Source organism: Trichosurus vulpecula, chromosome 3 (genome assembly GCF_011100635.1).
Source record: "Trichosurus vulpecula isolate mTriVul1 chromosome 3, mTriVul1.pri, whole genome shotgun sequence".
NCBI lineage: Eukaryota > Metazoa > Chordata > Mammalia > Diprotodontia > Phalangeridae > Trichosurus > Trichosurus vulpecula.
The window spans coordinates 433,601,638-433,672,689 of record NC_050575.1 but is presented as its reverse complement, the minus strand read 5'-3'; the positions used below and the strand labels follow the sequence as shown (position 1 = coordinate 433,672,689).

At 49.2% G+C, this 71,052-nt stretch overlaps 1 protein-coding gene across 1 annotated transcript; it reads right to left on the bottom strand.

Annotated features, from left to right (window-relative positions):
- Positions 1-31,016: 31,016 nt before the first annotated feature.
- On the bottom strand, positions 31,017-57,888 carry LOC118843373 (cytochrome P450 26B1). The gene is made up of 6 exons (XM_036750983.1): positions 57,685-57,888; positions 52,574-52,798; positions 36,183-36,458; positions 35,458-35,613; positions 34,729-35,010; positions 31,017-34,413 (listed from the first exon to the last, which is right to left on the bottom strand). The coding sequence occupies exons 1-6, from the start codon at positions 57,886-57,888 to the stop codon at positions 34,021-34,023; spliced, it is 1,536 nt and encodes a 511-aa protein (XP_036606878.1). The 3' UTR covers positions 31,017-34,020.
- Positions 57,889-71,052: the final 13,164 nt, after the last annotated feature.

Sequence of the window (71,052 nt, the reverse complement as noted above, 5' to 3'; positions counted from 1 at the left end):
TTTACCCAGTGGTAAGTTTATATTCATCCCTCTTGAATTTTATCTTACTAGATTCAGCCCAATGATCTGATCCATCAAGATCTTTTCAAAGCCTAACTGTCTACCAGTGTGTTAGCTATCTCTCCCAGCTTTGATGAGCGTGTCATCTATGCCTTTATCCAAATCATTGATAAAAATGCTAACTAACATAGGGCTAAGTACATATCCCTGGGATACTCCACTGGAGACCTCCTGACATGTTGACATTGAACCATTGTTCATTCTTTTCAGTCACGTCCAACTCTTTGTTACCACATTTGGGGTTTTTTTGGCAAAGATACTGGAGTGGTTTGCCATTTCCTTCTCCTTCTCATCTTACAGATGAGGAAAATCAGGCAGACAGGGCCCTGGGTCACCCATTAAATGTCTGAGGTCAGATTTGAACTCAGGTCTTCCTGACTCCAAGTCCTTCACTCTATCCACTGTACCACCAAGCTACTCATTAAACCATTAATGACTATTTTTAAAGTCAAGCCTTTCAAATCATCCTGAATCTACCTGATTGTGCTATCATCTGGTCCATATCCATCCCTCTTCTTCACAAGAATGACAGATCTCATCAAATACTTTCCTTAAATCTAGGTAAATTGTGTATATCCTTACCCTTATTGACTACATTTGTAGTACTGTGAAATAAAAGAAATGAGGTTAGTTTGGCATGACCTACTCCAGGTGAAGGCCAGCTGGCTCTTTGTCATTACTGCTTCACTCTTCAGGTATTCATCAACCATCTCTTTAATGATATGGTCTAGAATTTTCCCAGGAATTGGGAAAGGTCAAGCTCACTGGCCTAGATTCTGCAAGTTTGTTCTCCTCCCCTTTTTGAAACTCAGAACAACATTGACTCTTCTCTAATCTTGTGATCCTTCTTCACATTTTCCATGATCTTTCAAGTGTCACTGATAGGAGCTTAGCATCACATCTTCCAGTACTTTCAGGACCAGAACATTTAGTTCATCTTGCCCAGTGACTTGAATTCATCAAGGGCTCCTAGGTGTTTCTTCCTATCACCTTATATCTCTTAGGTATTGTTTCAACAATCTTGCTAGCAGCTACTGTGGCGGTGTAAAACCAACAACAACCAGCACGCAGAATGCTGCAAGCCCAAGTTCTTTTGCTCTGCTTTACTAAGGAAGGCAACATTAAGGGATTAACAATCTTACTTTAATCCAACATACAAATATCATTCACTCAGCTCAGGGGGAAAAGCCAGCACCCTGAACTTCAGAGCAAATACAAACAAATTACAAACATCAACAGACAGACCTTGTCTGATTCAAATCTTAACACATAGTTACCAGAGTTTAACAAAGTCCTAACATCTGGGTTTACAAGCTGGAGAGCTCTTCACTACCGCTGCCCAGAGTCTCCGCATCAGCACACCATCAAGAGTGAGAGCCGAATAGGACTCTTGATCTCTTGGGGCAGGGACAGCTCTACATCCAATTTCAGCAAGAAGAAGCTATGGAGAATGAGACCTTCCCCCCTTACCCCAAGATTTTGAGCTCCATTCATTCAAGGCGGGGGTGGGGGGGATGATGATATTGTTCTGTGTACTTATTTTGTATTATACTTGTTGTATTGTTTTATTGTTACGGTATTTTTGACACCAGTTTCCCATTGACCTATGTATTGGATACAAAGGTCTAGGGGCTGACAAGTGAGCCATGTGGCCACTCTGATGAAGAGATGTTAAGTATTTTGCAAATGTGATGTGTTCATTTTGGGGGGATTCTATTGTACAAAATAAAGGAGAAAAAGAGTTTGTACCTATTTAGACACAAGTTACCTATGTAATGAATGTGAAAGATCTTGGGGCCGAATGTTCAGGCAATCGGTAAATGAGAAGATCATTCCCCTGACCATTTCAATAGGCTTCAGGTGAGGCCCCAGGTGGGGGCCAATGAAGGGAGCTACTACGTGCTAAGCCAATGTGGGTGTGAAGCCCCCAGGGTCCTAAGGGCAGTTACTAAGACCAGAGCAAATAGTAGGTGCCTAAGTTCTGTTCCTTCAGATGATGTTCTAGTCGATTGGATGACATCTAACAACTGTATAAAAAGAGATCGAGATGTGGCAGAGGCAGGAGAAGAAGGAGTGGCAGAAGCAGCAGCAGCAGAAGCCAAAGCCAAAGAAGCTGAAGCAGCAGGTACTACTGAGAGCAGGACTGACCCGTGTACAGACCGGAGAGTGCTGAGCAAGGACTTCAGGCCAGTGGGTAATCTTCTTACTGGAGGGCTCTAGCATTGGGGAGGAACACGAATGTGATTTGGCTTACTGTCATAATGTTTTTCTGTAACCTCCTGGTTACTATTGTGAGGCAGACTTATTGGGCCTGGAAGCTTTCAGCCAGGATATCAAATTGAGGACACTGGTCCATGGTCTGCTGCTTTGGAGCTTGAATAAATGCTGTAATTCCTCTGCCTTCTACTTAGAGAATTCCTTATATCCTGAGATTCTGAACCATTCAGGCATATTTATGATTTTCTTTGGAATCATGAATTCTGCCTTCATGTTATGGGTATCAACTGCCTATTAGTCACTTTTGTTCTATTAATTACAGTGTGAGGGTCACCATCCTTAGCAGAAAAAATAAAAACAAATTCAGAATTGTGAAACTCTGCCTTAGTTATCATTATCCTGTCCACTTTTTTCTCTCAGAAGAGCTAAAAAAAATTCCTTTTCTTTGTCCTTGGTTTCCCTTACCAGCATCAGCTCATTTTGAACTTTGGCATCCCTGGCAATATTCTTATAGGACAATGCCATGCTCTTGTATTCATTCTCTGTGACCTCACCTTATTCCCATCTTCCATGCATTGCATTCTTAAGTCTGGTGAGTTTCCTGTGCATCCACATTGCTCCCTTCAAGTCCCACATTCTCTCCTTATTAAAATTGTTTCCCTTTGTGTCTCCAGTTCATTCTTGAGCATTCCTCTTCAAATGACTTCCCTGAAACATTTTTACTCCATTAAATTTCCTCTGAATCCTTTGAAACCTACTTTCCAAAAATTTAGGGTGCATTTCAGACCTAGATTTTCTTTCCTCTATCTCAAACTCTAAGATGAATAATTTCTCCCCACCAAGTTCTCTCCCTGTTAATGAGAATCAGACCCAGAACTGAATTTCTCCTTGTTGTTTCCTCCATCTTTTGAAGGATGAAATAAGGAATATCAAGAAGGTGTAGACAAAGATTGACAAACACAGAGAGAGGGGGAAGGTATGAGAGAGAGTTTAGAGAGATATAGAGAGAGAGAGAGAGAGAGAGAGAGAGAGAGAGAGAGAGAGGAGAAGGAAGAGGAGGAAGAAGAGGAGGAGAGATATGGAGGGAAAGACAGAGACACACAGAGAAAGAGATGAGGAGAGAGGAGCAGAGGGACAGAGAGGAAAGAGAGAGATAGAGAGAGAGAGAGAGAGAGAGTCAGACACACACAGAGAGAAAGAGCTTCAGAAGGCGTCTGGACAATTGCATTAAGTCCCCCATCATTACCATATTAAACCTCTCTGTGAATCTGATAATCTGTTTCCAAAATTCTCATCTGTTTCCTGTTTCTGCCTCTAAGATCACCTCAGGCTCTAGATCTGTGATCCCCATCTATAAAATTTGGATAGTAATGACACAATATTTATTCAGCACCTTAAGGTGTGGAAAGATGAGAACTGAGGATAGGGACTGGACCAGTGATTTCATTGACATAGGGGATTCCCGGATGAGGAAACTACTTCTACCATTGCAAGTCACCACCTTCTCTGCAATTTCAGGTGAGGAAGGAGAACATTCCAAATGAGGGGGACCAGCCTGTGCAAAGGTGTAGAGATGGTAGATGAAATATCATGTACAAGGAAATAGCAAATACACCAGTCTGGCTGGAAGGCAGAACACTCGAGGAGGAGGAGAAATATGAGGCCAATCTAGGAAGAAAGGTTGGAGCCAAACTGTGGCATAGAAAGCACTTTACAAAGCTTATGGTATTACATAAACATCAGCTCTTGTCATAACACCAGTGGGCTGGGCCATGATGACTCCGTGTCACAAGGTTACCCACAGCTACAACCTTGACAACACCTTTCAAGCCCTTCCCCTCTTGTGTCAGGAAGGTCTGGGTCAGGGAGTCAGAGAATCCTAGATTGGGAGCTAGATGGGTTAAACCTTTCATTTCACACATGAGGAAACTGAGGCCTCCAAAGGTCACACATATAAAAGTGTAAAAACCCCAGAAGTCTATAGACTAGATAGTCTATTTGCACCCCTCTCCCATTTTATCAATGAAGAAACTGAGGTCATAAAGCTTGCGTAAGAAGGAACCCCAGAGTCCAGCTAGGCTCAATCCTTTTTTTGAAAGAACAGGAAACTGAGATCCAGGAAATGAAGTGATTTTCTGAAGGTCCCACAGCTAGTAAACATCAGAGGCATGATTTGAACCCACATCCTCAGACTCCAGAAGGGGGTGCTGGGTCTTCCTTTGCTTAAAATGGAGCCTGAGCTTTCATTGCTATGAGGAACTCCTGATGAAAGAGTTTCTGCTATCATTACAAGCGGGTGCTTATGCTATAGCTTATAGTCTTCAAGAATCACTTGGGGGTACCGAAAGGGTGAGTGGTTTGTCCAGGGTCCCATGTCCAGTGTCCATGGCTCCTCTCACTATACTCCATGGCCCATGATTGCCCCGTTAACGAGTAGCAGACCTAGGTCCCTGATACCAAACTGAGACTTCTTTTCCAATGCCCCATCACGTTTCCAGCTGAAACAGACCTCTGGATCACCTAGTCCCTGGGTTCTTAACCTAGAGTCCATAGACTAAACTCCAGGATACTTATGAAGTCGGGTGGGGGAAAATACAGTCTGACCGAAGTTTAGCATTTCTTTCTATTATTTAAGAACCTTGTTTGATCAAAGGCAACAGTGACAACGCCTTCTCCCCAGGGTGCGGTGAGGATAAAATGAGAGAGTGTTTTGTGAGCGTTTTACTAACCCTTAACGGCCACATAAATGCTAGCTGCTTCACCATCAGCATCGATTTTGTTTTTGCTCTGAGAAGGCTTCACCAGACTCTCCAAGGGATCCAAGAGGAAAGGCTGTGATCCCCTGCTCTAGTCCAGCCCCACCTCACTTTACAAATAAGAGGCCAAGAGGGGGAGAAAACTATTTGAAAGATTTGTCCCAACGCTCTGTCTCTGTCTCTCTCTCTCTCTCTCCCCCTCCGTCTCTCTGTCTCTCTGTCTCTGTTTCTCTCCCTGTCTCTGTCTCTCTGTCTCTCTCTCTCTCTCTCTGTCTCTCTGTCTCTCTGTGTCTCTGTCTCTCTCTCTGTTTCTCACACACACAGGCACTATTGAGGCTTTTGGCTACAGATACCCCAGCTTTTCCTATCACGTTGTACCAGGGTGCTGCCTCTGTGATTCCCTCTAACTTGTTATGACAGGGTCAGACAGAGGCTGGGGGAACCAGTCCTCTTTCTTAGGCAAAGTGAGTCAGGGTAACTACCAGGTCTAGCTGAGGCCACGGGGCTGGCAGTCTGACTCACCCTTGCTGACTGATGGACAGACAGACAACCCGGTGGGGTGGGAGCCAGTGAAAGTGCTGGGAAAAGGCGGCACCCGCCACGGAGGACACGTTCACTCAGTCATTCAACAAGCCTGTTTTTAGCACCTGACATGGCCCAGACCCAAACTTGGCACCAGCCTGACTTGCTGGAGATGAGCAAATGCCTCCATGATGTCATCTGAGGGTTATAGGAAGGCTCCCTTTTCCATGACCTGCCTGAAATTCTACCAGTAAGCTTTATGCTTCAGTTCATATGGATTTTGTCCAAGGTCATGTGCTAGGGGCAAGGTGGGGCTGCAGAGATAACAATAACAGCTTCAAACGTTTAACAACCAGCTCCCTAAAGGAAAAAATCTCTATACACAGGACACATTTCAAGGTATATCATTCACATTCTCTCCATGGCTTTCTTGAGTCTAGACAATAAACAAAATAATAAACCAAACCCTAATTTGGAGCATTTGATGATTTCTGCGGTGTAAACGCTCTTATTGAAAATTTAATAATCAGCTCTCCAGCTCTAGCACACTCCTGCGATCCAGATTTCATAGGATCAGAGATAGGAAGAACCTCAGGGGGCACCTAGTCCAACCCCCTTATTTAACAATTGAGTGACTTTCCCAGAGTCACAGAGCACTTTCAACTATAACAACTGCCACCCCTTGCTCCCAGTTCCAGTCTCTGGGGCCAAGCAGAGCAGAGTCCTATTCCTCTGCCCCAGGACAATCCTTCAAACACTTGAAGACAGTTAGCATGACCGCCCCTCTCCTCCTGCCAATCTTCCCCTCTCAAGGCAAAGCATCACGGCTCCTTCCAATTATCCCAATTTGGCTTAACCTCATGAAGCCGTTCACTGAGCTGTGCCATGTGACAGGAAGAGGGCTGACTTTGGATTCCAAGGACCAGGGTTCAAATCCAGGCTTTGCTATTTATTCAAGTCTAAACTGGCGTGAGGTTTTCTGTCTCCACAGACAATTGCTTCTCTCTGTTATCTGGATTTCATTCTTGAAAGTCCCCCTTCCTCCTGGGCCAACTTTCCCTCTAGCAGCTGCAGTACTAATAGCAACACCAGCTCATGTGATTATAACTAGCATCTACATAGCGGCCTGAGAGACACCTTGTTTGCTTTCTCTTGTTCAGCTTGTAGACAATTCCATCCACTGCACTTTACAATCATAATTTCATTTGAGCCTCACAACAACCCCGGGTGGTAGGTGCTCTTATGACCCTGTTTTACAGATAAGGAAACTGAGAAAACGTATGTTAAGTGACCAGAATCGCACAGCTAGTAAGTGTCCAAGGTCATATTTGAACTCAGGTCTTTCCAACTCCAGGCTTGGCACTCTGTTCACTGTGCCCCCTAGCTGCCATTCAGCTTATAGACCATTCTCACCCCAGGATTTTTTCTTCTGTACAAGTGCCTTTTAAGTCTTTGTCTTTCTCTGGCATCGTCTGTGGTATTATTCTCCCATTGTTCTTTGTATATAAATCTTCTCTCTCTAGTGAGGAAAGACCCCACCTGAGTCACCTTGCCTGCTCTGTCATTGTTCTCTTTGAGCAAGGTAACTTGTGTTTTCTGTCAGCTTGCTTCTTCACTTGTTAGATGAGGAACTCTGACTCAATGACTAGAGCGGAGTATTAATAGTATTGTGTATATATAAAATATGTATTTAAGGTTTGTAAAGCACTTTATAAAAGGCATCTCATTTTATCTTCACAATCACCCTGGGAGTTAGGTGCTACTCTTAACCTCACTTTACAGATAAGGAAACTGAGGCAAACAGAGGCTAAGAGACTTGCTTAGGGCCACACAGCTGGATAAATAGCTGAGGCCCAGTCTAGGGTTCTATTCATCCAGTTGCCTAAAGAACACTGGCTCTCCAGTCAAAGGAGCTGGATTCAAATCCTTGCCCCAAAGCTTGCTGCCTATGTAGTAAATGGCCTTTGGGGTCCCTCCAGATCTAGAGTCATGATCCTATAACCTCAAAGGTTCCTCCCAGTTCTTGGTCTTGCCTATTTTCCTCCATCCCCCAAATTCTCTGGCCACTTAAAATGGTGATAATATTTAGAGCCTTGCCCAGGCTATTGAAAATATTGAGATTACCTTACAGGTGCCTTACTCTCCCCCATATCTCCTCCCCCGATGTAGCTCAAAAGTCCTGGAGTCAAGCTCCAGCTGGGCTACTTATTACCTCTGGGACTGTGGTACAATCATTTTCTTCTCTGGATCTCTGGGAAAGCTTGGACTAGATCATCTCTAAAGTTTCTTCCAGGTCAGTCAGTCATCAGGCATTTACACCTACTATATACCAGATAATAGCCACAGTCAGACACATTGAAACTTGACACTAGCATAGTGATGCCATTTTGGTCCTCTTCGAGAATGAAGGACAACGACCACAACAACAGTGCTGAGGATTCAAAGAAAAGCAAAAATTAGTCCTTGCTCCCCAAGAGCTCATAGCCTACCCTTGTGGGTTCCCATGGCTCTGAGGCTTGCTTGGCTGCATGGCTGGTGGTGTAGGGCAGGTAGGCTTCCCTGCAAAAAGAAGTTAACCTTTGAACTCTGCTCTTTTCCTATTCATCAGGGCACAGCAGCTGCCACATGACCTAATCCCCCCAACTCCCTCTGCCCAGGGCATGGCCATTTACCTGGGCCCTGGTTCCCCCCTCCTTAAAAGAGTATCTGCTGGTTGACGGTGGTGATGAGATGTACAGTCAGATTTAGAGCTGGAAGAGTCTTTAGAGGTTGTCCAGACCAATCCTCACATTTTACAGTTGAGGAAACTGAGGCAGGGAGTGGGAGGAGGGAGTTACTTACCTAGGGTTCTACAGCTAGTGAATACCAGAGCTAGGACTAGATTCCAGCTTCTTCACTTCCTAATTCCCAAGAGACACAGGAACTGACCAGTTTTGGATCATCTTTTCCTCCCCAGCCTCCATCCCTAGCTTCAATTGTCTGCTCCCTTTCTAGGCATTTCAGCTACATACCTGTCTCAGATAGAGAATTAGCAGCACTATGATGAAGCAAGCTTGGGATCAGGCTCTGAGGAACCAGATTCAAATCTTGGCTCTAGGTCTTGCTAGCTACGTGACTTTGGGCAACCGCTTCTCTCCTGTGGGCCTTGGGATGCCCTATGTCTGGATTCCCTTCCAGTTCTAATCCTGTGTTCTTATGGTCCAGTGACAATATGGGGGAATCACAGTGTCCCCTCAGGGGTGACGCTCAAGATAGCCTTCACTCACTTGCCCACTTGAAGGCAGTAAATTGGCTTTCATGAAATTCACAGAAGCGAGCAACTTGGGAGCCATCCAGAAAGAGGTTCTTATAGCGTGGCTTGTGTCGTGGACCCCTTGGGCAGGTGGGTGAAACCTCTGGCCCCCATCTCAGAATTCTGTTTGCAAACAAGTAAAATAAACAATTCTATTGAAATACACTTAGCAAAATATTTTTTAAAAGCAAGTTCACATATCCCAGGTTAAGCAACTCTGAGCTAGCCCATGCCTCCCTTTTGTACATGTAGAAAGTGGAGATTCCAGTTGTAAGAAACAGATTCTCATGTGCTGGGGAATCCAAATTCGCCTCCCTTTCTCTGACCCCACGCTGCTTCCTCCAGAGGTGGAAGGCTGTTTCCAAGCCTTTCTTGCTCAAAGAGCAACTTTCCTGAGGCCATACCAAAAAGTGGGTGGCAGGACTGGAATGAGGCTCCTGGCAATCCACCCTCATTCTAAATATGATCCCCTAAGATACCCCGTCTCCATTACCCATCCCCTCTTAACCCCCATTAAGTATCCACATTGACTCCAGGCCTTGGGATGTAACAAATACTTTTTTCTTTTGAAGAGTTTCCTATTACAGTAGTGAGCAGGGGCCCATCTTAATTATTATACAATGTGGTCTCCATTTGCAAAAATACCCTATGCAGTCTAACACAGTCAAGATGTGCTGGTCACGCTGCAGGGGAGAAGTGGGGAACCCAGCTTCTGGTCCCCATAGAATCAGGGACAGCTCAGAGGCTGGTCGGGCCCCTCCTCAGGAGGCAGGGTCATGGGATCAAGAGTCTAAGGCTGAGCCTAAAGAGGAGGTTCTGCCCCCTCACCTGAATGCGTGCCCCATTACCACGTCTGTCCCTCCCATTCTCTGCTGGGCTCCATTCTCTCTCCCTCTCCCTCTCCCTATCCTCCTCCTAGCCTCATCTTGCGGCCCCCCATCTCTCCCCATTTCTTTGTCACCCTTCTTTCTCCCAATCTCATCTCTTATTTTTCTCTTCATCTTTCTGTTCTTCCTTTCTTTCTCAATTCTCCCTCCCTGACTCTTCATTGTCTCTCCAACCTTCTCTTTCTTGGAGAAAAGGTCAGCCCTTTTATTCTAGTCCTTGTTATTGCTTCCTTATCTCTCCATCCCTTCTTCCTTGCTTTTTTCCTCTTTCTTCCTTCCTTCCTTTCTTTCTTTCTCTTTCTTTCTTTCTTTCTTTCTTTCTCTTTCTTTCTTTCTTTCTTTCTTTCTTTCTTTCTCTTTCTTTCTTTCTCTCTTTCTTTCTTTCCTCCTCTTTCTCTCTGACCTCCCTCACCAGTTCTTTCTCCCCCATCATCTCTCTCCTTCCCCATCTCTCTCTTTCCAACCCCATGCTCTCCCTATTTTCTACCCCTCTCTCCATTGTCTCCTTATATCTGTCTCTTTGTTTCTCTACCACTCCTTCATCTACTCATCTCTGTACCTGTCTCTCTGTCTTTCCCCTCTCCCCTTATCTTCTCTCCATTCCCATTTCCATTTCTCTGTCCCTTTCTCTCTGTTCCACACCCAGTGTCTCCCAGTTCTTAGTCAACCAGTCCTGACCTCCCTTCCCTGAGTTCCTAGCCCCTGCTGTGGGAAGCACAGGGTATGAGCTGAAGGCATGACTTGCCTGAAAAACCAAGCCTGGGGAGCAGTGATGACTGGGATTCCTCTCTCCTCCCCCCCGCCCCAGCCCTCATTAATAAAGAGAAACCTCAAACCTCCCTCGCCCCCAGCCCTCCGGAGCTGGAGATTAGATACAGATTGTGGGACCCTGGGAAAAAGGCTGGTGGGGGCTGAGCTCACTCATTAAATGAGAAGGTCTGCTCTGACAAGGCTCTAACCCCACAGGGGAAGAACTAGAATGTGCCTTGTTTTACTTTCTGGGTTGTCTCTCCCACACACCACCCCCTGCCTCCACCAGAGCTCAGAAGAGTCCCATCATAGGCAATGGAGTTGGGGGTGGGTGGGGGTGGGATTGAGGGAATATAAAGGATCCTAAGTCCAACATTTAAAACTTCCCCCAAAATTGTCAAAGGACAAAATGAGGTAATATTTGTAAAGGGCATAGCACAGGACCTGGCACATAGTATGCTCTTAATAAAAGCTTATTTTCTTCTTCCTTTTTTCCTCCCTCTGTCCTTCCCTCTTTCTCCCCCTTCTTTTTTTCTTTGCTTTTTCTTTGCACTTCCAGAAATTTATTTTAAAATTATTTTTAATTAATTTGCATTCTCTGACCCATAGGAAGTCCTTAATAAATAATTGGTTAATGGATGGATTGTTATAGCCCAGCTCCAAGACTTTGCTCTGGCTCTTTTTCCTGCCTGTGTGCACTTTCCTCTCCTCTCTGCCTTTATAAGCCTCCCCCAGCCTTCAAGGCTCCTCCAAGAAGATTGCTTGAACCCCCAAGTCTTCACTGATCTCTATTTTCCTAGCATTTATTGTCTGTATGGACCACAGAATCTACAACCTGATTCACCAATGCCCCGGGTTATTTTCTCTCTGTCCATTGTAGAGTTGTCTTCTAGACAAATCCATCTAGAAGATTCTCAGGAAAGAAATTTTACCTTGTCCTTCCTCTGTCTCCTCTTTAAGAAGTTCAGGGATAGGCACACATCATTTTGAGGAATTCATGAAATCTCCATTTGAAAGAACTTCCAGGGTCATCTAGTCCAATCTATACCTAAGAAAAGCACTCCCAGCAATCTCCCTTCTAGCCTTTGCCCAGGTATGTCCAAAGCAGGGAGCATCTATTATCTCTGGTTGTGTTGCTTGGCCTTTCCCTAGACTCTTAAATGCATCTGCTGATCCACCTCATGGATGCAAAGTGCCTCCAATATATAAAACATTAAGCTAAGCCTCTTGTAATTTATTCTACCTGACTCTAAATTCTCAACCTAGAAGTTAAGGTCTACACTCAAAGTCACAAAGATAGAATCTGACATAATTAGTCAAAGAAAAGCTTTCCCAGAGAATCCACTTTATTTCCCCCAGTTACAGGTTATTAGGTTTTCTTTCAAAATAACCTCCATATCAAATTTTAAAACCATCTCTTCTTTAAAAGCAGCAGTGGAAAACAAAGGTTCTGACTTTTTTCCTTTCTCTCTTTTGTATTAAATGTGCTTTTGCTCAAGATTATCAGCCGAGTGTTTGACCATAGTCTTCCTATGCTCAAAGATCATAGCTGAAGAGTTAGTCATAGGTGGTCCCTCTTCCCTTTCAAAAGCAATCACCAAAAGCAAAAATTAGAGAAATGCAAATTAAAACAACCTTGAAATATCCTTTTATGCCTACCAGATTGGCTGAAATGATTGAAAGGGAAAGTGACAAATGTTGAAGGTGATATGTGAAAGTTAGGACACTAATTCATTGTTGATGGAGTTATGAGTGGATCCAACCATCTTGGAGAGCAATCTGGAATTATGCCTAAAGAGTTAGTAAACTACCTATGCCCTTTGGCCTGGCTTGGTCTATTTCCAAAGATGATTAGGGAAAAGGAAAAGAACTTATGCGAAATGTTTATAGCAGCTCTCTTTGTGGTGGCAAAAAACTGGAAATTTCAGGGATGCCCATCAATTGGGGAATGACTAAACAAGTTGTGGTATATGAGTGTGATGGAGTACTGCTGTGCTATAAGAAATAATGAACTCAATGATCTTAGAAAAACATGGAAAGATTTGCTCAAAGTAATGAAGAGTGGAATGAGCAGAACCAAGAGAATGTTGTGTGTAGTAACAGCAATATTGTTTTCAGAACAACTCTGAATGACTGTCATTTTGACTATTATAAATAGCTAAATTAACTAAAAGGACATATGAAGGAGGATGCTATCTGCATCTGGAGAAAGAACTGATAAATAGAAGTGTGTATAAAATGATTTTTACATTTACATACATATTTGTGTCTGATGGTGGCCGTGGCGGGGGGTGGAAAAGAAATTTACCTGATAACTTTGTCATATATTTAAAAGGAATAGCAAGTTGTACATAATAGATTCACAGTTCCATGTGTTCCATCTTTTATTATACTTCATTATGGAAATGCTTGTTTTATTCGATAAATTAAAAATAAAATAAATAAAAATTAAAGACAAAAGAGAATACCAGAAGGAAAGGCCACTTTACTGCAAAATTTTATTTCTGTTAGAAAGTACCTTCCTTTCCCTCCATTTGCATGTGTGTGCCATAATGGTCCCCGCCTCCCCATTCCTAGAAAGAGAACAAAACCCATATGTGTACCTGGTTTGCTTTCTTAAAGACTTCTTTCTTTGCTTTCTGTTGAACTAGTCTAACTGTAAGGAAAGTGAAAATGATGGCTCACTAACTTAGAAACATGTTTAATAGTTACTGAAAGTATTCCTTCTAAGTAACATATCACTAAATCTGTTTCATATCCGTTGTGTGTGTGTATATGTATATATATGTATATATGTATATATATATATATATATATTACTTGTATGTTTTTTTGTTTAAAAAAACCTTCAGGACAGAGAAATGGATAGATAGATAGACAGACAGAAAGGCAGATAAGTAGATAGATAGATAGATCGATAGATAGATACTTAGATATAGATATCACTATAGATATAGACATACATATAAAGATTTTTTTCACTCTGGTTTTCTTTGTTTGTTTAAAACGCCCCTAGTGATTTCTTGTTGATTCTTGACTGAATTGCTAACAATCGATCTGGTCTCTGCCAATCCCCATTGCATTATAAAATCTATGAACTCATAAGTAAAGCATCCATATGAATAATTTCTTCCCCTCATCCTGAGCCCGAGGACATGTAAGACCAGCTTTCACAGATTCAGGTGCAAGGATTTCTATAAAGTTAGATGTTAAGTTTGACCTTTAACCCCCATGAGCCCCAGGTGCTATAGGTCTTGGAAGCATAAAAAAGTTAGGAGAACCTCATCCCCCACATAGGGCAACTCAGTATAGATAGCAAGACCAGAGACTCAGCTTCAGGCTGCTCTGATCTGTGAGGACCAACAATCCAGCCCTTAGACCTCACACTCATAGGTCTAAGCAAAGGACCAAAAGGCCAGAATGTCTACAAGCCTGGAGGACTTGCATACTACAAGAGCTGTGGAGACCCTTCTCAACCACATTCCTACCCATATGAGACTAAGGACCAGCCAAATGTATTTAGAATTTTATCTCCTAAATTTGGCAGCTAGCTGGCTTAGTGGATAGACAGGCCAGACTTGGAGTCAGGAAGACCTGACCAGACAGTTTCTAGTTATAGGAACCTGAGAAAGTCGCTTAACCTGTGGAAGCCCATCTCATTATCTGTAAAAGGAAGGTAATGATAGCACCTTACAGAGCTATTACGAGGATCAAAGGAGATGATACATATAAAACGTGCTACATAAATGTTAGCCATTTTGAGTGGGGGGGTGGGGGGTGATGGTGGGGGGGGGTGGCGGTGGTGAGGGTTGGGGTGGGGGTGGTGATGGTGGTGGGGGTGGTAGTGAAAGTGGGGGGGTGGCAGGGGTGGTGGTGGCGGTTGGTTGTTGTAGTAGTAGAAGTAATTATCACCATTGTCTGTAGGTTTTGTCATGGGCCGATTTTCCTTTTTCTGGTACGGTGGCTGAACTACCACCAAAGGCATCCATTTAGAGAATGTCTGATGCTAAGTGGCGACGAAGACCAATCTGCCCCTCCTTTCCCCTTCCCTGAATTCAGTGGCACATTCCATTTTTAGAGAGCTCTAATTGTTGAGGTTTTCCTCGCATCAAGCCAAAAGCAGCCTCTTTCCAACTTCCCCCATCGCTTCTGGTTCTGCCCTCTGGAGCCATGTAGAACACACCTGATTCCTCCTCTCCAGGACAGCCTTAGGAGCATCTGAAGGCAGCAGTCATGCCCCTTCCCCCGCCTTCTCTTCTCCAGGTTCAACATCCCGTTCCTTCAACAATGCCCAAGTGTAAGACCCCTCATAAGCACTCCTCTGAATGTCTTCCAGCTCATGAAACACCTTTCTAAAAATTTGCACCAAGAACTGACCATGATCCTCCAGATGAGGAGGTCTGAGGAGCACAGAGCAAAGTGGAATGAATGCCTGAGAGCTTTGGCTCTCATCAGCTTTAGGAGATCTCATCAACTTTCCTGGTTGATATGTCACATAATTCATATGGAGCTTGCGGTCCCCCAATACCCCCAGATCATTTCTTTGGACAAGAAGCTGCCTCACCTTACTTTCTGCATCTTATACTACTTATGTCAACTTTCTGAACTTTCATGCAAGACTTTTCCTGTATCTCTATTCAATTTCATGTCATTTCTTTTGACCAGTCACTGTCTCTTTGAATCCTGACTCTGTCATCACATATATTTGCTGTCTGTCCCAGCTTGTGTCAATGGCACTTCTGATAAACATGCCAAATGCACCTTCATCCAAGTTGCTGGTACAAATGCTGTGCTATTAGCACAGAGCTAAGCATAGGATCCCTGGGGCGCTCCACTCAAGACCTTCCAAGTTGATGTCAAATCTTTCATGAATACTCTTTTCTTTTTAGCCATTTAATCAGTTCTAAATGCAAATAAGTGTACTGTCTTCTGACCCACTGGTCTGATCATTTCCCCACGAATGGCAAGAAAGACTCAAGTGTTTTTGCTAAAATGTAGGCAAACTGTTTTCTTTGTATTCCTTCATACAATCTAATACTGGCCCCAAGGAGCTTCCTAATGGAGGAGAGAACATGTACAAGCATGATCATATGATCTGAAATTCAACACACCCAAAAGGGAATTCATTCCCATCCTCCCTAAACCCACCCTTCCTCCAAACCTCTATTTCTAGTGAGGGAGGCAGGTTCAAATCCTAGGAAATCACCTTTCCATATCCAATTCCTAGAATTGGTAATGGGATAAAAGAGTCTGGCCCCCTGCAGCCCACCCCCACTGCTCAAACCACAGGTCAGAGATGGTATTTCCTTGCACAAATGACACCAAGTCTCTAGTTACTACTAGACATCCAGTCCTAGTACCAGTCTTTCAACTTCCCCTGTGCCTACACATTGCCTCTGTACTGGAAGCAGAGCCTGACAGTCTGGTCATCACTGGCACCTAGTACTGAGGGCTCCCCAAATGTTTCCTTTCAGGGCCCCTCCATTCTTGAGCAGAGTCCCCCTGGCCAGGCCAAGACCTTCCTTAGAGGTCTGGGAATGTCCTCACCAATGTCCCAGCATAGAGAGGCTTGGAGCTCTAGGGTGACCTTATAGCTTCTTTCCAATCCTCTAATCACTCCCAGATGCCCCCATGAGTTGTACCTGCTTGAGGTTTCTGCCGTAGTCCATTGTCCATAAATCAAGTCTGAATGCCAAATATGAAAGTCTCATGAGGCAGAAGGATTAACCTTCTGCTGGATGGCTTCTCCTGGATGTACCAGAAGAATTTCAAACTCAACAATATTCAGTGGGTTTTCTTGTCCTACAGAAAAAAAAGTGCCCCTCTCACAAACTTCCCTATTTCTGGTGAGGTCACAAGTATCACCCCAGTTGCCCAGGATCCCAACTTCAGAGCCATGCTTGACCGCTTACTCTCCCTCACATCTCACAACCAATCAGCTTCCCAACTTTGGCAAGTGCTACCCTCATAGCATCTCTTAAATGCATCTCCTCCATCTCTCCACTCATGTAGCAAATACCTTAGGTCAGCTCCTCCTCATCTCCACCAGGCCATCACAATCATCTCCACCAGGCCACCACAATCATCATCTCCACCAGGCCATCACAATCCCCTCCTCACTGGTCTTTCTCTTTCCAGTCTCTTCCCTCTCCAGACTATCCTCCACACAGCTGATAAATTCATCTTCCTCCAACACAGTTGGGTCTGACCAAGTTACATCCCTGCCCAAAAATGTTCATGGCTGCTCCCCATTTGCTCTAAGATAAAATCCAAACACCTCAGCCTGGCATTTGAAGTCCTTCATGGATTGTACCCAGCTTACCTTTGCAGAGTTATTTCGTATCACTCCCTACTCTGAATCCTAGCCAACTAGCTGTTCAGGGAATTCATCGTTTCTTCTGCCATCATTGAGAGGAGGGGTAGGCCTGATTAACTAGAGTTTTGGGGTGGGGGAATAGGGGAGGAGGAGTTGTCTAGTCCTTTTCCTGTCCCTCCCTCTCCTCTTCCCTGGGACCTCTGGAATGTGACCTCAAAGATGTAGAACGTTGCCTGAGGATGCTGCCCTGGTCAGGAAATGAAAGTGACTGGGAGATGGGCTGGGTCATGTTTCTACATCAAGTGGGAAGGATGGATGTGGAAAGAGCCTAGGAGCCCCAGGCATCCCTGCCCCACCCTTCCATTACCCATGCTGGGAGCTTTTGCAACCCAGGGGAATCAGGTTGGATGCAAAGTACTTCACAAATATAAGAATGGCATGATAGTAATACTGATAAAGAGTGCTGGGTTTGGAATCAGGGATCTGGGTCTGAAGTTTGACTCTTCTGCTTACTACCAGTGCAGCCTTGGGCATATCAGTTTCCTTCCCTGTAAAAGGAGGAGGCTGGACTCAGTGGCATCGAAGGTCCAATGATGATGTTGTGATCTGTGATCTTTAAATTCCGGGCACAAGGGACCTGCCAGGGTGTCTGTTCAGAGGGGTCATCACCTACCTGGCCCTGTAGGGACATATCCCTGCATGACTGCATCCGCACCATCCCAAATAGTGTCCTGGCTACACCCTCCTTTCCATTTCCAGAGAGGGATCCTAGATGAACAATGTCCAGGAGTTTCTCTGTAGAAGCTTCTGACTGTATTATGGTGGAATGTATGCTAAGTGAGGAGGACAGCTAGGTTGTACAGTGGAGATAGAGCACTAGGCTTGGAATCCACCTAGCCTATGTGACCCTAGGCAAGTCACTTGACCCTGTTTACCTCAGTTTCCTCATCTGTAAAATGAGCTGGAGAAGGAAATGGCAAACCACTCCAATATCTTTGCCAAGAAAACTCCAAATGGGGTCACAAAGAGTCAGACACAACTGAACAACAACAACGAAACAAAAGTGAGTGAGGAGCCAGAATACCTGTGTTCTACCCTCTGACTGCCACTTCTAGCTTTGTGGTGTTGTACAATTTAATTGAACGCAATTGAATTCAACCAACTTTTATTAAGAGCATAGTATGTGGCAGGCATTGTTCTAGATGCCAGGGATAAAAGAATGAAATAAAAAAGGATTCCCCTCAAGGAGTTTACATTCTCCTAATTAGCATCCAATGAAGGCACAGAATGAATGAAAAAGCATTTATTAATCACTGGCTGTGTGCTAGGTGTAAGGATGAGAATTCATCTAGACAATTTGCCCATCCCATTCAAAGTAAGTGATAAGACTCTCCACCTTGATACCTTTATCAGCTAAGAACAGTCTAGATTATTCACTAAATGTGAATATGGTCTGGATACCACCCTAGGTATGGTGGGAAGTAAGCTTGGATTGGCTGTGGGACTTGGTCACATCCTCTGAAACCTGCATAAAAACATAGAACTAGTGAGAACCAGAGATTTGAATGCCTGGCAAAGGATGAGGAACATTCTAGTCAAACACCTAAGAAGGTGTGAGGAGAGTGCCTCTTTTTCCTCTTCCTCTTCCCTCTCTTCCTCCTCCTCCTCCTCCCCACCTTCATCAGAAGAGAACCCCAAGGTCTTTGTAGGACCAGAAGATTTGGACTTTTCACTAGTGTCCTAGTGGACTATGTCCCTGGGACTATGGCAGCTGATGGCATTTTCTACATTAGGAGCCAAGGATAAACTGGGAGTAAATACAAGGTACTACATACAAGGAGCTCATCAGACAAGCTATACAGTATGTAAGACGAACATCCTGAGGATTCCTTAAAAAAAAAACCCTTCTAGGACCTATGAGTCTGTGCTCTCTAATCCTGAGCCCACTTCCCCCTGGACTCTATATACCTGTGGGAAAGTCAAATGTTTGATGACTGAACAACACAAAACATCTTTACTGAACTGACCTGTTAAAAACCTTTGACAAATCTAACCTTGGTTTAGAAGAATTAAAGGGAGTGCCAAGGCCTCGGGCTAAGCTCAAGGGGCTAAGATGATGGCGAGATGATCTGTCTCTCTTATCCTTTCCCCAACATTTAGCAGCAGATGCTTCCTAAATGGATCATTATGTGGCAATCATTACAGCCAAGCCACTAAAAGCTAAAAGTAAAATCCATTGTCATCAAACATTTAAGGGAATATTTAGCACTAATTCTCCTTATCATACCACCTTAGTAAATACCTTTCATTAAAGCTAGGTAAACCTGGATGACTAACTGATATCTACTTATGATCTTGCTGAGATGCACACTGGTGGGGGCTCATGATCCATAATGCGTTAGAAAAACACTCGCAACTCCTCGAGGATAATTTCTGAGGGAACATGGTCACTATGCTCTAAGAACCAGACTCCAGGGCAAGTGAGGGTTGGAATAGTTGCCACATAGCATATACTACACAAGTATTGAGTTCAGCAATGTGGATACATTTAGAAAAAGGTTCCTGCCCTCAAGGAGTTTACATTTTAATAAAGGAAGACAATGTAACAATGGACAGGGAAGGGAATTTGGATAGTGAGTAAATGAATCCGTAGGACAATTGGTTCATACATCTTTATAGGATTAATAGTGTGTGATGTCAATTAAGGTTGGACTTTCTTACTGTTTTAAAATGATTAATTAAGTGCCTTTGAGCTTTATTAGGTGCAAAGTCCCAGGCCCAAGCCCCTATCTACTAGGTGCTAAGCCTATGTGAGCGTGAAGCCCTCAGGGTCCTAGGGGTGGTTGCTAAGACCAGAGCCAATAGTAGGAGCCTGAGTTCTGGTCGCTCAGATGACGTTTGATGATGACTAAAGAGTGTATAAAAAGAGAGAACAGAGCTATTTGCGAAGGGCTCTCACTCTTGGTGGAGTGCTGATGTGGAGACTCTGGGCAGCTGTAGTTAAGAGCCCTCCAGCTTGTAAACCTGGATGTTGGGACTTTGTTAAACTCTGGTAACTATGAATCAAAATTTGAATCAGACAAGATCTGTTGACGTTTGTAATTTGTTTGTATTTGCTCTGAAGCTCAGGGTGCTGGCTTTTTCTCCTGAACTAAGTGAATGATATTTGGATGTTCGATTAAATTGAGATTGTTAACCCCTTAACACTACTTTCCTTAGTAAAGCAGATCAAAAGAACCTGTGCTGGCAGCTTTCTGTGTGCTGGTTGTCGGTGGGTCTTACACCTCTTCAGCAGGTGCTAGCAGATTGTTGCAACATAGTGATTATAAGATTGTTATTTCCAAAACTAGAGGTAAAAAGAAGGAACAGTGTGATGTGGTGTGACAATGGTCAAGAAGACCAGAGAAAGGAGTGTGGGGATCTGCGTTAAGTACAAAATGGTGAAAACTCACCAATTAGAACCTGAGGGATCATAATGTAATAGTAATGATGATGACATCCCCAGCATGCAACAAACAAGGAAGTAGAGAGAAAAGAGCAAATAATTCATCAAAGAAGTGTTGGATCAAAAAAAAAGAGGGTGGTTCACATGGTGAAAGTGAGGAAGAACCAAAGGGCCCATATGTTCACTGATATCCTTGAGATATTGGGAAGAATTGAGGAAGGCCTCTAGAACATTGGGCAAACCCTTTTGGGAACACATGGGAGAACATGGATAAGAGTCTGAAAAGATGAGTAGATGTGGATGAGCTCCATCTGCATCATTGGAGAGAATATTCCTGTGGATGACATCATAGATTTGAGTATTTGAGTTAATGAGGGCAAAGTGAGCTCAAGTCACATAGCCCACAAATATTAACGATACTTTTGTTCTCATGTCTATGACTAGTGTGCAGCTAAGAACTCTATGAGGTTGAAAGTAAGTACTCCTTACCTAGAGGCACCCAAGGAGGTTGTGGAGGCACTCAGGGTCCCTGGACTAGCTAACCAATTCAACAGCCCATATTCTTCCTTAAACCCCACTGGAACATATGAGAGTTGTACAATGGGTTTTACTTTTAGCCTTTGGTGACTTGGCTGTAATGGTTGCCACATGATGATCCATCTAGGAAGCATCTCCTGCTAAATGTTGGGGAAAGGATAGGAGAGACAGATCATCTCACCAACTCTTAGAATTAGCCCCTTGCACCTAGCCCAGGGCCTTGGCACTCCCTTTACTTCTCCCAAACCAAGGTTAGGTTTGTCAAAGGTCTGTAACATTTAGTTCAGTAAACACTTTTGATTGCTGTTCGCTCATTTTCCAGTCCTATCTGACTCCATGACCCCAGTTGGGATTTTTTTGGCAATGTTACTAAAGTGGTTTGTCGTTTCCTTCTTCAAGTCTTTTTACAGATGAGGGAACTGAGGCAAACAGGGTTAAGTGACTTGCCCAGGGTTGCACAGCTAGTAAGAGTCTAGAGCCAGATTTGAGCTCAGGTGGGGCTCTATCCACTGTGCCATCCAGCTGGCCCAAACATTTATTAAGCACCTACTATGTGACTGTATAGGGCACTGTGCTCAGCACCCTAGAGAAGATGAAAAAACAACTCAATCTCTGCCCTCAAAGAGTTTATAATCTAGTAAGAATGTACAAACAAGTATGATATAGAATATAATAGGGCAAAGAAGAAATCCAGACAAAATGTTCTGTGAGAACATAAACAAAGGGCTAACTTTCAGTTGGGGAGCAGTATTAGGAGGCAATTAAGAAAGGCTTCATAAAAGAGGCAAAGCTAGGCTGACCCTTGAAGAAAAGTAGAATGGCAATCGAGAGAAGTAAGTTCAGGAAGTGGACATACAGACTTTGTTTCACTTGAGCATTTCAAAGGATCTCATCGAGATGATTGGTCTTTGCAACAACACAGACAGCGATGAGCTCATTCCATGCCCATCTCTCCTGGGTGACTCCCATCCATGTCCTTCTATAAATCTCTCCTACAAAGTCCATCCAACATGCTATGAGCCATCCTCTAAATTTCTTGACAATGTATGGCTACCCTGGCTACCTCCTTTTGACCTCACTACATAAGCCACTATCTTGTTTTTATACTGCTTCCCTGGGGCGATTCCTCATTTGTAACCTGCTGTGTCCTACTCAGGCTCGCCAAGCACCAATCTACTGTCCCTTGGGTTGTCTTCACCCATCAATTCTTTGGAGATTCTTCCATGTTCAAGTTCTACGACTTGAAACCATACCCCATGATGGGAATATGGAAGGGCAAGAGATAAAATGAAACAAACTTAGATAACACAAGATTACTAAGTTACAAAGTCTTGGAAGGAAACTGTACCAACAATGTTACTTGCAGCTACTGTGGAAGCGTAAGTCCAATAACACCAGCACGCAGGAAGGCCGCTAGGTTTTTTGATATGCTTTTCTAAGGAAAGCAACTTTAAGGGGTTAACAATCTCACTTTAATTAAGTATACATCTATCATTCACTTAGTTCAGGGGAAAAAGTCAGCACCGTGAACTTCAGAGAAAACACAAATAGAAATCACAAGCAGAAATTACATAAACAGAGCAAATAAACAGAAATAGACACACAGGCTTCTAATTGTCTGACCATAGCAATACATACACAGTTACCAGAGAGAGAAGCACCAACATCTGGGTTTTTCAAACCCCAGGGGCTCCAACAGCTACCCAGAGTCTAGTCTGGTCAAATCAAAGGACACTTCCAGTGAATGAGCCCCAAACAAAATGCTGACCTCAGAGAATATATACACTTCTTCGGGGTCAGAGAGCTTCACACCTCTCATGACTTAATTAGCAAAAGGGTGGGCTTCCTACAAACAAAAGCAAGACTCAATCAAAGGCACTTGATTGCCTTAGTGCTGAGAAGCACTCCAAAACAAAAGACAACAAAAAGTCTCACTTTGCTTGCCATTACAGAAATTTATCCTAAAATGGATCAAAATTGGCCATAAACATGGCCAAACATTGGCTCAGTCTCCTGGTTAGCAGTCCCAAATACCCAACATCTGGCCAATCTGCCTGACAGGGTAATAGAGTCACTGAATTTCAGAAGGGGCGGGATGAGGAACAAGCATTTAGTACTTTTCTACTATGTATCAGGCACTAGGCTAAATACTTTTTAAAAATCTTGTCTCATTTCAGAGCCAGAAGGGACCATGGTATCTAGTCTAGTGTGTGTGTGTGCATGTGTGTAAATAGCTTCATAGTTGTATTTTAATAGAATTGGGGTTTTTTGTAGTCCCATGTATTTTATATAGTTAAAAACATTATTTTAAGAAGAGGTTACTAGTCTTCTCCAGACTGCCCAAGGGGTCCAGGACACAAAAAAGTTCAAGAACCCCAGAACTAGTCCAAACCATACCTGGAAAATTAGTCCCACTATCCCACACCTGATAAGTGGTCATCCAGACTCTGCTTAAAGATTGTTCAAAGGGAGAGAACTCAAGACCTCCTGGGTCAGGTCATTCCGATTTTTGGTAACTCTAATTGGTAGAATTAGATCTTGGTTCAGCTGCTTACTAGTCATATGAGCTAGGTTTCTCTGGGTCTCAGTTTCTACAACTGTAAAATCAAGAGATTGAAGATAGAAAAGAGGAGGACAGATGTGACCAAGAGCTAGAGAGAGCAGATGTAAAGCTAGACTTGATGGGGTACAGGCTCTGGGAGCCCCCTTGATCTCTCCTTGAATCTTCCCACTAGATGAGCCATTTGCTCATAAGCCTTTCATTATGGATGGCCCAAATCTCTAGGTTACTTTTAACCTAGCCTAGCCTTCCCTTGTCCAGCTACTTCCCACCGTTGATCCCATCAAAGTGTCTATACCCAAATCTGTTACCCTTAAGGTAGCCTAGCTCTACATTGTCTGTCATCTCCAGGTAGCCTTCAGCTACTTCCCACCCTTAATCCCATTCTCTTGGTTCCTGGAGTCTGACCTCACCCCAGTCCCATCAAGCTCCTCCTTAGACTCCTCCTCAAGACACTCCCTAAACCCCTTCTCCCATCACTCCAGGACCACCCTAGATCCCTCCTACGGTCTTTGTGTATATGAGTCTCATCTTGCCTCCATGAAGGTCAGATTCAATCCAGCTCAGCAGACTGAATCTGGCCCACTTGTGTCAATATGGGCATCACAAATGATGAGATTTCTTAAGACTCTACCCAATACAGTGAATATTTAATAAACTTTATTTTTCTTTGGCTGTAAGAAGGCTTGGGTTGAATTCATTTAGCAGGATCTGGTGTGTTAGTATTTTGGGGTCCCCTAAACTTCTAACCTCAACATCCTGACCTCATCAGAATAAAATATCATACACTCTTTGAATTAGAAGTCCGGAGGCTTGGGGCAACTAGGTAGCTCAGTGGACAGAGCATGGCCAGGACTCTGGAAGACCTGAGTTCAAATTTGACCTCAGATACTTACTAGCTATGTGACCTGCTTGCCTCAGCTTCCTTATTTGTAAAATGAACTGGATAAGGAAATGGCAAACCACTCCAGTAGCTTTGCCAAGAAAACCCTAAATGAAGAGTCAGACATGACTACAAAAGACATTTCTCAGCTCCTGAAGAATGAAAAATGGGAAATATGACCTCATCCTAACAACCTGAGATTATAGAACCAGGATTTTCCAAAGAGCTCAGGGGAAACTGTAGGAAGACAAATCAGGGACCCAATGAAGAATTCCCCTGAGGGTCTTCAGACTGAGAAGATAAGAGTAAGGTGGATAAAGACTTGCAGGACAGATGCCTCAAAAGTTACTAACAGGAGTTTGGGCCTAGAAAGAATGGGCTCTGACAAGTCATTCTCAAGCCAGTTGCTTCTTGGGGCCCCTGCTGGAGCTAGAGATACCTTGGGGTGAATCGTGGGCACTAAGGCAATTGGCAGAGCAGGGAGGAGCTCCATCCTGATCCTTTCCCTCCAAAGGCATAACTGGGGCAAGGTGACTGGGGCATTGCCCCAAGACGCCAAATTTACAGGGTGTTCCATAGTATTTGAAATCCTGCAGCAGCATAGAAACAACAGTGTTTAGCACCAAGTTAGCAAAAAATAATTAAAGACTGGATGAAGCTACCAGCTGGTGGGGTCGGCCCCTGCCTCATGCTGTTTCTCTTTCTTCCAGCCTATGTTTCTGCTGCATTCTGCCAGCACCATTCCTGGTTACAGCTCAGCTTTGCTCCCTTCTTCTGAGGTCTCTCCATTAGGAGCTGATCACTCATTCCTACCGACCAATGAAGCTTTCCCTTGACTAGGCAACTACGATGGGCCTGATGAGGCCAGGGCCTCTTCCATGGAAATAACAAACATTGCTCTTCATCCTTCCTGCTCCTGGTAGTAAGTCATAGAATCATAGAACAAGAGCTAGAAATGAGTCCAATCCCCCGTTGTACAGATGAGGAAACTGAGGCCTATGAAGACTAATTGGGTACAGGGCCAAAGGTCAGGGGTGACAGATTTGGCATTCTAAAACACTTTCTGCCCCAACTTCTCCTAACTCCCTCCAACTCCAATGCCCAGAGAACAGGAGGACGTGGAATCACAGAAGCTTAGAATTATTAAAACAAAACAAAACGACAACCAAAAGGACAATCTTTAAATCGATCTAGACCAAAGGGTCTTAACCAGTTTTGTGTCATTTTTAGCAGTCTGATAAAGCTTGTAAGTTCCTTTTGAGAATAATGCTTTTAAATGTAAAATTTAAAAATCATGGAATCAACAAAGGAAACCAATTATATCAAAATGCAGTTTTCAAAACATTTGTTTGTTTGTTTTAAGTTTAGACCTCAGGTTTTAGACCCAATCGTCTGGACAGATATAGATAATTGGAAAAACATTCATTGCTCATGGCTAAGTCCAGCCAATAAAATGAAAATTCCAATGCTACCTCAATTAATTTACTTTATTCAGTGCTATGCCAATCAAACTCCCAAAAGAATAGTTTATGGACCTGGGGATGGGGATAGGGGTGGAAATGCTAAAATTCTATGGAGGAACAAAAGTGTGAGAATCTCAAGGGTAATAATAGAAAAAAATGGGAAGGAAGGAAGCCAGGTCTCAAAGTATACTGCCAAGTGATAATCATTAAAGCACTTTGGTACTGGTTTAAAAATTAGTGGAACAGATCAGACACACAACATGTAGAAACAGACAAGCAAACACTAATGTTGGATAAACGCAAAGGTCTCAGATGCTAAGGGAAGAACTTAACCTGGATAACAAAAACTTCTGGGAAAACTGGACATCAGTCCAGCAAAAATTAGTTTTAGGCCAAGATCTCACACGATATACCAAGATAAATCCCTAATGGATATATGAGCTAGATATAAAAAGTCACATCACAAAACCAATTAGGACCAAGGGAAAAATTGCTTTTTCTTATTTATGGAATGGGGAAGAGTTCATGTTTTTAAAAGTTAAAATAGATAATTTTGATTACATAAAATTGAAAAGGTAAACAAATTCAGTATAGTAAGAATTAGGAAGGAAACAGGTAATGGGGCGGTGGAAGGGGGGGAATCTTTATGACAAATTTCTCTGATAAAGGTCTTATATCTAAAATATAAGGACCTGATTCAAATTTATAAGGCTAAGAGCCATTCCCCAATAGATAAATGGTTCAAAAGAAGAAACAGAAGTTATCAGCAATCACATGAAAAAATGTTGTAAATCACCAGTGATTAGAACAATTAAAAATAAAGCAACTTGGGGGTTCTAGCTCATGCCTATTAAGATGGCAAAGATGACAAATGGTGAAAATATACTGGGTTGGAGCTGAAGATTGATCCAGCCATTATGGATAGCAACTTAGACCAGTGTCCAGGGAAATACGTAATATACCACCTTTTGACTCAGTTATGCCAGTTCTGGGTCTATATTCCCAAAGAAATCAAAAAAGGAGGAAAAGTACCCATACATAGAAAAATATTTGTAACAACTATTTTCATAGTAGTCAAAAGCTGGAAACTTGAAAGAGTATCATCCTAGTAGGAGAAATGGCTAAATAAATCATGATATAGGAACGTAATGTAATTTCAGAGTTGGCAGGCACCTTGGGGGCCATCTAGTCTAGATGATGTACAGAAATGATGAAAGGGACAATTTCAGAGGAAATGGGTAAGATTCGTATGGATTGCTGCAGAGGGAAGTGAGCAGAACCGAGACAACTGATATATACAATGACAACGTTATAGAGAAACATGACCTTGAAAGATGACGATACTGACCAGCAGAATGGTAAACCACAAGTTCCAAAGAATGAGTATGAAACTCACCCCTCACCTCCTGGTAGAAAGGTGAGAAGCTTACAGTGAAGAAAGAGATGTGCCTTTTTGGTCATGGCCAATGTGGGAGCTGGTTTGGCTGGACTGTGTTTATGTGAATCAAGGGATTTGCCTTTTGGTTTTTTGTTGTTTTTTTTTTTTAATTTGTTCAAGTGGAGAGGTTGGGAGTGGGAGAGACATATTAATAAGAAGCAATACTTATTCATTGAAAAAATTAAGATCAAAAACAAAACAAAAGGAGGGTTGGGTCCATCAGTCACCAGTGATAGATGTGACAAAGAAAGCATCAATAAGCCATTTTGAAAAGGAGTACAGAGGAGGGGAGGGTGGGGAAGGGGACACAAAGTAGCCCATAGAGTCATTTGTTATGTTGTTGCCAAGCTTTTATACATATGTATAAACATACACAGATGTTTTTATAACAAACTATTCAGCAGAAGTTCATACTTTCCGGTAAAGATGTCTTCCCCGTTCTTTTGTGAGTCTTGAAATGGTCGTGATTGCTGAATTCATAATAAAAAAGAAAATTGAACTTTAAAAAAAAAGAACTACTGGCATAGTAGTAAAATCTGCTCATTTTACAGATTAGAAAATGGAGGCCTGAAGATTTATGTGACTTGCTGAATGGTCCCATTGTTAGTAAATTATGGATCCTGGAAGGAAATGTACATTTTCAATTCCAATGATCTTTCCACTAGACTATGAGGCTACAGTGACCATGCTCCAGCTAGCTTCTATTGTGATGGGGGAGACACAGGCTCTGCTCTCATGGAACCCAGGGTCTGAAGGGAAGATACAGGCCCTGCCCCCAGAGAGCCCCTGATCTGTTGGAAGAAACACAGGCCCTGCCCCCAGGGAGACCCTGGTCTGATGGGAGAAACACAGGCCCTGCCCCCAGGGAGACCCTGGTCTGATGGGGAGACACAGGCCCTGCCCCCAGGGAGCCCCTGGTCTGATGGGGAGACACAGGCCCTGGTCCCAGGGAGACCCTGGTCTGATGGGGAGACACAGGCCCTGCCCCCAGGGAGCCCCTGGTCTGATGGGAGAAACACAGGCCCTGGTCCCAGGGAGCCCCTGGTCTGATGGGGAGACACAGGCCCTGCCCCCAGGGAGCCCCTGGTCTGATGGGAGAAACACAGGCCCTGGTCCCATGGAGCCCCTGGTCTGATGGGGAGACACAGGCCCTGCCCCCAGGGAGCTCCTGGTCTGATGGGGAGACACAGGCCCTGCCCCCAGGGAGACCCTGGTCTGATGGGGAGACACAGGCCCTGCCCCCAGGGAGCCCCTGGTCTGATGGGAGAAACACAGGCCCTGGTCCCATGGAGCCCCTGGTCTGATGGGGAGACACAGGCCCTGCCCCCAGGGAGCCCCTGGTCTGATGGGAGAAACACAGGCCCTGCCCCCAGGGAGCCCCTGGTCTGATGGAGAGACACAGACCCTGCCCCCAGGGAGCCCCTGGTCTGATGGGGAGACACAGGCCCTGCCCCCAGGGAGACCCTGGTCTGATGGGAGAAACACAGGCCCTGGTCCCATGGAGCCCCTGGTCTGAAGGAATTCTGCCATAATCCTCTCTAAAGTGCTGGCCACACTTTTAAAAATGCTCTCTGTCAAGCATCCCCACTGTGAATCTATGCTGCTTTCACTCTCCAAAGCTCTTTCCCAAATTGGGGGAAAAAGGGGTCATTATCTTGCAGTGTAAGGAGAGGGAAACTGAGGTTCTGTATGGGTAAGGCCACGGCCCAAGGCCCTCCCCTGGTGGGTCAATTCTGGGAGCCAGGTAGCTTGCCTCGAGGCCATCCCAGCCCTTCCCTTCATGCCTTTGGCAGAGAGGTGACAGAGCCCAGAGAAAGTTCACAGCTGGGTGGGGACCGGGCAAAGAAAATTCCAGATTTCCACAGGAGTCTCAGGAGAAGGGAAAAACCTTACTAAGGGGAATGTGTGTGTGTGTGTGTACGTGTGTGTTTTCTTTCCAAAGTGCAAATAAACCTCTCTTCTGTGGTATGGCCCATGGCACCAGAGAGGAGGGAGCACCGTGGGTCCCGGGCCTGACCCCCACCCCTGGCCAGGAGTTGGGGCTCTGGGGGAGGGGGGCACCTCAGGAAAGGAATGTTGGCTCTTACCCCAGTCACACGGGTCGGAAACCCAGGCGGGATTCCTCCCTCCCACAAGGGTGGGATCCTGCGTCAGTCTGCCCTCCATGGGGGGTCAGGGGGACTCCAGTCCCCGTAATTAGATAGCAAACGGTTGGCTGGTCAAGGGCAAACACTGAGGTTGTTTGTCCTGGGTCTCAGGGAGGTGGTTTGGATGGAAATCAGGGACCGCCACCTTTTCCAAAACAGGCCCAGGACTCACTGGCCTGGCTGCCCAGGGTGGCCCGAGAAGGAGGCCAGGAATGGGTCTGGGGGAGGAGATAGAAGCCAGGGTGAGAGCAATAGGGCACGTGCCTCAGAGAACCTGTAGTTCTTGTGCCTGCCCTAGGCTTCCAATCTGCTTAAAGGTTCCAAAGATTCCTGGGTGCTGTTGCTTCACATAATGCTTTCTTTCGTACATTTCATAAGCCAGGAGTCAGAGGAACTAGGTTCAAATCCCACATCCCACACCTGCATGATGTTGGTTTCTTCATCAGAAACGTAGGGGAGGAGGCCCTGGGTTCAGTCTCAACCCTCATGAGTGTAGTTTTGTCTGCTGATAGATGCTTCCAAGGCTACCACCCTAGTTCAGACCCTGGTCACCTCTCTCCTGGACAACGCCTTTCCACGTCTGTCCAAGGAATGGTGACACCACCACCCTCCTACACGCTGGGCTCCACGAAGTTCCCCTGGAAGACAAACCATGTATAGAATGAAGAGTAATGGAGGTATGTTACCTTGGGAAGGATTTAGATTAGACATGGGAAGACCTTCCCAGGAGTATCATGGGGCGGTGTCAAAGGCTCTGCATCTGGGACCAGCACGCCCAGTGCCAGTTTTGCTGCTTGCTACCTGTGTAAACCTAGACTCCTGGCTCTCTGGGCTTCAGTTTCTTCCTCTGTGAAATAAGTTAGACTAGCTGATCTCTAAAGGCCCTTCCAGCTGTAAATGCTTTGATTCCATGAAATGAGCTCTGGGAGTGGGGAAAACAGTGGAAGCTCCTCACAGATCTTCCTTATGCCCACCCCACCTGTCCTGAGCCCCCTCCCTCCATCAGGGTCAGCTCAAGCATGACCTGCCACCATGGGCCATTCCAGATTCTCACAGCTACCAGTGTTTCCCTCAACAAGTATCTCTGTGGATTTGGGTGTTGACTGATCTGTGTCTATACTGCATTCCTCCCAAAAGAGAGCAAGCATGTTGAGGGCAGGGATTATTTTGTTCTAGTGTGTATCTCCAGCCCCTAGAACAATACCTAGCACCTAGTTGGCACTTAGGTTCTTTAAGAAAAGAGAAGGGTCTGGGCAAGGCCACAACTAGGAATCCCTATTCCCAGGCTTATGGGCACAAAATGAGCCTGGGATGAATGAGTAACATGAAATAAGACCTTGAATCAACTTCAAGACAAACTCAGTTGATCAAGAGGGAAAGACGCCTGGGTACATAGCCTTGTGGGAAGAGAGATCATGGGAGTTCCAGAGGCCGTGTTGGAGGGCAGAGGGGAAGGCCAGAGCCAGGAAGGAGCTCCCCTAAGATGAGTCTGCCAGGGAAGTAAGCCCTGTTCCAGAGTTTCTTACTTTAATTAAGCATTTTTGCTAACTAGGTGCTTGGCTCATTTGTCTCTTGGGTGCTGAGGGATCTCATAGTTGTCAGTGCCCCCTAAACTATGGTGTCGTGGGACAAATTGCTGGTCACTTCACCCTGGTTCACCCTGGGGCAGTGCTGCCCCCAGGCAGGCAAAGGCATGTTGCTTTCACCCCACTCCCATGAGGCTCTGCAAAGAAAAGGCAAAGTCCAAAAAGAGAAGGAAGGCCAGGCAGAGCCCCTTTTTTTTATTATGGAAGTCTATAAAATAGCCACATTGATTATGTTCGAGATCACAAATCACACAACATTCATTTTTAATATGCCACACGAAATATTATATACATATTAAAAAACACACAACAGAGAACACACTCACACACACAGCACCAGCTCCGTAACAATGACCAAAAAAAAAATGCAAAAACACAGTGCGCTCTTTGCTCAATATTAAAAAACCAACAACAAAAATGGTTGCGATAAAAACATATTAATATTTTTGAACCACGTTTACAATAATGGGGGCAAGGGGTCATAGTTTACTAAATAACAAATATTTAACAGCAAAAAAACCCTTTATACTAAATATCTATTTTGAATTATAACAAAAATAGTACTCATAATAGTTTATAAAGACAGACAAAAAAAACAAATTGTAACATTTCTGCAACCAAAAAAATTGTTTTTTGTGTATAAAATAATATTATAGCAAATTGGGCAGGGTGGGATGGTGCAGGGGGCGCCACCACCAGGGCCCCGACATCAAAAGTGCTTTATTCCGAAAACCCACTGCAGGTGGGGCCTTATGTGTGGGGGAGGCAGGGGCTGTATTAGTTAGGATGCCCCCATCTAAATCTAGTGCTAAAAGACACACAGTCATACATCCAGAGATGCTTGTGTGTACACATATCTGGGCATACAATAGAGTTCCTAACAGATGGGTGCTTCTGGCCTAAAACTGAAACCAGCCCATCAAGGCAAGTGCCTTGGGTCCACTTTTTTTTTTTCTAGCTTTAGGTTTTGGTGCCTTGGGATGTCTTCCTTCTCTTTCCTTCCTGGCTTCTCTCTGCATTTGTACCAGCCCCACCGGTTCTTGCCCAGCCACCCTCCCAACCCTCTGCCCACCGATCTCCTTGAAGAATCCTCCAGCCCTTCTCCTAAGTCTTCCGAAAGATAGAGATGCACCAAGTCCTGGCTGGTTTGCATCATGTTACCCAGAATGCCATTCTTCAAGGCGACCCTGCCCTAGGGTTCTAAGACTTTGAACCCATGGTTTACGGAGCTGCAGGAGAATGGGATGGGGTGGAAAGGAGCCGGACAAGGTAGGGGTTAGGAATGGGAGGGGAAGCCCAGCAAGCAACTCCCCACTTTGTCCTGGCCATCCCTTCTTCCCTGTCCTGACTTCCTAGCAGGTGAACCTCATCCACAGGTAAGTGAGAGGGACCTTTGTATCAGGCCCACCATCTTCTCCTCTTCAGATGCAGAGAAAAAGCAGGGCCTGGAGAAAGAGGGAGAACTCAGTCCTGCTGCTGGGTACCCTGAACCCTCATTTAGTAGCTGTTTCTCAGAGTCCCTTCCATGTCTGCATTTAGTAGTAGAGAGACTCAGGCAGGAAAGCTTCAAGTCAGATTCAAGGAGAAGGGGGCTTGAGTATTTGTCCTCCTTCCTCTGTCGGCCCCTCCTGGAGCAGAGGCTAATGGGCCAGTGGCATCAAGGAAATATGGATGAGGGGAGGCCTGGGGAACCTGGCGGGAAGAGGAGACAGGGTAGGGACAGAGCCGTGGCTTCCTCTCTCAAGGAAGCAGCCCTATCCCTGTCCCCTCTGCTCTGAATCCATCCACCCACCCAGAGAAGGAAGGGGAGAAAGGGGGGCATAGATCAGGGTACAGGGTCAAAGTGGCCTTCGAGTCCCCAGAGGGGTGGCATTTCTGGAAGAAGGGCTCATGGCAACAGGCCACTTCCCTGATGAAGCATGATGTACACACCATCTGTAGCAAGAAGAACCATGGTTAGACCATTAGAAGAATGCTCTGACCCAGGGAAGGGCATCAGATGGTGGATCAGGGCCCAGGGCCCGGGGGAAATCATCTTTTCCTCCTCCTTCTCAGGAGATCGTGAAGAACAGGGCATTGGTTGGGAGGCAGGGGCAAAAGAAGAGACATATGAGCTCTCCAGTCCTGCAAATTCTGGGCTTCCCGGGGACTGATAAATAAATATAAGGGCAGGGGATGGGGAGGGGCTTAGCTCAAGTGCTCTCAGTGGCAGGGGGTGGGCATGGGGAGGGGAGTCTGGCTCAAGGCTGATAGATGGGGAGAGTGAAGCTGAGTGTGCTCACCCTGGGCTTCCAGGGCTGATGCTGGCAGGGGGTGGGGAGAAGGGGTAGGTGGAGGAGGGGGGAAGAGAGGGTAAGAGTAGCAGCAACAGGTGACTTCAAATGTCCAAAGTGGCAGTGAGAGTCTCTAATGGGACTCACAGTCACTTTGGCTCACCACCCCCAAGGCCATCACCCAGAATGCCTTGCTGCAGGATAACCCCCAAGCCTGGGGAAGTTCTGAGGGGTTCAAGGCCTGGTCTGAGCAGTGGCAAGAGTCGGGGTAGAGCAGGCTTGTTCTTGAGAGTTGGGGTTGGGGGGTGGGAAATAAGCTAAGTGGGTGGCTCCCTTCCCTACATGTTAGACTCCTCCTCACCCCAACCCAAAGAGGAGAACAGAAATAAAATGGGCACTGCGAGGGAAGGGAGGAGGGCAGGGAACTGTGTGAAACAACAACATCAAGAAAACACTGTCAACACCACACGTTTAACACTGCAAAGGGCATGCGGGTCACCAGCAGATCACAGCCTTCTTGGTGCTGGTGCAGCACCAAGCAATTCCACCCCAAGCAGGGAGGAATGAGGCGCTGGGCTGGGAGAGACTAGGGAAAGGGGAGGGGAGTCAGAGAAGGGAAACCAACCCCTTGCTCCAGCCCCGTATTGTGGGGATGACCCTTTTGGCATTGGCCAGACAGTGCGGGCCACCAAAGGAAAGGAGAGAAAAGCTTTTGGATCCTCTCTCCTCCCCCCTCAGCCTTTTCTCTTTGCTTCCAGGGTCCCCCACACACACACACTGACACAGGTTTCCTTGTTAACCCCCCCCATTCCTTTGCTGGCTCCCCCCACCACTGAAGCTATGGGAAGGCTGAGGTGGGTGGGGGGCATACATCACTAGGGAGCCCCGTTAGACGGTGGCCCCCAGCATGGCCTCAGTCTCGGTGAGAATCTTGTTCTGGTTGGAGTCCAGTCCGAAGAACTTGACGCTGAGGCCGTCCACAGGGTGGAGGACAGGGACCAGGGTGATCCGCGGGAATGTCCGGCTAGCCAGTTCGAATCGACTGGTGCTGGCCAGCTCCACTGCCAGCACCTTCAGGAAGAGCTTGGCCAGATGTTTGCCCAGGCACGTCCGGACACCACCGCCAAAGGGGAGGTAGTGGAAGCGGCCATCTTTATCTTCACTCCGAGCCTGGCTGAAGCGGTCAGGGTCGAACACATCAACATCCTTGAAGACTGGTGCCGTGTCATGTGTGTCCCGGATACTGTACATCACACTCCACCCCTTGGGGATTTGGAAGCCCTGTAGAAGGATTAGAACAAATGGAGAAGGCCATTGAAAATGGATCTGGGAGAAACATGGGGAGGCGAGCAATTGGAGGAGCCTTAAAAACTGACCAGGGGCTCCCAGAGGAGAGAGCTGTGTCTCCCCATCAGACCAGGGACTCCCCAAGGGCAGGCCCTGTCTGCCCATCACACCAGGGGCTCCCTGAGGGCAGAGCTGTGTCTCCCAATCAGATCAGGGGCTTCCTGGGGGCAGGGCCTATGTCTCCCCATCAGACCAGGGTCTCCCTGGGGGCAGGCCTTCCTGGCCTTTCCCCTGATAGCCCACACTCACGTCTAGCTCAAAAGTCTGCAGCACAGTGCGATAGCCACCAGAGATGGGTGTGAAGAGGCGCATAACCTCCTTGATGACACAGTCCAAGTAGCGCAGGCCAATGAGGGTGTCCAGCCTCAGGGCACCCTCACACACGCAACCATTGTGCAGGATACCATTAGCTCGCAGCTCCTCCCTCAGCTTCTCCAGCACGTTGGGGTGCTTCAGCAGCTGCATGATCAGGGAGGTACTAGCACTGGCCGTGGTGGCATAGGCTGCAAAGATCAGCTCCAGGGTCCCATCCTGCAGTGGACACGGAGGGAGTGGTCAGGGCAAGGAGCCACTGATTGGGCACTGCCCAGAACCCCCTTTGCTGGCCCCTCTGCTGTCCCTGAGGCATCTTTGGGGAAGGGGCAGCAGACCCTCGAACACAGAAGCCTCTGATTCCAACTGTTCTCTTCCTGTTTGGTGCTGCTAACTCACTTGAACCTCCCCAGAGTTTCGATTTCCACATCTGTAAGACCTGAGTTCAAATCAAATGCTTCCTAGCTACTTGATCCTAGGAACTCAAAGTCTTTGTGCCTCAGTTTCTTCATCTGCAAAAAAGAGTGCTGCCCTGCTCCCCTCTGACATCATGTGATCCTAGTATAACAAAGGGCAAGTCCCTTCTGCCCTCTGAGCCTCAGAGGAGAGGACTGGGGCCGACTGCCTGTAAGGCCCCTCCCAGACCCTGGGCAGGGCTGTGCCCACCTTCAGCTCTTGCATAGTCATCTCCTTGCCATGCTCTTTGCTGCTCTCGATGAGGATGTCCAGGGCATCTGAGTAATCCTTGCCCTGCGTGCTCTGCAGCTTCTCGCGGATGGCCTTCTCCAGCCCTTTCTGCAGGGTCTGCCGGGCTTGGATGCCCTACAAGGGAAGGGAAGCCTTCAGGAATGCAGGCAACACTGGGGGAATGAGAAGGGAGCCCAAGCTCCCCCAATCGTCCCCAAGACGAGGTCGCAGGAAGGCAGCAAGGGTTCAGGGCTTAAGGAGAGTCTGGCCTCAGCCTACAAGGACTCTGGTGCCCAGCTTTCTCAGAAAGAGATCCTTTCTTGAAAGGATCCGGGCACACATCTTCCTCACAGGATTCTCACTCCTCCAGATTTCTCTCCCTCAGAAATGCCCAGAAGACCCTCAACTTCCAACCCCAACCCACTCCATCACTTCAGGTTTCTTCTCTGCCCTCTGCATGTCCTAAATAGGTATGCCCCTGTAACTGTCTTAGAACGTAAGACCCCTCTGTGGGGGAGGTCCTTCCTTCCCAGATCAGGGCTTTTGCCATCTATCCAATGAGTCATTTGGGAATATCCTGCCCCTTAGACTAGGGGCTCCCTGAGAGTGGCGACCCTGCTCACTCCTCCCTCCCTCCCTGGCCTCAGTGCCCAGTATGGGGCCCCTGCTCTGAGAAGGTGCTCAGGCCCAGGGGTTGGACTCACCCGACGGTAGCCACTGAAAGGGAGGTCGACAGGCAGGGAGAAGACATTCTCTACAAACTGCTGGTAGACCTCGAAGAGGTGGGTGAGGTCCTCCTCAGGGATGCTGAAGCCCAGGAGGACTCGGACAGCCATACGGAAGGTGAGTTTCTGGGCCTCCTGATAGACATTGATGGCCTCAGGGTTGCTGCTCCAGGCCCTCAGGGTGTCTTGGATCACCAGCTGGATTTTGGGGAGGTAGGACTCCAAGGCTTCGTGGCTGAATATCTTGGAGAAAACCTACAGAGGAGGAGAGATCCGGAACTTTGAGTACCTGGCAGTCTGTTTCTACCTTTCTGGTCTTCTTAGACTCTACTCCCTGCTCCGCACAGCCCCGCTCTCCCTCTCATGCCCAGAGCGCACTGCTTTGCCACCTGGGCTTCTCATACTTCTGGGGATAAGAGTTTCAAGCCTTGGCTCGAGACCTACCTCCACAAAGCCTTTGCTGGTTTCCTCAGCTCCCAGAGCTCCCCCAAGCCGAGCTTTCCCTGCTCATTCAGTATAAGTCCTCTATAGAATCAGGCGTATTATCCTCCATGATAGACTGTAAACCCCTTGAGGGCAGAGTTTGTCTTTGTATGTTCAACACCTAGCTGGGTACCTGGCCAGCAGCAGGCTCTCAGTGAATGCTTCTCTGTTGATTGACCAACAGAACACATATTCTTGTTCCCTGATGGTCCCAACAAGAAATAACCAAAAGCCCTTCTCATTTCTCCCAACCTTTCATGCAGATTTCCCCATGTTCTTCTCTTATGTGGCTTGTGTTAGTGTCCTTGTCTGTCATGTCAGTCCTGTCTGACTCTTTGTGACCCCATCTTGTGTTTCCTGGCAGAGACACTGGAGGGCTTTGCCATTTCTTTCCCCAGATCATTTTACAGATGAGGAAACTGAGGCAAACAGGGTGAAGTGACTTGCCCAGGGTCACACAGCTAGTAAGTGTCTGAGGTCACATTTGAACTCGAGTCTTCCTGACTTCAGGCCCAGCATTCTATCCGCTGTGCCATCTATGGCTGCCTAAGCCTCCCATTAGACCACAAACTCCTGAATGGCAAGAAATAGAGTCAGGAAATGTGTCTTCGCTCATCTTTGTATTCAGTTCAATAAGCCTTTAGTAACTAACTCCAGGCACAGACTTAGGCTCGGTGATATACAGACAGAGCTGCACATTCTTAAGTCTCTTCCCTCAGCAGGTCTACTAGGGCACAACATGGGGTTGGAAGACAATGCTGCTCTGATGAACAATGGCTATCCTGATGGGCCAACATTGGGTCTGGGGTCCCGAGGATGTGTGTCCATCCCAGCTCTGCTCCTGAGACCTGAGAAAATGGATCGATGGGGCAGAGGGTCCTAGGCTAGCGATGGCAGGGCCCAGATTTGATTAGGACCCCCTGATCCTCCAGCTGATCCAGTCTTATATTTGGTCCCATTCAAGAAGTACAAACAAATCTCCAGTTGGAATGACTTGGGTGGATTAGCCATCATTGCGAATAATCAACATGGCCCAGAAGGCATCAGGAAAACCTCAATTCTTGCCTGTGACCTTAACTAGTGGTACAACCATAACCGCTTTGACTCAGTTCCTCACTCATAAATACAGATGATGATGCCCATGGCATCCACCTCCTAGGGTTGTAGGGATGTTCCAGTAAGATAATGCACATAGAATGCTCTGTAAATTACAAAGCGCACAGGACTACAGGGCTGGCTGGGTGAAGCGAGTTTGGGAGCACATCCCACAGCATCCCTAATGGTCAGATCACTTGCTGCATCACCAGGGGACCTAGAAAAGGGGGGCGATAGGTGAGGGCTGCTTAAATCCCATTAGATTGTAAATCCCTTGAGGACAGGGACTACCTTTGGCCTCTTTTTGTATCCCTGGTGCTTAGGCAGTGCCTGGCACATAGTAGGTGCTTAATAAATGTCTATTGAATTGAATGGGAAATGGGGTGGAAAGGAGCTCCTTGGGGACCTCAGCTCCACTACTTCCTACCTCTGTGACCTTAGGCAGGTACTTTAACCTCTTTGTTATAAAATGAAGGGAGGTTGGACTAGAGGACTTCCAAGTTTCCTTCCAACTCCAAGAGACAGGGATGAACAATATGACCTCCAACCCCAAGGACTCTCTAATCCAATCAAAAGGGTGTCGCCAAACCCTAGACAAGATGCCTTTTTAATCCCTTCTGTCTTTCCCAACTGCTCTTGGCAATGGCCCTACTCTCGGTTTCCATCTCCCCTCCCCTCTTTCCTCCTGATTGGCTCCCCAAGGTCCCCCCCACCCCAGCCCCCTCTCCCAGTCAGCTCTCCACACATTTTTTTCAGGCAGCCTGTCGCCCGCCCATGGAGTATAGGAGATGAGAGGGGCTGTTTGTTTATTTGTGGATGCCTAGGCCAGCCGGGCCTACATCCCACCAATCCCCCACTCTGTGCCCCCCTCCCAGCAGGATAGGGGTAGGAGATGAAACAAGCTAGTGGAAGGAGGGACAAGGTAAGAAGGTCAGCAGGGGAGGCAGGGAGAGGTGGGCCAGGGCTAAGGAAGGGGGAAAATCTCCCTCCTGGGGCCCTGCTGCCCCCAGAACTCCAACCGCATGCAGGCACGGGGGCTGGTGCCCAAGCAGTACTTCTAAGCCCCCCCCCAAACATAACAACCTCACAAACTGTAAATTTGAGAATTTCCCCTGCAGTCAGCTGGAGGAGGAGAAGGTAACATTTTCCTGGCCGGAGACGTGCATGGCTAATGGCCGGGACGTGGGCCCAGAGGGTTTGCTGAAATAGCAGCCCTGGCCCTTCCATGGCCCGGCCAGGCCTCACAATAGCACTTTCATACCGAAATCCCTGGTGGGAGGGAGGGAGGGGAGGAAGGAGTGGGGAGACAGATGGCCCAGCACAGGCTGAGGCGGGGTAGGTGTTAGGGGTCTACTCCCACTGGGGACAGGAAACTGGAAGTGGCCTTTAGTGTTAGAGAGGGACAGGGAGAGGTCATCTTGACTTACCCCTGCCTCCAAGCTGCTAACTTCCCCCAGTGTTTCCCCCTTCCCCGCCCCACTTCCCTCACCATGGGCTCACCCCAGAAGAAGGAGAATTTCTTAGCTGGCCTCAGTAACTCATTCCAGAGATGAATGAAGTCAAGCAAATAGAGAGATCTCCCTCTGTCTACCCCTAATCTTTCCTGTCTGAGGGTCTAGAGGAGACAGGTCTCCAGGTGTTTTTGGCCCACCTGAACTCTAAGGAAATAAGGGGAGGGCTATATTGGAATCCAAGTCCTCTGACTCTCTTTTCCATCCTGGAGAAATGAATTCTTGCCCTACTGATAAAGGCACCAACCCAGGGTGCCACTAGTGCCACTGGGCTGGGCTGAGGGACTACCTGATTGCTGATAAGGGCACCCAGTCTGGCACTGGAGGGGGGGATGGAAGGTAGGATGCTAAAACATTACTGGAGACCTTGGCTGGAGATAGCTCTTCCAGGGCATAAGAAAGAGTGGTCCATGGGTGACAGGGGCTGAGGGAAGCTGGATGGGGCTCCCTAGGGGGCAAAAGAAGAAGGGGAAACAGGTGGGCTTTGGGAGCCAGGGACAGTCTGTCTGCATGGCCAGATGAAGGAGCAGGGCCAGAAGCTAGAGTTCTTATCTCCAGCCCACCTAGCTGGGCTGGGCTAGGTCCCAAGAGCACACATTGGCGCATCCAAGATTCAGACTGCTGCTGCCTCCTTCTCTCCACCCATAAAGAGAAAGTACCCACCCAGTAAGGTCACCTTGACCAGCCCATGACCCTTTGAGGCCAGAAGCAGGTCCACCAAGCACCACCTCCCAGGCGGCTGCAGAGAACGACTGCCCTCTTTACCTATCATTGTCCCAAAATGACTCTATGGCTCTCCTCCTCACATGCAGCCTCGATGGGCTTCCTATCCCCGTCCTCTACCCCCGGCCTAGAGGATGCTCAGCACTGCCTGGAGTCCCCAGCAAATATCAGTACAAGTCCTCAATATGCCTGGCCAACTTCCTATGCTCCTCAGTTCTAAGACTCAAGAATTGGGAGGTAGTATGGATGGAACAGTAGTCCTGAGTTCAAATTCTACTTTTTCCATGTATGACCTATGGAACTAGGGGCTTGGATCTGATGGCCTCTGAGGTTGCTTCTGGATCTAGGATCCTGATGGTGGGTCCCATGGTGGGTCAACCACTGAGTCACTTCACCTCTGGGCCTCTGTCAAATATGGCTAGGAATAAGTGGTCTTTCTACCTCCCGGGCCTGTTGTGAAGAAAGTACTAGAGAAATGTGACGTCTTATTATCATAAGTACTACATAGGATTCTATACATAGTATCATAAGAGCTATACATACTGTTCTCATTCCTTGTTGATATCATGGTTCAGAATGGGATGGGACCAACCCGGTAGAATGGATGCTCCTTAAGGGCAGGGACTGTCTTATTTTTCTCTCAGCCTTTTATGCTTAGCAAAGCACAGGAGGAATGCCTCTGGAGACCCTCCTTCTCCAGAGCATGGAACCAAGGCCTAAAGGTAAGCAGGAACCTGCCTTAGGCTACCAGCATGGAACCAGGCTGAGATGGAGCCCAGGGCTTCTGGCCCCTGTGCTGTGGATTCCAGGGAGCTGGTAGGGGGCCACCCTAGCACAGTTCTGGGCACACCTCATTTTCCCTTAGCTGCCCCCTCCCCCACTACAAACAGTATGATCTCCCTGCCCCTGCTCAGTTTTTCTTCTCCCCAGCACCACAAATGCCTGCTTCCCCATAGTGAAGACAAGATGGATCTCTCCTCTCCAAGGAAGCTTGGGAAGAAAGGCACAGAAAGCCCCAGGGCCATCAGAGCAGGCAGAGACCAGGCCAGTCCCCAACACCTATACACATCCCCCACCTGGCTGGATTCCATCAAGGCAGGGCATCTAGGGCGAGAGTTTGTCTCTTTGGCAGGGACTGGGAGGAAGAATAATCAGTGGCCTGAACCTTGAAACCTCAGGACCTTATTAAGTGAGGAGTATTATATACTGGTGCTCCTCTGGGGAAGGTTGGAGGGGGCAGGCAGGCAAGAGTTAGAGGCAGACAGAGAGAAACAGAGACAGAGACCCAGAGAGAGAAAGAAAGAAAAAAGAGAGAGGCAGAGAGAGACAGAGTCTGAGAGAGAAAGAGACCGAACACTGAGAGAGGGACCACCTCTTAGGATCATAGGATAACAGGCTAGGAAGGGACCCCAGAGATCACAGGATCCAAGCTCCTCAGTCCTCTTTGAACTGTTCCAGCAGGACAAGGACTTGGCTGTATACCAGGGACAGGAAGAGCCCTAGACCAGGTAGGAGATGATGCCAGGGTCTAACTGTCCCTGCATGGGCTTCCATGTCCTCCTCTGTCAAAGGAAGAAACTGGACTTGACCTCTGACACCTCTCGAAGTTCTAAAGCTCAGCCTCAGTGACCCCTGTACGTTTCTGTCACTAAGCCAATGCTACTGCTTCTGGACCAGCCCAATGCAAGGCTTTGTGAGAGCCTCCTGGCCCCTAGAGATCTCCAGGGCTCCCTGCCCAGTGTTAACCAACCTCAACATTTCTTAGAACCATCAATGGCTCGGAAAGGCCCAGCCCTTCTTGAAAAGAACCACACCCAAGGGAGGTCTGGTCTGAACCCAAGGACTGGGTTTTTGGCAATCGGCCGCCTCAGTCTGAATCAGCCACCCTGGGGTCAGTAGCTGGGCAAACCTCAGAAGGAGCCCGACCTGCCTGCCCCTTCTCCTGTGGGATTCCTAAGGATGACTGGTGCCCAAATCTATGGTCATGCCTAGTGCTCCCCCCTCCCCACTGCTTCCCACTTTCCTTCTGAGTTTCCCCAGAATTCCCTCTCCCCCCATCCCCCAAACACTTCAAATGCAAATGAGACTGAAAAAGAACCCAGACCCTGAGCAAGGTCAGGGAGAGGAGGGCACAGAGAGTGAGACCTTGCCAACAGTGTGGATCCTTTGGGAGGGGAGGCTAGAGGCACATGACTTCCATGAGGCTGGGTGAAGGATGAAGGGAAGGGGGCAATCAGGAATGCCAGGTCCCATCAGGCAGAATCCCACTTCTGCTAGTGACAACTCTGTGTGACCATGGATAAGTCACTTCTTCTTTCTGGGCTTCAGTTTTCTCATCTGTACACTGCACAAGCTAGATCATAGGCTCACAGAATCACAGACTTAGAGGTCAGAGTTCAATGTCCTCAATAGACCGAGGTCACACAGCTGATAAGAGTCTGAGACAGAATTTGAAGCAAGGTCCTAGCCACACTTGCGACCCTAGGGAAAGTCTTGTTCTTTCTTTCTCCCTTCCTTCCTCCCTCCCTCCCTTCCTTCCTCAGTCCCCTCTTTCCTTCCTTTCTTTCTTCTTTTCTTTCTTCCTTCCTTTCTTTCTTCTTTTCTTCCTTCCTTCCTTCCTTCCTTCCTTCTTCCCTCCCTCCCTCCCTTCTTTCCTTCCTTTCTCTCTTCTTTTCTTCCTTCCTTTACTCCTACCTTCTTCTTTTCTTTCTTCCTTCCTTCCTTTCCCTCATTTTCCCTACCTATGCAATGGGCATCATGGCCCACATCCTCACTGTCTCCCAGAAATGTTCACATTGCATGAGTGTTTGAAGGCACCCAAGCTGAATCAGAGCCGGAAGGGAGCTGACCTTGGAGATGAGCTAATCCAAGCCCTTTATTGGACAGAGAAGGAGACTGAGGTCCATAGTCAGTGACAACCCAAGGAAACAGGAAAGTTTAGCAGTAGAACTGGTATTCAAACCCAGGTCCTTCAAACCCTAATCTGGCCAGATCTCCTCTCCTGTTGATTCTCTGGGCCTCAGATCAGGACTATGCCTCAGGGGGCTCTGGGGGGTTGGGGGCAGGGCAGAAGCTGGACTTTGGTCTTCAGGTCCCACAGAACCACAACTAGACTGGGGGCAGCAGCTTGGCAGGATTGGGAGGGGGCAGCAGACAGAAGGGAATCTCCTGGATGGAGACAGTTCCCTAGAGCCAGTGACTCAGGCAAGGGTACAGGAACAGGGCTGGACCCAGGGGGCTGGGGCCCAGGAATGGCCAAACCACTTGGAGACCCATCGTATCGAGTGGAAAGTATAACACTGAGCTGCCAATCCAGGCAGGCAGAGGTAAAGGTGTGTATTTGACATTCAAATCAGACACCAGTAGAGAGGGAAAGGAAATGGGGTGGGGGGGGAGGGGGAGAGAAGAAACTCACTTCTCCCAGTCTGACAGTTTGTTCCTGTTGGAGGTTCAGCTCCCTCGAAGAATTCCCCTGACCTCCTCTCCTGTTCAATACCAGCTCAGCTCCTCAGGCTAAGGAACCTTCAAAAGTAACTTCCTCCAGAAATGCCTCCGTGATCACTCCAGGATCCTCTAATCTCCTTCTCTGGTCTCCCTCACTGTGGATTGTCTTATCATGCCATCAGAGGAAGGAGGCATGGTACACAGAGCACTAGACTGGGGAGTTGGGGAGACAGGGAGCCAAATCCTACCTCAGACACTTACTAGCTCTGTGACCCAGGAAAGTCCTTCAATCTCTGTCTTCCTCACTTTACTCATCTGTAAATGAAGGTGATGCCAGCATCTACCTCACAGGAAGGGTGGTTAGGATGAGGGTCTAATGAAACAACCCATATAAAGGATTCCTATGTAGCACTATAAAGTGCCACAGTAATATATCCAGGGTCAGAGATAGTGACAGCTTAGGGAAGTAGCCAAGCCGGGACCAGAGGATCCTACATCTCCATCTGGGAAGTCACTGAGCCTAAATCCCTCAGATGTGGGAAGTGACTTGCCCAGTGTCACACAGTGGGTATCAGAGCCAAGATTTGAACTCAGTTCCTCTGACTCAACGGATCCTGTTGGATGTTCTTGAGGAGTGGGTATTGGAAGGAACCCTCCTCTGGAAGTGGGTGATGCCTGTCCTCATTCTGCTCACTTCATAAGCCCAGGTCCCTTGTCCCTGGAAAGTTCTACTTGGGCCCTGACACTGACCAGTCTGGAGACCTTGGCCAGGCCATTGCTCCTTTGGAGGACAGACTGCAGGGGGCAAAAGGGGAGAAAGGTCACTTGATACTTTCTGGGTGACCTTTATCCCCCTAGGCCTTAGTTCCTCAGGTATAAAATGAGGGGGTTGGAGTCCATGGCCTCTGGAGTCCCCTCCACCTCGAGAGCCTCCACTTTACAGAGAAGCAAACCAAGGCAGAGAGAGAAAGCCTCAGGCAAGGCAGCCCCAGCAGCATGTAGCTGAATGAGTCCCCCTGGCTCCCAGATCTGGGGAGCCCAGGACCAGAGAAGGCTCAGTCTGCTGGTGGTTGGTAGGTAAAGGCAGAGAAGGAAGACTCATTGTTCTTGGCCAGAGTGAGGATGGGAGCAGGCACCCTGAGAAGTTCAAAGCCAGCTCACCCTTCTCCCCTTCACACTGGTCTTTAGGTGTAATGGGTGAGGTCTCATTTCTCTCCAGAGGATGGGAGTTTCCCAAGGTGAAGGCTGCCCAGAGCCATCAACAAAAGCATCATCATGCCAGCCTTGGGCTGATCCTGCTCCAAGGCTTAAGAAGTCTGAGCGGAGGGCCCCAGAGCCTCCCCCTCACCCAGACACAGCCTCCCTCCTCCAGCTCCCAGGCACCCAGCTCAGTCTCCCCCCACCACCTCCATCTCCCCAGGCGACCTTCACTGCCTGGCTATCTCTGGGCCCCAATCGCTTGTGGGCAGCCAGCCTGCTGATGGCCCTCCCTCCAGCCCACCTCACGCCTGGCAAAATAGAAACTTTGTGGGCGAAGGACACCAACTCTGTTGGCAAAACAAAGGGGCTGTTAGTGTATCTCTTAGCGAGACTGAGGAGAGAGATGCAGTCAGCCAGCCCTGGACCTCTGCCGGGACATCCTCCCTTCTGCTGAGACATGGCCCCTCCCTGCCTCAAAGGTGGCATGGCCTGGCACATCAAGCACTAGTTCAGGACCAACCCTGCCGTTTTCCAGAGGGGCTAGTGACTCGCCCAGAGGCAGGATTGGAAACCAGGTCCTCTGATTCCAGTGCTCTAATTCTTCTCACTAACTCATTTGTTCTTCATCTCCTTGAAAATATTCTTAAATCTAAGGAAGGGACCAGGAGTCATCTCCAGGCTCAGATTGGGGCTTTCTAGGATCAAGGCTTGTGACTTCTTCCTGAATATCTTCCCATAATCCTCCAGTCCCCCAGAATCACTTGGATACTCTGCCAGTTATAGCTGAGTACAGTCCCTCCTTTCTACCAGTCATTTTCCTCAGAAGCATCTTACAGAAAGGATTAGTCTGTAAATAGGGGTCAGGATGGAGAACTATCAGAGAAAAGGGAACTATCTTTAGGATGGGAAGAGTAGAAGCCCAGAAAGGCAACAGGAAGTGTCTAAAGATGTCCAGCAACCAAGGAAAGCTGAGCTGAGATCTCCTGTAACATGGGAGGGAGCCTGGCACAGGGGAAGAAGCCCTGACTCTGCCAAGGAAGTCAGATCCCACTCCTGATACATCTCTGACCCGGGCAACCTTTGGCAAGCGTCAGTCTCTGGGCTTCAGTTACTTCATGTGCAAAAAGAGGGAACAGGACCAGGTGAGCTCTGGAGTTCCTTGTGGTCCTAAAATATCAAGGGATTTGGGCTATATAAGGCAGGGCCAACTGGTTCTTTCTCCAGGTAAATGGGACATTTCTTAGGGTTCCTCCCAATGCAAGGTCTCAAGGACGACATATGCTGGGGCTCTGTGACAGGGTCTCCCATCCTGCCCATGTCATAACCTTCAATTTGGGGTGCCCCAGAATCTCAACAAAGAGGATGACAAAGTGGAGGCAACTCAGAGGACGGGGAGGACAAGGAGGACGAGGAGGAAGAGGAGAAGGAAGAGGAAGAAGAGGATGAGGACAAGGAGGAGGAGGAGGATTAGGAGGAAAAAGAGGAGAAAGAGGAGGAGGAGGAAGAAGAGGAAGAGGAGAGAGAGGAGGAGGAGAGCCCTCAGCATGATTCACGGACCAAAAGGGGATTCAGTAAGGAGAGCTGACTCACCTAGCAAGATGAGCCCTCAGGCTTAGCCCAGCAGAGTCACAGGACAGCTTGAGGGGAAGGGAAGATGAGGGGGAAGAAGACTGAAAGGAGTAAGAAGAAGCAAAGGAAGGGGGCAGAGGGAGGGAGGAAGAGGACAAGGAGGAAGATACAGATTGCATCAAAGAGGCAGGTTGGGGGGGTGGGGAGCCTGGGGATGCTGGGATCAGGGATCCTCTGAGAAATGAGTATTTCCTTCATATTTAATAACTAATTATTGTATTAGGATAGGTTTTCCCCCTCTTCTACTTCCTCATCCCGATACCAACCAGTGTGGCCAAGATCTAATCAGACAGTAAAAGAAATTCTAAGTTTGGGCTAAAGGGAGTATTTCCTGCTCATAGTGTTTGCTCAGACAGGTCCTGGGAAAATGTTGATTCTCCTTCTTACCAAGACAGGTGACAAGGAAATCGAGGTCTCTTTGACCAAGGTTTGAGTGACCTAAGTCAGGTACTCCAACATAGGCCACCTCCCACTGTGGGAGCCAGTCAGGGCTGATTAGGCATCCCTGGGGAATACCTCCTCTTCGAAGGGCATATAAATGGACAACCCACAGCCAGGAGGCCTCTTGAGTCTAAGAGAGACAGCCAAATGACCATCCTTTTATTAATAACCTGCTGGCCCTCTTGACAAAATGACTAAGTTACCCAGAAACTACGGCTCTCAAACATTTTTAATCATCACAGTCTTCTCATCAGAGATAGACCTAGAAGCATGACATTCATGGCAGGTCATGTGGTCAGGCCAACCCCTCCCCACTGCATCCTGGCATCTGCTCTGGGACCTGACTTCAAGACTTGGCAGGGGGTCCAAATATGGGGGCTCTCGACTTTTGAAAAATCTTTTCAATAATTGTATTTCAAAAGAGTTGGTTTCCTCTCCAATCTCATGCATTTTATTCCATGTATTTAGAAGCCCCTTCTGAGAAGGGGTCCCTAGGTTTCACCAGACTGTCGACAGGATCCAGGACTGAGGAAAGGTTACAAATCTATGTTGTGGAAGGTTGTTTGGGGCAGCAAGAAGTGAAATGACACCCAGCACCTGTCAGAGGCAAGACTGAACTTCAGGTCCCGACTCTTCAGACAGCTCTCTGTCCACTAAGGCACACTGCCTTGACTGGGTCAGAGACAGCTGCTGATGCAATGGGGAGAACAGGAAGACCTGAGTTCAAATCTGACCCATAGAGACACTTCCTAGCCATATGAGACTGAGTGAGTGACTTAACCTATTTGACTCAACTTCTTATCTGTAAAATGGGAATAAGACCATCTACCCTCCTCGAGTTCTCATAAGGATCAAATGAGATTATATTTGCTAAAAAAAAAAAAAAAAAAAAAGCAGTTAGCACAGTATCCAGCCCATAGTAGGTGTTATACAAATGCTCATTCCCCAGACTGACCTGCTCCAACTCTTGGCCCATTTGAAGCCTGTCCCAGCTCCTTCTCCCTGCTGGCAGGTTACTCAACCTCATTGCCTCCCTCCTCCCACTCCTGTCCAAGAGAAAGAGTCATCCCCACCCTGATTTTACCAGCTTGTGAAAGGCACAGCACAATTTCAATTCAGGACTCTCTTGAGCAACACAGCCCATACTGGCCCCAGGACCACCAGGACAGCTGAAGGGAGAACACCTGGAAAGCAGTGTGGCTGTAAGAATGGCCCATGAAACATCTGGTCAGACCTCCCAGAGTTGGGAGCCCAGGCTGGTACCAATGGAAAGAGTGACTCTCTCAGCCTCTACTAGGGAGGCCCCACCACACCCCACCAGGAACTTCCCACACTTTATCCCCCAAAGCAAGCCCTAAACCCCACCCCAGACAGAATGCTGACCCCAGCCACACAGGGACTCCCAAAGAGCCACAAACTGACTTCGAAGCCTGGCCACAGATGGAGTCCTGATCTTGGCCTCAGAATGACATCTAAGCCTGGCCACAGACAGACCCCCAACAAGCCACAAAATGACACCTAAGCTTGACCACAGAGGGACCCCAAAAGAGCCACAAACTGACTTCAAAGCCTGGCCACAGAGGGACCCCCAAAGAGCCATAGAATGACTTCAAAGTCTGGCCACATATGGAGTCTTGGTCTTGGCCTCAAAATGACACCTAAGTTTGACTACAGAGGGACCCCCAAAGCGCCACAAAATGACACCTAAGCCTGGCCATGGACCATCCAAGTTTAGTGGGGATTCCTTTCATCTAGGGTAGGACTAGGTGGCTGCTGGCATCCCTTCCCACTCCTAAATTCTATGATTCCACCCTGCCCCAACCCCAGCCTTTCCATTCACAAGATGTGTGGTTCATAGGGACCATGGATTCCAAGCTGGAAAGAGACTTCAGAGTCCATCTTGTCCAACCTCTTCTTTTACTGAAGAAGAAACTGAGGCCCACAGTGAAGTAACTTGTTCAAGGTCACACGGATATAAGTGGAAGTACCAGGATTCTAACTGAAGCTCCTTCCACTGGACCAGTCAGCAAGTTGGTCCCACCTCACTGCTGAGACTTTAGGGTCTCATCCTGCTGGCTGGGCAGCTAGGTGGCACAGTAGATAGATCAAAGGACCTGGAGTCAGGAAGACCTGAGTTCAAACCCAGCCACAGAGACTTACTGTCTGGGCAAGTCACTTCACCCTGTTTGCCTCAGTTTCCTTATCTGTAAAATGAGCTGGAAAAGGAAATGGCAAGCCACTCCAGTATCTTTGCCAAGAAAACCCCAAATGGGATCACAAAGAGTCAGGCACAACTGAATGACAACAACCTGCTGGATGGATTCCAGAAGCCTATATACCTACACTGAGGCTGGCATGGAAACCGTTACAGGTGCATCCTGTCCAAGGAGACTCCTGATGGACAATTCCACCTTTTCCCATCATCCCTCAAGGCTCCCTTCAAGCTCGACTTCCCAATTAAGACAGGAAGGGGGCAGGGCATCCCAGCTCTCAAGACATCTCCCTCCTCAAAACTTGGACGGCACACATGGTCTGAATTCTTCCTTAGACACTTGCCACACACTACTGAGAGATGAAAGCACATTTTTCCTGGGTGTGTTTTTAACTCCCCAACCACCCAGGAAACTCCTAGAGAGGAGGATGGCCCTTCCCTTTCCTGTATTCCTTCCCTTAAGGAAAAGTTTTCTTCCAGGAGAAAGGATGGATAGCCATTCTATTCCAGGGGCATATTAAAAAGATTCCCCAAGGAACTCTTCACATAGCCAGCTCCCTAAGGGCTACTGGATAAGCAGGCTTCAGGAACTGGGCAATGACCCAAAGCCTACCCTCTCCAGGAAGTTGTCTCTGATTCCCCTTCTCCTTCAATACTTGATTATCATCTCTTGTTCACTTAGTAAGCAGCATAGCATATCACTTGGGTTTATATGCTGGCCCTCCTCCTTATTAGAAGCATGACCCTGGCTAAATAACTTCTACTCCCTCATCTATAAAATGAGGGGGCTGGCCTCAAAAATACCTTCCAGCTCTGAACTGAAGATCCTATGAATTCCACATCCTTACAATGAAACTCAAAGATCCAATATAATTTACTTACAAAAGCAGTTGTTTCCAGTTGCAATAGAAATCCTAACAATTTAAAAATAACCTTTATCTCTGATATAAAAATAAAGATGCATCGCTGACTATTTAAACAAAATAAGTATGATTAAAATTAAATGTTAACTGTTTTTTTTAAAAAAGCATTCTGCATCTTTGGCCTACCTGGCTCCAGATCTGTGATCTGTGTGCCTGGGCCTGATGCCCGATTGCTTGCTCCTACTAGACTGAAGGCTCCGTGCGAGCAGACGCTGCCACATCTAGATCTTTTGATTTGGTCACCTTGGGGAAATGCCCACAGCAGAGACCCAGGGATGCCCACATAATAGAGTTGCTTCTGGACAAAGCTTTAAAGGTTTTCAGGCCTTTACAAACATGGTTTCTTTGGTTCCTCACAACAACTCTATGAAATACTGACCACTATTGTCCCCGTCTTCTAAGTGAGGGAACAGACTCTTCCAGGTCGTCTTGGGCAGAGAAGTGGGTTTTGAACCCAGGCCCTCTGAATCCAAAGCCCTGTGGCTACCAGGGTTTTATCAGGTTTGTTTTCCCCTCTGTGCTCAGCAGGGGAAAGGGAATAAACAGTTATTAAGTCTCTATATGTGCCAGGCACTGTGCTAAATGTTGAAGATACAAAGAAAGGCAAAAGACAATCTAATGGGGGAGACAACACACAAACAATCATGTACAAACAAGATATTTGCTGAATAAACTGGAGACAAACCAGAGGAAAGGCATTAACAATTAAGGGCCATGAAGAAAAGCCTCCCTCCCCTTCTCTGACTCCAGGAATCTTGTATTTTTCTATGTAAATATCGGGTCTATCTAGCCAGTGTATCTACATGTCGGTGTGTCCCTCCCTCCCCAGGGGGAAGTTCCTTGATTCTGTATCTTCCCTTGTATACTTTGTATCCTTGGCATCTGACACACTGTATTCTCTTAATAAACGCTTGCTGACTGATTGAAATGAAATGCTCAATGAATCGATGGAAGGAAGGCCAGATAAAACATTAAAAATTTAAACGCCCAAAATGCGTGTAGCTCCTTGGATAGAACGGGGTTGCTGGGGGGCAGAGATTGCTTGTCTAATTGTTGGGTTTTGTCTGCAATGCCTAGCACATAGTAGGCTCTCAAAAAAGGCCTGTGGAATTGAATTGAGCTCTATTAATAACAAAGCCCCACGTGCTTTCACATTCTCATTCCTTAAGCACCTCAAAGGACAACTCCCTCATTTCAAAGATGAGGAAACAGACCTGGAAAGAGAAAGTGGCAAGGGAGGTTGGTCCTCGAGATCTACGGGCCTGTTTGAAGGGGAAGGCTGCCCCAAACCCCAAACTCTGCACATTAACTAGAAAGGGCTTCTTTCCCCAGCTGCCTGTCCCCTGCTCGGGTGAGGACCTAGTGAACCCCGGACTTGGGAGGTAGAGGTGGGAAGTGGGGGCGTGCCCAGCCGTCTGTCTCGCTGGCAGCTTTAAGAAAGGAAGTTGGGGGCGGCGCTCAGGGCTCAGCTTTGGGGTTACTGCAGTTCAAACAGCACGTGCCACGGGGCGGACCCCGGGGAGACGCTGAGGCGGCTGCGGAGGCAGCGGCAGGAGGCGGGAGAGCGTGGCAGGCAGGGAGGCCTGGGAAACTCCGGGTTCTAAAACCCTCCTCGACTTTCCTTTCCCGGTGAGGGCCTTGGGGTCAGCCAGGAAAGTAGGGCGCCCTTAGGGCTGCCCCCCACATCCTTGCAGCGGCCACCTTTCTCTGTGCCCGAGTTCTGCTCCTGGCTCCAAAGGTGCGTGCCCGGAGGGGCCCGGATCTCCTATTCGCTCCCCGCGCCTCGCTCTCGCCAGCCCAGCGTGTCCCTTTTAAATTCCTCAATGGAATCTCAGATGGAATGCAGCATTTTGAGTTGGGGATCCTCGGAACTTCTGAGCCTGGTCTCAAGGTTCGGACCCCGAACGCTGAAACGGGGCAACTGCCTCGAGCTTGGACTCCCCCATTCTGCTCAAACCTGACACCCTCCTCCCCGCCTCGCTGCCCTCCACCTCCCCAGTGCCTATCGTGAGACACGAAAGCGCCAAAGACAGCCTCACCCGAGGCAATGACGGTCCCCTGGCGCTCCCCCTCTCTCCCGTGGAGGTAGAGACGACTGGGGGAGGGGATAGAGAAGGGCTTGGGGTCCCACAGACCGCCAGGGGGCAGGAGGAGGGAGAGAACGGGCATCACGCAGCTCTGGCTGGGAATGTGGGGGGGGAGAAAAGGGGGTGATGTGTCCCTGGCACCAGAGCGCGATCCGGCAGAGTGAGGGCGCTAGAGAGAAGGGAGCCTGGCTGCTACCCCGACCACACTCCCTGCAGGGCATAGGGAAGGGAGGACCTGAACCTGGGTGGAGCAGGCAAGGAGGGGGCCAAGGACTCCAGAGGATCTGGTGGTGGAGCGGGGCTCGGCCCAGAGCGCCTCTGCACATTCTCTTAAGATCTTCGATCTGGAACTGGAAAGGGCCCCAGAGGCCATCTAACGCAAAGCTTTCCTTCTGCAAGAGGAGAAACTGAGGCCCAGAGAAATGTTGATTTGCCCAAGGTAGCAAGAAGCCTTCCCTTCCCCGATGTGGCAAGAATAGGGGGAGATCAGCCTTCGTCTGGTCGCGGGAGGAGTGAAGGGGGCGTAGAAAGTAAGAGGAGCCTGGAAAACTGAAAATGAAACCAGCGTAACGGAAAATCGAGCCTGGCCACCAGGAAAGCCGAGGCAGGCCGAGAGCCTTACCTTCCTCTTGTTGCGATGGACGTCGCCGATGGAGTTGGCCACGGTGTTGGGGCCCAGGAGCATGCGCGTGCTCCGCGGCCACTCGGTGCTCACCAGGTGGTGCTCGCCCATAAGGATCTTGCGGACGTTCTCGGCGCCCGTCACCCGGATCAGCGGCCGCCCCAACAAGTGGGTCTTGAATACGTTGCCATACTTCTCCCTCCGGGACGACTGGAAGCAGGAGCCCTGGGGTGGGGGTGGGGGGCCACGGGGGAAGGACACATAGACAGCAGGTCATTTCTAGGTCAATCAGGGAAACTTTTTTTTTTTAGGGGAATAGGGAGGGAGCTGTAAGGGACCTCGGGGACCATCTTGTCCAGTCTCCTTTTACAGGTGAGGAAACTGAGGCCCTTAAAAATAAAGTGATGTCCAATATCTCCCAAGCGTCATAACACCGCTGGCGGTGGGGTGGAGGAAAACGAGGAAGACGGTTAAAAAGGTTACTCTGTGTAATGCTTTAAAGTTCCCCAAATATTTTACATAGGATATCTCATTTGATTCTTGGCTCCTTGGGTGCTGTCATTAATTTTGCAGACGAGGAAACTGAGGCTGAGACCACAATCAATTGCAGAGACCACAATCAATAGCTATTAACTGTATGAGACAGGATTTGAACTCGGGTCTTCCGGCCTCCAAATTCATCCTGGATGGTGTGTGCCGAGGGCTGGGAGGGAAGAAATTCCACTGACCCTTCCCCCCTTTCTGGCTTTCCGGGCCGAGGGAGAGCCGCTGGATCTCCAACAGAACTGCTTTTTGCCCTTCAGCCCTCCCCTGGCTTCTCTCCCCTCTATCACTGACGTCTTATTTTATTTTTTTCAAACGCCAACTGGAAAAGACATCATAATCTCCGTGGTAATAAGTGGAGACGCGCAGCCCGTTGGCACCAAGTCGGATAATATTTTCTCTGCACACCCCCTCCCCCTCCCCTGGCCCACGGCTTTCAACTGCGGCTCTCCAAACTGTACCGGGCGATGTGCGGAGCCGCGAGCCCCAGAGGGACCCCGAACGGCCCCGCCCCGCCCGAAGCCCTGCCCTCCCCCCCCCCCATCCCCAGCCTGACCCAACCCTCCTCATCCACTCTTAGAATAAATCTTTCCAGGCTCCTGTCCACGGGCTGGCGATTCCCCGCCGGATGGCCAATGGCCAGCGCCTATTTATAGCCGCTCACGGTCCCCTCCTCCCAGGGCGGCCGCTCCGGAGCGGGGCAGGGAGGGGGTGCCGGGGCGGTGATGGGGGGTGGGGGGAAGGGATTTCTGTGCCTGGCAAAATATATGTGTGTATGTATGTATATATATGAATATATATGATTTTAATTTTTTTCTCGGTATTTTAATATGATGTCATCCGCCGTCTTGCCGGCGCATTCTGGAGGGCGGCAGGGCTTCGGGGTGGTTTATGACCACTGAAATAATAAATAAATTTATTTCAGAACATAACCGTAATAGAAAAGTGTGTTCCCTGCGCCCTAGGGCTCCGGGGCCGCTGCCGGGAGGGATTCCCAGGCGGATCCGAAGCGAATCGGGACGGGGCGGACCGTGGAGCTCCTGCTGGGGGACGGAGCAGAGGAGGGGAGGAGGGGGCTGAGGAGGGGGAGGAGCGGGGCCAGGTCGCCGCGGAAGCCAGACACAGAAGTGGTTTTGTCGACTGTGGGTTAATTAGGGGGCGATTACGCGGCCGGGCGGGGCGGGGTGGGGTGCGGGGCTAGAGAGCTGGGACTGCAGGTAACTCGATCCCAGCCGTCTGGGCCCTGAGTAGGGGGTGGCGGGCAGTAAATTGGGACGACCCCGACCGGGATGCCTGGAGTGGGAGGGGGGGAATGACAGGAAACCCACCAAAGTTTCCGAAGGGCGGGGGGCTACGGGGGGAGCAGAGTTCCTTTCTCGTTCTGACATTGGCCACTGTCGGCTCCCCTTCCCCCCACCCCCAATCCGTTAACACTCGGTCCTGGTCACCAGAGGGAAACTACCTGTCTATCTTCCTCTGCCCCTTTCCTTTCTTCCCCCACTGAGGTGCTCGTTTTGGGGCTTAAGATCTCTCCGCCCCCACCCAATGATCCCGATGTGGGGAAGGAGGGAGGGTACGAGCCCAGGGTCTTTCTCCAAAGCCCTAGCGATCCCCGAGATCCCCCCCTGCTTCACCTCACCCTGCCCCCTCCTCACTTTTCTTTCAAGGAAAAAGAAGTCCAGAAGTCTGTCTGTACGTCTGTCTGTGTGACTGTCTCTCACATACACCCATACCTACACCCCCCCACCCACACACACACACGTACACACACACTCAAGTCTAGAACCCCGGCTCCAGGCTGGGCTGCAGCCTTCCTACCCAGCCAGGGCTTCTCAATCACTTTTCCACATGGCCTTCCGCAGAGGGGCTAAGCGAGGCCGCGCCGCCGCCGTCTGGGGAGCAAGGGCGGGAGAGAAGAGAAAGCTGGGGAAGCTCGGGAGGCCCCCGTGCAGGCCACGGGCCCAGGAGAGGTTGGGGGTCCGAAGCTTCGGGGTCCCCTGGGGGAGGGGCTCCAGGTATTGGCCCCCCGCCCCTCCCGTCTCCGTCTACACTGCACTGCCTCCGGATCTCCTGGGTGGCGACTCATTCCAGAGCTCTCCCTTGATCAGAGAGAGACGCAGCGCGGGGCGGGGGCCACAGTGGGTTTTGGGGGGCTCCCTGTTTTTCCCTCGCATTAGAGCTGGCTATGAGTTTCCTGAGGGCCTCTCCCCCCGCCCCTCCCGGTTCCTCGCCTCTGATCTGCTTAACTATAATTAAAGTGCGCTTTTGGTGGCATTAATAAAGACTTATTTGTCCGCCGTTTGCACCGCCTGCCTCCACAAAGAGGACTTTCATCGGGCGGCCACTCCAGCCGCGAGTCCAATTTATACAAAAATGTTGTATTTTTAGCTCGGGGCTCTATTTAGATGGCGCTCAGTGGAAAAGGAGAGCCCTTGGAGGGACCCCCGTAAAAATCTGACAAATGGCCCCCAAAAAACATAAAGGTCCAATTCACCAGGGCACCCGTTAACCCCTTGGGCGCCGCTGCCCTTCCCCCGCCCTCTCTTGGACCTGGCCAGCAAGCACCCTCTTAGCTCTCTCAGTTTGCGGGACCCCCCCCCGGGCGGGGCCGGGGGCGCCTGCCGGGGGGGGGGGGAACAGGAGCTTCTGGGATGTGATTTGGGGCCTGCAGCTCCGTCAGACCGTGGAGGGAGCCCGCCGCCGCGGCCTCTGTGGGTTCTGAAATTTTATTTCCTAACTTCGCGGCCAAAAAATCCCTGTCGGCCGCCGTTAACCCTTTCTGCGCGGCCCAGGTGGGAGGGAGAGGGACTCGGAGGCTGCCGCGCCTCCCTGACGGTCTCGAGTGGATTGTGTCGAATGTGCGGCAGCACACACACACACACACACACACACACACACACACACACACACACACCCCTCCCGCTAAAGGAATGGGGGAGACAAGCAGAGTGCCTCTCGCTACCAAGGAGTGACCGACGGGGCGAAAGTGGTCTAGGGGCGTGTAAAAGATGGCCTCCCTCCAGCCCCCTCCCTCACTTGATCTACCTGAGGAATGACCAAGACGGGCTATTCCAAGCCAGTTTTCCCGTTTCTAACCAGACTCCTCTACCAGGGCATGCATAGCATCCCCTCCCCACTTTCTTCCAGTACCATAGGAAGAAATCTAGGCGCTGCTTGGTTTCAGGTCAGCTTCCCTTCTGCATTCCCAATCATCCCCGCGCCCCCCCCCCCCGCCCCCGAACACACACACACACACACACACACACACACACACACAACCGTCATTTGGCTCTTAAAGCTCCCATTCCCAACCCACTACTAGGGACAGCTAGGGGGCAGGGGGGGTATAACATTGCAACAGCTATTGTCCAGCACTTAACCAGGTTAATTCCGGTTAATCTCCATCATACCTCGGGGTCCAGTCCTATCCCCCACCCCCCCCACCCTAACCCCAGATACCAAAGGACCTTGGGACTGCGGGATTTCTGAGGCTAAACCAGGAGCACACGCTGAGCTCCACGATCACACATGGGCCAACAGTCCCTTCCTTCTCTGCCCAGGTCTTCCTTGGACAGCCCTAACTAACCTCGCCGCCCTCCTATTTCTTCTTCAACATAAATAAACAGAGGAAACTTTTCCAAACAGGTAGCCGCGTGCCTCGGGCTTCCCCAGCTTGTCACTTTTCCTTTCGTGTACGTAGACATACACACACATACACTCTCTCTCCCAGAATGCGAGCTTTACCTGGCCAAGCTGAGCCAGCTGCCAGGACCCGGCCCTCTCCTTAAAGAGACAAGTCCTCCTGGGCAGGCTGGCTCGAGTCCCCTCTCCTTCCTCTACCCGCTCTGCGTCCCCAGCCCAGCCCAGCCGAGCCGCAGCTGCGGCAGTCTGGGGACCAGAGACAGCAGGCAAAGAAGCATCGAAGAGGCAGGTGGGTAGGAGATAGCGACGGGCTCAGGCTAGGGGTCTCCCCTTCCACGGCCAAAAGCCACACTCTCGCCCCATTGAAGAACTCACACCTGGACTGCCACATATAGACACATCCCCCGTCTATGAGAGTCCACCGTCTACACCTGCCCCACTCCCGCAGATGGTTTTTGGAGGAGTTGGGGATAATTGTATTTAAGATTCTAGAACGCTCCCCCACCCACAGCCACGGAGACTCCCTTTCGCCCAGCACCAAGTCCCACAGTCGCCCTGGCTCGCTACCCGTAAGACTCCCCAGCGGTCAGTCCAACCTTCTGTCACACTGCCAGAAGATTTCCAAGTGGACAATGCACTTTTCCCCTTTCCCCCTCTCCTGGAATCTGCAGCAGAACCCCATTCCCTCTTTACCTCTTGCCACCCTCCCACCTGCGCTGCCCTGTCAGCCTGACCACCTTTCATGACCTCCCCCCAGCTCCTCAGTGCCCTCCTCCTAAGGAACCTGAATCTCCCTCCCCAATGCCCCTAAGCCCAAACCTAACCGCCCAACCATCCCCGAGACGAGACAGTGCTCACTCAGGGACTGCGGCAGTGGGCTGGGACGGGTCCGAACAGGAGGGGAGCCCTTGCGCGCGCGCCCTTACCTGGAGCAGCCAGTGACCCGTCTCGCCGATCAGGGGGAAGCCCATGGAGCCCTTAGGGATGGGCAGCTTGCAGCTCTTGTCCCGGGTGGCTGCCCAGCGCAGCTGCCACAGCTGCTGGGACACGGCCAAGAGCAAAGTCACCGAGACCAGGCAGGCGGCGAAGGTGGCCAGAGCCGAGACCAGATCAAACCCCTCAAAGAGCATATTTTTGGTTGGTTCGCTGGCTGGCTCCAAGTGCTTGGGAGGGAGGGGAGAGGAGGGAAAGCGATGGGGGAGGGGAGCAAAGGGAAAGGATGGAGCCGGAAACGGGGCTGCGGTGTGGGGTCCCTTGCTCGCTCCCCAGATGCAAAGAAGGCAAGGCGGGGGGGGGGGGTGTGGGACTGGGGAGAAAGAGCCTGAAGTCTCAGAGGGGATCTAGAGGGGGAAAAAAACAGCCTTAAAAAAAGACCCGAGGCCACTCAAAGTGTAACTTTGTTTTGTGTTCCTTTATAGGGGGGTGGGGGGCGGCTGAGGGGGCCGGGGCGGGGACTGGACTAAGCACAAAGCGCTCAAGTTCGCCCGCTCTCTCTCCAAGCACCACGCTTGGTGAACTTGGGAAAACTTGTGCCGGCGGACCCCTCCCCCTAGCTCGGGGGGAAAGGCAAAAATAAGATGAAACAAAAATGAAAAATTAAAGTGCAATCAATTAGTCCAAAGGATTTGTTTTTAATTCCAATTTCGGAGGAAAAAATTAAAAATTCTAATTAAGGAGGAAAGGAGAGGATGTCTCCCCTAGATCCAAAAATCACCGGAGAGCCCCAAAACTTTTGAGGGAAAGAGGAAGGGAAATGATGATTTGGGAAGTGCGGGGACCTACCCCCCGACTCTGTATCTGTTCAAACTTTAATGCGGTGCCCCAGCCTCTAAAAGCTGCCAGTGCGCCTCTGCAGCGGCTGCGGCCAGAAGTGAGGAGCAGAGCGGACGAGACGGAGTGAGCAGCGAGCGCGGGGCGGACGAGACGGACGCCGAGAGCCCGAGCCCGAGCCTGAGCCCGAGCCGGAGCCGGAGCCGGAGCCCGAGGGGAGGAGGAGACCGAGGAGGAGGAGGCGCGGGCCGGTGGGAGGGAGGGAGGGAGGGGGTGAGGCGGGGTGGGGTTGGGGGGCGGGCGGTGGAGAAGCCGAGCTGGGTTATTGTATCAATCAGCAAAGGCAGGCAGTCCGCAGGATTGTGTCTCTCGTCTCTGGACTTGCTGCTAGGGAAAGGGGGGAGGGGGAAAGGGAGAAAGAGGGAAAAGAGAAAAAAAAAGAAGAAATAAAGCAGGAGGCAGGATTTCAGGGCTGGTGGTTTTAAAAGCTTCTCAATGTGATTTGAGGCGCTGCGTGTGTTTATATAGGGGCGGGAGGCTGCGCCGTGGGCGCTCCGCCAGTCTCCCCCCTCCGCCAGCCTCCCCCTCCCCCTCTCCGCCCGCCTCGCCCCCCCCCCCCCTCTTACAAAGCCGGAGGCGTGGTGAGAGGCCGGGCCCGGCGGCCCGGGAGCGTGTGAGTGTTGGACGCGCGCCCACCCGCCCGCCTGCCTGCCGGGGACCCACTTGTAGCCGCTGGAGGATCAAACTCAGTTCGCCTCTCCCTGGCCCTCTCAGTCCACCCGTTCTCCGTCAGCTGTCCGGGCCGCGCGTCCTCCTTCCTCCTTGCGCTGGTCTCGGCACCTAAGACGAAAAGACAGACCGATACACAGATACACACACACACACACACACACACACACACACACACACACACACACACACACTCTCTCTCTCTCTCTCTCTCTCTCTCTCTCTCTCTCTCTCTCTCTCTCTTTCTCTGTCTCCCTCCCTCTCTCTCTCCCTCGCACCAGGAAGCCCGCTCAGCCAGAGTGGGGATCTCCTGGCCCCTTGCCCCCGGCCCGGAGACTGGAGTCCCCTGTCACCGCGGTCAGCCTCCAGCCCAGTAGGTGACAGGAGCGTGGAGGTAGGGGGACCCCCTCCCCAACAGCCCACTCCCGGGAGAGAGTGCCCTAGATTCGCGGCTCCGTCCGCCGAGCCGAAAAGGGGTGGCGAGAGCCCCGGGGTGACCGGGGATTGCCCCCCCCCGCCCGGGCGCCGGCGGGACGCACGTCGGACCGGCAGCCAGGCGGGTTGGTCTGGGCGCTCCAGCCGAGTCCGGGAGCGGGGCGGGGCGGGCGGAGCCCCGGGGCACAAGCGTTCATTGATACAAATAGGTAAATAAACACGCTCCGAAAGGGGCCGCCACCTTCCCGCGCTGGCTGCACAGGGACAGGGGGGTGGGGGGGGGGAGAGTGTGTGAGAATGACACGTGTGTGCGCAACATGTGTGCCCCTGCGGTTGGAACGTGTGGATCTGTGCGGGGTGTGAGTGTGTGTACGCGCGCACCGGAAAGGAGGAAAGGGTGGCTTCTACTTGAGCCTGTCCATTATGGGGAAGGGGCTCGCCTCCCTCCAGGAACCCCTCCTCTTTCCTTTTCCATCCACTCCTCGCCGGCGCCCCAAGATTGTGCCAAAACAGGACTGTGCTCCAACTCCCCCCTCCTCTGAAAGAGGAGTAACGTGTAGGTCTGTATGGTGTAAATGGATGTGTGTGTACGGTGTGTGTGTGTGTGTGTGTGTATCTCTGGTGGATATGTGTGCGGTGTGTGTGTGCGCGCGCGCGCGCCTGCGCGCGTGTGTGTGTGTGTGCGGTGTAACCTGGCTTGCACGCCTCTTCACACTTTTCTCTCTCGAATTCAGACACCAGCGGCGCCTGTGCTTTGGAGCTATGAATGAGAGAGGAGTGGGCCAGAGGGACTGATGGAAGTCTCTGTGTGTGTGTGTGTGTGTGTGTGTGTGTGTGTCTCTGTAAGACTGACATGTCCGCTTCTTCCATGGCCCTCGGTGTGTCTGTGCCTGGGCATGTGTGCTCGGGTCTGGATGCGTGTGTACATAATATATCTGGGTGCTTTTCTATGTGTTTGTGGCGCACTGAGGTTTGGGGAACGAAATCTCTCCGCCTGGCTCCCCGGCCCTTTCACTCTTTGCCCTATAACCCCACCTGGTGGACAATTTTGGCACTGCATCTCTGGGAAAAGCACACACCCCCCCCACACACACACACCTCAGTCTCCTTTTCTCCCCTTTCTCCTTCCCTCTTCCACCCTTTACCTCGTCCTAATAAAACAAAACAAACTCCCCGTCCCTTCCAAAAGGAAATAAGACCTCCAACCCTTGGGTCACCGTCAGTAACTAGGAGATTAGGGAGGGGGAAGCGCCCTTGGGGGCCAGTCTCTGGCAGAGCAGAAGGAGCCCAGATAGCGGGCTTCACCAAAGACTGTGCTGGCCGCTGCCCCAAACAGGGATGGAGGAGCACGGGGTGGGGATGAGTGGGAGGAACATAGCTTCCGAAGGTTACCAAGCAACTCTGAGATTAGATAGTCAAGGCCGAGAGAGAGAGAGAGAGAGAGAGAGAGAGGGAGAGAGAGAGAGAGAGAGAGATGAAAATGATATGGATGAAAAATGCTCTGGATTTACATCGAGGTTGCAGTGGCTGCCACTGGTGGCTTCCTGTGATACCTCTCACAAACCTCTTTTTCAGCCTCAGTATTCTCAACTGTAAAATGGGAGGGTTAGATCAGACCACCTCTAAGGTCTCTTCTATCTCTATGAGTTCCTGATTTATTTTTGATAAAGAGAAGAACAATGATGCTTCATAAAGTTGGCTTAGATTTCATAGATCTTGGAGCCAGAATGACTCACAGCCCCTGACCTCTGGCAGGTTCCCCTTTCACACAGGAGAAAGCTAAGGCCTGGAGAAGAAAATAACATAGCCCAAGTTACGCAGTTAGCATTTGTGTGAAGCTGAACCCTTCTGTAGACCTTCTTCCACACAAATGAAAAAGCATTGTTGAAGCAAAACACAGTACTGAGATAGATAGAAGCTACAGCGAAGAAGGTGAGAAAGCCCCTGTTCTCAGAGAAGTCACATTCCAATGGGAGGGAAAACAGACCATCTAAGAGGCAAGTCAGATGGAAAGGCCCCGTGGTCTTCAGATACAGCAGAGGCTCATGCCTCTTCCTACATGTCATTGCCACTGATAAAACCCTATCTGTTTCTGATGTTGACCACTGGACAGCCAAGGACATATCTCTATAGGACTCAGCCCCTTAATCTTAGCTCATACCCTTCATTGCCCCTGGCCTCAGATGGCCCATTTCCTCCTTTCTAACAGCATTCTTCTTCCTCCTTTCAAATCCTGCTGAAAATTGCCTGTTCTAGGGAGCCTTGCCTCCTCTAAGGCCCCCACCCTCCTCCATTACTCCTCCAGTCACTGGGGAATCTGCCTCCTCCTTTTGTTGAGAGAGAGAGAGAGAGAGAGAGAGAGAGAGAGAGAGAGAGAGAGAAGGGGGAGGGAAGGGGAGAGAGGGGAGAGAGGGGGGGAAGGAGAGGGGAGGAAGAGAGAGAGAGAAAGACAGAAAGAGAAAGGAAGGGGGAGGGAGGGGGAGAGAGACAGAGAGAGAGAGAAAGAGAGAGAGAGAAAGAGAGAGAGAGAAAGAGAGAGAGAGAGAGAGAGAGAGAGAATGAGAGAGAGAGAGAGAGAAAGAGAGAGAGAGAGAGAGAATGAGAGAGAGAGAGAGAGAGAGAGAGAGAAGGTGCTTATTCATTACTTCTAAATATTTCTCTGTCCTTTTCTTGTACTGGCCTCTTTGTCTCTCTTGTCTCCCTACTTGAGGGAGATACATCAGATAGGGGTGTCCCCGGCAAATGGGCTATGTCTCCTTCATTAGACAGATCTGTCAGATAGTCAGCAAGCAGTAAAGTGCCTACTCTGTGCCAGGCATTGTGCTCAGTGCTGGGGATAGAAAGAAAGGCAAAATATAAAATCGGAAATAAAACAAACAACAAAAAACCTCCTTCAAAACTTCCCTCGTGGAGTTTCCATTCTAATAAGGGAGGGAACAAGATAGTATGTCCCTGAGGAGGGGGTCAGGGACTTCTTCATGTGCCCGGAGCCTCCTCTGCCTTTTGGAGCACAGAACCTCTAAGCCCAGCCTGGACCAGGGTGAGAATGACAAGTTGACACAGATCAGGGTCCTGACTGTCTCCTGACCAGTGCCTTGGAACTTGGAGTCCAGGAGGCCTGGGCTCAAATCCTCTCTCATGCTTCTCTGTGTCTCAGTTTCTTCCTCTGTATGACGAGGGAGCTGGATGAGAGCGATGACCCCTGAGGTTTATTATTCCTCCCAGCTCTAAATCTGGGGTCCCTAAGAACCCGAGCTATGAGCCACACTGCTTCAGCCTGCTCATCCTCGTTGCTCTCCCAGCAAGATGGGGCCTCCTCCCTTCCCTGGCCTGTCTCCCACCCTTCAGTCCCACTTCTTCCCAGAAGCCTTCACTGATTCTCTTTGCAAACCCTAAGACTCACTTTGAAAATGCTGGCTATGATTCCCTCCCTAGCTCCCAATCAATGCTTTGCAATTCAACTCTCATTTTGTCTGTCTGTAACACCTTGTCTCCCCCAGTAACTAAACTGCGATCCCTGAAGGCCTGCAGGGGCTGCAGCTTTCCCTACTCTACCCCGCCCTCAGTTTAGCTGAGCCCACAGTCACAGTACTACCCTGGAATACTGCACTACCCCTCCTCTCCCTTTCCTGGGTCTCATAGTCCCCACATCCAGGGAGGCCAGAAGGACAAAGGCTAGGGAGGCGGCGGGGTAACCCCCTGCCATACATGTTCTTGGAAGATAGAGGAGATGCAAAAGGTGACCCTCAAGGCTCCAGTATATAGCCACACACAAACACATACACACATGCAGACACACACATAGATACACACACACCTGGTGTGCTCTACACTCACCCACCCAGTGTTCTCTACATTCACACAGAAAACCCTTACATCCATCCCAGGACCAAGGGGGCGATGCCCGATGGGCAGCTTTCCTCAGCCTCTCTGCACCCAAAATGGTTGTTGGGGGGTGGAGGTAGGGGCAGCCTCATGGCTGATCCCACTCTTCCCATCCCTCCCTCCAGTCAGTCAGCTGTGGTTTTGTTGCCCAGTAAGGGGCGGCAGGGACCAGAGCTTGGAGCTGGGCACAGACAAGTCGATTAGCGCCTCATGTGGCTTTCTTGGGAGGGGAGTAGGGCTGAGCTCACTGTGACCAAAGGAGGGGGCCACCAGATAGGGAATCAGGGCTCCCTCCCAGGTCCCTTCCCCCTTCCCAGGTGTTTTCTGAACCAGTGACCCCAGGGCTCCCAGCTCTGTCTCAGCACTCACTGGCTGCCCCTTAGTCCACTTCTCCATCTCCTAGTGTCCCACCGTCCAGAGGGGGCCTTCCTCTTCCTTCGCTTCTCCCCCACCCCACTCTTCCTTCTGATATTCGCTCCTACATACTCAGTATTTATCATTATTACCATGTGGACTCCACTATTGGAATGGGAGTTCTTGGAAAGGGAGGAGTGGTCTTGCCTTTGTGGGGGAGTGGGAGGGGAGACAACAGTAGTGATCTGGGCATTCAGCCTGAGGGAAATTCATGGAGGCCCCCCATACCTCCCCCAGGCTTCTCCTAACCCTCTCACACCTCCAATCAAGACACCGCCTGCCTGCCTGTCAATCTAACTCTTCTTAAACACAAACTCTACCTCCTCTCAGAAGCCTGTTGCATTGCCCAATCACACAGGCCCCCAAAAGGGTCCCACTTCAATGACTCCCCCACCCTTTCCTTTCCTCTTAACATGAACAACAGTCTCAGACTAGAAGCAGCCAAAACTTCCTTTTTCTTACCAACTGCCTGCTCCTTTTCCAAATAGCCCTGGGGAAAATCAGAACTAAAAATGCGAATCACAGCCCTAGCCTCCATGCTTTCTCCACGGTCCTTTGGGGCTACTTCTGAGGATTCAAAACTCTGTTAGGTGCTAGGGAGATCTCTTATGGGAGATTGCTATTCCCATTTGACAGAAGGTATCGCTAAGGACCTAGATGGAAGATACCTGGCAGCATACCTGGCAATGGAGGAGGGGAGAGCCTCCGATCTCCACCCCCACTCCCAATTCCCAAAGTTACTGCTCTCCATGAAATCTTCAGAGCAACCGTTTGCTCTCGGGAGATGATTGCACCTACTTTGGATGTCGATGCTCTAGAACAGGGGTTCTTGATCTGAGATCCATGTATTGACTTAAGAAAACCCCTATATTTTCACATAATTGGCTTCCTTTGAAATCCTATGTATTTCATCCATTACAAAACTTGATTCTGAGAAGGGTCCCCCAGACTGACTGCCCATGGGGTCCAGGACACACAAACAAAGTTAAGAATCCTTGATCTTCTAGAATGAGGACTTGCAAAGCCATAACCCAGAGCAAAGACTAGAAATTGTCCTCAGGGTGAACATCATGAATTGGGCTCTCAGCTGTGAGGTCCTGGAAGAGGTTGATAGAATCCTATTTTAATTAATTACCCCTTTTGTTTCTATGCTGCTCCAGCCCCCTCCATATACGGCACTCTGGGACAAAGCCCGATTGCCCTGCTGGCGTTACGGCCCTCCGTATTAGGGCAGAGATTCATGGACTCTTACACATCTAATCCAATCTGCTCCCACTACAAATGAGAAAACTGAAGTCTAGACAGGCTTAAATGACTGACTAGGTCCCACTGCAAAGTAATCAAAAAACCAGAACTAGAACTCAGGTTTGTGGCTTCCTAAGCCTGTGTCCTTGGGGGAATGGGGGGAGTTCTATCCTTGGGACCTCAGGGGAACCTCCGAATGCCGTTCTCTGGAGTTTCCTTGGGGGTATCCTCCCCAAGGTGCAGACCCCAGAGCACAGGCCTGGTGGGACTGAGTCAGCCAGTTTTCCAAAAAGAGGGACAGTTCACCAGTTACAGACTGAATCCTTATCCTGGTCCCATTCTGACTTCTAATCCCACTGACTGTTTACTAACACAGGCACTGGCCACAAGAAAATGGGTGCGGGAATGCCAATGGCTGTGAGCAGACATCCCCTCTGCTGGAGACATAGCGCATGCTGGCATTGGGTTGGGGCTGCTTTTGTCAGATTATGGCCTCCGTAATACACCACCCACATTATTTCTCCTCTAAATGGCCTTCCCTTCTTCAAGGCTAGACCTGTCTTGGAATATCTATCGGGGTGGAGGAGGGGAAGAATGAGGGTGAACATCCAGGGAGAGGAACATTCTGTGGGCCTGGCAGAGTGAGAGGAAGGCAGAAAATCAGTAGGATGTCTGGAGGAAGATGTGTGAGTGCCAACTTGTCCCCTTTAGAAAAAGAGCCGGGAGTGAGGAATCAGAGGGAAGGGCTACTTCATCTTATCTGATTCCAAGAGCTCTGGGTAGAACAGAGTCCCCTGGGCCACACATCTAGCATGAGAAATAGCAGGGTCCAAGCTAAACTGCCTCCCCCCAGGCTTCCTTGGACAGCAACCTACTGCTATCTTGAACTGTATCATCTTTCCCCCTTTCACAATCTTGCTCCCCTGAAGACAGGGCCTGTGTCTCCCCCATCAGATCAGGGGCTCCGTGGGGGCAGGGCTGTGTCTCCCCCATCAGACCAGGGGCTCTCTGAGGGCAAGGCCTTTCTCTTTCATATTTTCCTTGGTTTCCAATCCAGGATTCTGCATATTGTGCTATCGAAGAAAGGAGAGCTGATCAGCCAATGTGGGGCTTGATAAAGTAACAAGAAGACCCAGACATAGCTCTCCCCACACTGGTAGTCACTGAGCTCTGAACTCTGTTCACAGCAGTGGTGCTGGGCTACACTCAGCTATCCTCACTCCCTCTGATGTTCCTTGTTAGTGAGACAGGAAAGAACAAGGACAGATTGAGCCAGGACTGGGAGACAGGGTCGGTGCCATTGTCTAGCCCAGACCCACTCATTCCCAGGAGGGCATATAGGGTAGAAACCCAGGCCCTAGGTGAAGAGGGAGAAGGACTGAGGTTGGGAGGGAGGGGAGATGGTTTTCTTTTCTAATTAAAATGGTAGCAATGCCTTTGATTTTCATCAGTCATCTCTGGATATACTCCACCTCACCCACCCCCAATCCCATTGTGGGTCATCCCTTATGAGAAAGAAAACAGCTGGAGCTAGTAACCCCATCTAACTGTGTGGGAAACATGATGCCGCCACAGCCCACTCTCGCTCTAAAGAAAGGAGGTGCATTTGGAGAGGTGGTTTTTTTAAGGTGTGGTGGGCAGAGGTGAGCCCAGGTGATCTCGGCTAAGTCCAGAATGGAAATCACTGGAAATTGATATCATGTTCCCCCAGGGCTCTGACCCTGGCCTGAAGGGCAGAGAAGGAAGAGCCTTGTGTCCCATGGAAAGGGTTTTGGGGACAGTCCTCTGAGCGGCAATGGCTCATGTCCTCACTGATTCCCAAGGCTGATAGGATAGATCACAGGCCTGGGGGGGGGGAGGGACCTCAGAATGGCCTGGTTCTCCTTCTCTCCCTATCAAAATTAACCTCTACACCCATAGGATCCGGAGCTGGCGACACTATTGGGTCTAATCCCCTTATTTTAGCGATGAGAATACTGAGGCAGGCCCATGAAGTGGTTTGTCCATAGTCACACCTGTAGAGTCACAGGGGTTACAGATCTGGGTAGAGGCCCCCTAGCCCAACCTTTTAAACTGGCTGATGAGGAAATGGATCTAGAAGGGGAAAGAGCCTGGCAGATAGGTCATGGAGTGAGCAGACCAGAGCCGAAATGAGAGAAATCATGATGATGGATGATAGGTGGCTTGTGTATGGTGACTGAAATAAATCATCTCATCTCACAGCCAGAACACCCTTCGGGAAAGGTTTTGACCTTCCTGGCCCTGACTCGGTCCCCATTTGTACCATTCGAATCTTGCTTTACAGAGGGATGCTGAGGCTGATGACTTGGGGATAAGACTCAATTAATGGGGTCGGAGAAGTCCTTTTCTGAGGCTTGTTGGGGAAATTCACCCTTCCCATTCTGAGGAAATCTGGGAGGTGGAGGGAGGGTGTCCATCATAAGGGTTCTTAGATATCTTCTGGCTGGCATTGGGACAATCTGAAGCTGCCCCTTGAGAGGGGACCTCACGTCCCTTCCCTGACCTATTTTTCTTGGGTGATAACTAACAGCTTCATAATAGGTTTGCTCAGGTACTGGTTCCCCCTCCTGCCATCGAACAATGGGGATAAGGTAGAAAAAAAGTGAATTTGGGTTTGCTGTCCCTCAATACTTCCTAATATTGAGAGCTAGCCTAGGGCATAATGAACTGCAGAAGGGGGGATGTCACTGGGATCTCTCTCCTTGGAGGTCCTCCAGCAAAGGCTGGATTCCTATTTAGACATGGGCTGGGCTCCCTGGACACTGAAATTGTGACTGGCATCCCTGCCTTCAAGCCCTGGAGCTTCCATGGTGCTCAGTCCCCTCTACCTCCCTTGGATGAGAAGAGAGAAAAAACAGCAAAGATTCTCACCCTTACCCAGAGTTGGAGGTGGGAGGAGCTTTACACTCTTCCTGCAGCCCAGGTCAAGAGGCAGAGAGGGTAGAAATGGACACCTGGACCATTGTGAGCTAGTATTTCTGAAAGAATTGGGAATCACGGGCCTTTGATTAAAATTCACTAAATGATTCTGTGTGACTAGGGGCTCTCCGAGCCCCAAAATGAAGGGATTAGACTGTGGCCCTTAAGGTACCTTTGGGCTTCCCAGCTGTGACCCCATGGTCCCAAGTTTGGCTGTAACTGGACCTGGCTTGAAACTCAGGAGAAAGGAAATATGGATGCTGGAGCTCTCAGACTATTCCCTGCCTCAGTGTTGGGAATCCCCAGAGTGTCCAGAAGGCAACAGGCAAGATCTCTCTCTCTCTCCCTCTCTCTCTCTCTCTGTCTCTCTCTCTCCTCTCCTCTCTTCTCTCTCTTTCTCTGTCTTCTCTCTTCTTTCTCTGTCTTCTCTCTGTCTTTCTCTCTGTCTTCTCTCTCCCTCTTTCTTTCTCTCTCTGTGTGCCTTTTTTTCTCTCTCTGTGTGCCTTTCTTTCTCTCTTTGTCTTTCTCTCTCTGTGTCTTCTCTTTTTGTCTTCTCTCTCTCTCTCTCTCTCTCTCTCTCTCTCTCTCTCTCTCTCTCTCTTCCATTTCTGTCTCTCTCTCTTCCATCTCTGTCTCTCTCTCTCTTTCTCTGTCTTCTCTCTCCCTCTTTCTTTCTCTCTCTGTGTCTTTCTTTCTCTGTCTCTCCTTTTCTTTCTCTGTCTTCTCTCTGACTTTCTCTCTTTCTCTATCTCTTCTCTCTGTCTTTCTTTCCCTGTCTTCTCTCTCTTTGTATCTCTCTCTCTCACTCCTCCTGTCTCTCTCTCTCCCTCCCTCTCTTTCTCCTTCTCTGTCTTCTCTCTTCTCTCTTTCTCTGTCTTCTCTCTCCCTCTTTCTTTCTCTCTCTCTCTGTGTCTTTCTTTCTCTCTTTGTCTTTCTCTCCCTCCCTTTCTCTGTCTTCTCTCTGATTTTCTTTCTCTATCTTTTCTCTCTCTCTGTCCTCTGTCTCTGTCTCTCTCTGTCTCTGTCTCTGTCTCTCTCTGTCTGTCTCTGTCTCTGTCTCTCCTCTCCTCTCTTCTCTCTCTTTCTCTGTCTTCTCTCTGTCTTTCGCTCTGTCTTCTCTCTCCCTCTTTCTTTCGCTCTGTCTTCTCTCTCCCTCTTTCTTTCTCTCTCTTTCTCTCTCTCTGTGTCTTTATCTCTCTCTTTGTCTCTCTCTCCCTCTCTTTCTCTGTCTTCTCTCTGATTTTCTTTATCTTTTCTCTCTCCCTGTCCTCTCTCTCTCTCTCTCTCTCTCTCTCTCTCTCTCTCTCTCTCTCTCTCTCTCTCTCTCCCTCCTCCATTTCAGGTTTGGAAGTTACCTCACCGTTTCCAAATTTCCCATACCACCCAATGCAGAAAGAAGCCCCCCTTTTCCCCTGTTGTCCTCCCTCTCAAATGACTACCCCCCCGGGGCTGGATGGGGGATTCAGATATATCTACCTCATTTTCTGAAAATCTAGATGAACACACCACTCCACCCCACCCCGTTCTTTTTTTCCTCTTCACCCCTGGATACAACTCACCAACTGTCCCCTTCTTTTTCTTGGTTCCTGAGCCTTCTTGTCCTAGACAACGAAGCTCAGGACCGACTGTCCTCCACATGAGATGGCTGTGGGCACAGCCCTGGACCCCCCACAGTTCTCCCCCACCCCAGACAAATCACTGACAGGAAGAAACAAAATCACCCTGAAACAAGAGAACTTTCCTCCCTCTCCAAGCTCTGGTAACCCCTTGGGGGGTGCTTTGGGGAAACCTTTTGCCTGACTTCATAGGAAATAGCAGTTCGTCCCCTCTCCTTTGTAAACTACAGTCCTGGGAACTCTTCCCCCAATAGGAACTTTTACAAACGGAATAGGAACACCTCCCCCCAAATAAAACCTAGTCATCCCCCCAACCCATGATCTTTCCCTTCTCCAGCCAGGCACAAAGTAAAGGGCTGAGTAGGCCTGGTGGCAGGGAAGCCTTCCAAGGAGAGGAGAGCCAGGTTTGGGGTGCCCACCCCAAAGATCCCTCGGGGCCGGGCAGGAGACTCACCACGGTGGCGGTGGCAGCAGCGAGGGTGGAATGCTGGCCTGCTCTGCCCTGGCCTGGCAGCCAAGAGTTTTATAGAATCCAACCTGCCCCGGTACCGCCCACCACAGGCCATTGGAAACAAGGGCCTGGGAGCCTGTAAGAGCTGGGGGAGTGGGGTGGGGGGGGGGCCTCTGTCCCAAGACCCCAATCCCCTCCTCCCCCCCAGCCCCAACCAAGTTCAGGAAGAAGGCTGCAGATGTCTTAGCCCAGATGAAACCTTTTTTCCTGGCTCATCTCATCCTTCCCCACCCCCACCCCAACCCGTGCGTGTGTGTGTGTGTGTGTGTGTGTGTGTGTGTGTGTGTGTGTGTGTGTATTTAAATGTTCAATCAAAGATCTCAGATATCTTTTCTTTCCCCCCCCCCTCCCCAGCAGTAACAGTTTTTGAAAGGACCAGGAGGGCCGTGTGTTTCTGCTTGGAGTTTATCAAATTACATTCGGGGACAAAGGACCCAACTACGTGTCCTTGAGGGCTTCACAATTGGGGATCCGAGGAGGAGAAAAGCGTGACAGAGAAAACCAGAGGCTTTTGTCAGTCCTCAAACCCCTGACAGGAAAGGGAAGGCAGGGTTTGGGCTTGTCTTGGCCTTGTTGGGGTCTTTGCCCAGTGGCTCCTGCCTCGAAAGCCAGCGGGCCCCAATGGCTCATCTCACCAGGGACCTGAACTGAAGGAATGTTCGTTAAAAACAATGACAACAACCCCTCCAAAGCCCCAACGACCAAGAACTAAGTGGCCCTTTACAGAATCAGCGTCTACGGAGACGATG

Coding starts and splice junctions, on each gene's coding strand:
- LOC118843373 (XM_036750983.1), bottom strand. CDS start 57,888: ATGCTCTTTGAGGGGTTTGATCTGGTCTCGGCTCTGGCCACCTTCGCC. Junction 35,614..36,182: donor CTTTCAGTGGCTACCGTCGG/GTGAGTCCAACC, acceptor CTTCCCTTGTAG/GGCATCCAAGCCCGGCAGAC. Junction 34,414..34,728: donor TGCAGACTTTTGAGCTAGAC/GTGAGTGTGGGC, acceptor ATCCTTCTACAG/GGCTTCCAAATCCCCAAGGG.